Source organism: Malus domestica, chromosome 03 (assembly GCF_042453785.1).
Source record: "Malus domestica chromosome 03, GDT2T_hap1".
NCBI classification, from domain to species: domain Eukaryota; kingdom Viridiplantae; phylum Streptophyta; class Magnoliopsida; order Rosales; family Rosaceae; genus Malus; species Malus domestica.
Window position 1 is genome coordinate 32,376,346 of NC_091663.1, and position 72,089 is coordinate 32,448,434.

Genomic DNA, 72,089 nt, shown 5'->3' on the forward strand with positions numbered 1-72,089 from the left:
ATTTTACCCTTATTTTATGGAGATTTTTCATGGAATGACCAAAATGATTGATTGTGGACAACTCAGGGACCGATTCTATTGATTTCAAATCTCAGGAATCAAAGTGAGGAGTTATGCAAATCTCATAGATTATTTTGGCTAAAAAATCAAATTGTTATTACCTAGCAAATAAATTAATTTGTTTAGAACGTGGACAGTTTGATAATTATACTGGTTTTAATTCTATTTCAACGATGTCACGATGCGTTTGAAGATGTAGCTGCATGCACCAAAGTTAAGCTCAATGTTTGCACGAAAGGGCAAAACAGCCTTGAAAAATACTTGCCAACATAAATCGTGTATTTCAAAGGGCCAATGTACGTATGATGAATTTTTAATTAACTTGAAATCCAATGACGCACAATCTTGTATGATTTTTTTGACAAGAAGCGATAACGATATTTCATAAATCATAATAAATAAGTACAAGTGTGCCAATTGGGTATATAGCTCCAGTAATTAAGACATTAAGCTAGCATGAGTTTTTACAAACAATACAGCAGCACAAGCGCATCAATATAGATTAGTCACAAGAACAATAAACACAATAAACCAATACTAGTGCATAAACCGATCATCGCCGAGAACAAGGAACAATCTTGTATGTTTGTTTGTTTGACTTGTTTTTTTGTCTGATGCAGTCATACGCCGGAAGTGGTAACATTATGATTCCGACAATCGCACATGCTCAAGTCCATTTTTGTTTCAAAAATGGACAGTTGCCTGAGCTCATTTCACAAACTATTTTATACGAGAACTGTCCTTTCATTTTTTCTTGTGATGAAGGGGAAAAATTATTTTTACCAAAATGTTTTAGTAATCAATTTAGTTTTTATACCGATTCTTAAAAGTTCATAAACACTTTGTTGAGATTCAACTTTATTATTATTCTGATTCTTGATAGTTAGCAAACGTGAGAATGCCTTTTATGTTATTTCCTTGTAATAAATTAGGAGTGGAGATGCACTTGAGCAATTACTGTTCATTGCAGTCAGTTACCGTTTATTTAAGGGAATTGAGTTGTCTATAACCCCTAAGGTGCCTTCAGTGCTCTGATGCCAACCATTGCACATGCTCAAGTCCATTTTTGTTTCAAACATGGACAATCGCCTGAGCTCATTTCACAAACTATTTAATACGAGAACTATCCTTTCACTTTTCCTTGTGACGAAAAGTAAAATTTATTTCTACCAAGAAAATTTTAGTAATCAATTTAGTTGCATACGGATTCCTAATAGTTCGTAAACACTTTGTTGAGATTCAACTTTATTATTATTCTGATTCTTGATAGTTAGTAAACATGAGAATGCCTTTTATGTTTTTTTCTCACGCTAATTTCCTCGTAACGCAATTCTTGCTTATTTTGATTCCACATATGTAAACATGCCGTTATGGTTTATCGTTCTTATCAGTTTGAGAGTATACCGGTATAAAGATAAATTTGAGCATTCAAACATGTCATATCCTTTCTGTCCAAAAAAAAAAAAAGTTGGACATGTGCAAAGAAGACCTACTGACGCTCCGATTAGAAGATGCGACTATGGGACAGAGGTTCAGGGCCGAAGGGGTAGAGGAAGACCTAGGAAAACTTTGGAAGAGACTCTAAGAAAAGACTTAGAGTACTTGGATCTAACGAAGGACATGACACAGGACCGAGCACAATGGCGTTCTAAGATTCATATAGCCGATCCCACTCAGTGACTTGGATTTTCCAAGTCTCCAACCGAGAAGTTTTCCTCACTTAGGAAATTAAGGGAACACTACCTCAACCTACATGCTCCACTCACAAAGCTTCAACAAAAGAAAATTCAAAGAACTTAGCGAAGAAGGCTTTGGTGTATTTAACACAATACGTTGAAATGAAGGAAAGCTTATTTATTGATATCCCCGATAAGCTACAAATATGTACATATACATAAGTCAAAATAAACAAATAAGAGGAAGCCTTCACAAAGGTTACTTAGGAGAAGTCTCAGCAGTCGGTAAAGCCCCAGAAAGAGAAGGCACCGGAGGGGGATCATTCGGAGCCTCAGTACTGGACAGAACCCTAGAAGGAGGAGGCATCAGAGGTTGATCATGTGGAGCTTCATTACGCGGTACAGCCCCAGAAGATGAAGGCAATAAATGCCTTTGGAATAAACCCACAAATCTCTGATGATCAAGTAAAACCTGACCATCGGATTCCTTCATCTGGTCAAGCTTCCTCTTCATGTTTGTAGCATAGTCATGTGCGAGCCGGTGCAACTGTTTATTCTCATGCTTGAGCCTTCTAATCTCCTGTTTGAGACTCATCACTTCAGCCGCCAATGATTCAACTTGGCGGGTTCGAGCAAATAGGCGTTGGGCCATATTAGACACAGAACCTGCACACTGAACACTGAGAGCCAGAGAATCCTTAACAGCTAACTCATCAGACCGTTTGGAAAGTAGTCTGTTATCTTTGGGAGTGAGAAGGTTCCTGGCCACCACCGCAGCGGTCATATCATTCTTCATCACGGAATCCCCAACGGTAAGAGGACCAGTAGGGGAGACGAATGATGGACGCCATATGTTGTCAGGAGAAGGCGGGGCTGCTTCTTCAACAAGGTTCAAGTCAAAACGACGGTCGGAGGGGCCAGACATTTTCAAAGGTGTTGAAGAGAGAAGAGGTCGGACAAATCAAGATCTTAGAAGTGCAAGAATGGAGCTTCTACTGGTGGAGATTCAAGTGTGCTTTGGAACTTAATGCCAACCTCTATAAAAATCTGCACTCGACGGAGCTTTAGAAATCGAAGAGGCGCCTGCTCAGAAATTGAAGAGGCGTTTGCTTTCTCAAAAGTAAGGCTGCTCAGATACCACGAGGGTCGATCTCAGAAATCGAAGAGGCGTTTGCTTTCTCAAAAGCTGGGCTGCGCAAAGACCACGAATGCCGATCTCAGAAATCGAAGAGGCGCTTGCTTTCTCAAAAGCTGGGCTGCTCAGAGACCACGAGGGCCGATCTCAGAAATCGAAGAGGCACCTACTTTTCCAGCCTTGTCAGCACCTGTCACACGCACACTCAGCTTTGCGAAAATTATGGCATTCGGTCAAAGACTTCTGGTGAAGTAGAAAGCACATGAGTCGTAATGTTCAATCCCACACGCAACAGTAGCTCATGGGTACCACATATAACTTTGCCAAAGTTCTCTGCCAAAGTTGAACACGTGAAGCTTGCAGCTCCCACTACATCGCTCTGACCAAGAAGGGTAAAAGAATAGCAAAGAAACAACACTAACAAAGTTTAGACACATAAATTTTGAAGGTCTAGCTACCATATTATTACCCACAATGGTAAAGGAACAGTACCACTGCTGGATAATTGGAAAGTCCCTGTGTGTCAACCTCTGTGCTTCGTGGCAAGGTAGACTAGCAAACATGCCCAACCTTTAATCACATTCGAGAAAACACTCCCAACAAGATTGCTTGCTCCAAAATTGAAGAGGCACCGTCCTCCGAATCTCGAGAGCCAGACTCCCAACATGATTACTTTCTCAAAAATCGAAGAGGGTAAAGGAACAGTACCATTGCTGGATAATTGGAAAGTCCCTGTGTGTCAACCTATATGTTTCGTGGCAAGGTAGACTAGCAAACATGCCCAACCTTTACTCACATTCGAGAAAACACTCCCAACAAGATTGCTTGCTCCAAAATCGAAGAGGCACCGCCCTCCGAATCTCGAGAGCCAGACTCCCAACATGATTACTTTCTAAAAAATCGAAGAGACACCGCTCTCCGAATCTCGAGAGCCAGACCCCCAGCATGATTGCTTTCTCAAAAATCGAAGAGGCATCGTTCTCCGAATCTCGAGAGCCAGATCCCCGATAGGATTGCTTGTTCGAAAACCGAAGAGGCAACAATTTCCCAACTTCAAGAGCCGGATCTCCTTGGATAAAGTTGTCTGTAATCTTCACACGCAACATCAGCTTTCCAGATACCACAAACCACATTTTCAAAGTGCTCTGACAGCGTTAAAACATGTGAAGCTGGCAGCTCCCACTACCGTGCTATGACCAAGTAGGGTAAAGGAATAGCATTACTACTTGTTGTTAAGGAGACTCCTATATATGTCGACCTCCATCCCCAACGGACAGGCATACCTGCAAAAATGCTCAACCCTTCCTCATATCTGAGAGGGCACTCCCCACGAAGCCTTTCGAAATATTCAGCTTTCTTTCCCCCCGATAATACCTCTGCAAACAAGCTATACTAGAGCAAGAATATCTCATATCATCAGGGTTAAAAGCAAGAGTATCCCATATCATGCTTTTTCCCTGTCTTTTCCTTTGACCTTGTTCTTTCCTGCAAGACAAGGAGAAAGAGAGCAATCAGTCAGTACTTGGAATCAAGCTTCCAGCCAGGAACTGACTGCCTGGAACCCCTTACCTGATTACTTACCTGACATTGCTCTCGAGTACTCATCTTCAACATCTTATGCTTCCAGGGAAGATACCGCATCTGCCTGAGGAACAGATAGGGCAAGGGAGAAGGATACAAGGAAGCATGTGTAGACAAGCGTAACAGCACACGTGCCGATACATCCATTACTCTGTCAAAGCAAAAGTATCCCATATCAGCAGGGTCGAACGTACTCTAGATTTGAAGGACTTGTCTTGACCCTCAAATTCTTCAGTCGTCCTTATACTCTGGAGGAAACCAGAAAACCCTCCAGCTCAGTTCAAGAATAAGCATGTGGAAAGTTACTTCTTCAAAAGCAAAAGTATCCCATATCATCTCTTCTCATTTTCTTCTCTTTATCCTTCATGCTGCATGCAAGATAAGGAGACTGTGAACAATCAGCCGGAGCTATGATTGCTTACCTTGTCTGTCACCTCTTTCAGCAGATCCCCTAGCTCGGCGACTTGGGGGACTCCTACTACATGGTTTGTATCGCGCTTGACCAAGCCTGAAACTACAAGTAAGCTTCAAGTGAAATTGATACATTACCTTGTGCATCTCCACCAGTTAAAGATACCACCCCTGGATGGAGGAAGAGTACTTCCAGAGAAGATGCCCCATCTACCTATGAGACAGATAAGGCATGTCAAGACGATACCACACTCCGATACTTAGAAGTTTCGTGATTACGAGATCATTCTCCCACAATATTTCCTAATGTCATTTGTACTAAATCATTCACTTGTACTCACTAAAGGAGAGCTTGAACCTATGTACTTGTGTAAACCCTTCACAATTAATGAGAACTCCTCTATTCCGTGGACGTAGCCAATCTGGGTGAACCACGTACATCTTGTGTTCACTTTCCTATCTCTATCCATTTATATACTTATCCATACTAATGACCGGAGCAATCTAGCGAAGATCACAAAAAGCGACCGTTTTCACTACCTAAGATTTATCGTGCAAGAGAACGGAGAATTAGATGGAGATCTAAACCATAGAATACAAGCTGGATGGTTGAAGTGTAAGAGTGCATCCGGCGTGTTGTGTGACCGTTATAGGTCACTGAAGCTCAAGGGAAAATTTTATAGGACGGCAATAAGGCCAGCGATGTTGTATGGCACAGAATGTTGGGCGGTGAAGCATCAACACGTACAAAAAATGGGTGTGGCGGAGATGAGGATGCTTCGTGGGATGTGTGGGCACACGAGAAAGGATAAGATTGGGAATGAGGATATCCGAGGTATAGTAGGAGTAGCCGAAATTGAAGGAAAGATGAGAGAAAATCGGTTCCGGTGATTTGGACATGTGCAAAGAAGGCCTACTGACGCTCCGGTTCGAAGATGTCACTACTGGACAGAGGTTCAGGGCCGAAGGGGTAGAGGAAGACCTAGGAAAACTTTGGAAGAGACTCTAAGAAAAGACTTAGAGTACTTGGATCTAACGGAGGACATGACACAAAACCGAGCGCAATGGCGTTCTAGGATTCATATAGCCGACCTCACTTAGTGGGAAAAGGCTTTGTTGTTGTTGTTGTATCCTTAAACCAAGGCTTGAAAGGAATTTTAGGGGCCGTTTGGTATAATCTTATTTTGAGAATTGGACACCAAAATTTTAATTTTCTCATGTTTTGATTTAAATTTTTATAACTCAAAAACATGTTTGGTAGGTCACTTCTCAAACATCTGAACAATCAGTATTGACAAAACTATTTTATCTCAAAGCAGTTGCAGACCCTTTGTTTTTAACAAATGTTGGCTGGTTTGGTAAAGCCGGATCTAAATGTTGGCTGGTTTACCGTCCTGTAGTAAGAGGAATAGTTATGAACCCTGTAGATTATCCCTACTTGGGGGGGGGGGTGAAGGGAGGCCCTAATTGGTAGAAAAAAAACCCGCAACTCCTTAAGGTTATATAAATTCAGGGTAAATTACACAAAACTACCTTAACTATAGGTTGAACCATAATCTCATATCTCATGTTTTTAAAATTACAATGTCATACCTCATCTTACGAATTTGTTGCAATATCAAATCTCCCTCGGTTTGTCTGTTAATTTTTATGTTAAATGCTGACATGGCTTGGAGTGGGACATACTTCCTTGTCTAATTGGATAAAAATATTAATTAAATATTAATAAATTAAAAATAAATTATTTAAATATTATTATAAAAAATATAGGACCCACCCTTTCTCTCCTTCTCCCCTCTCTCACATCCGATCTCTCTTTCCTCTCTCTCCTATCTCTCTCTCACATCCCTTCTTTCTCTTTTCTCTCTCTCACATCCAAATTCTTGAGATTCTTTCTTCCTCCATTCTTTCACCTTCATCCTCCAAATTTCACTAACCCATTTCATCTTTCCTAGAAATTTAGATCGGCTGAGAGATAAAAAAAATTCACCACTCTCCTCCCCAGAAAAATTTCACCTTCATCCTCCAAATTTCAGCATTCTCCTCTCTCTCTCTCTCTCTCTCTCTCTCTCTCTCTCTCTCTCTCTCTCTCTCTCTCTCTCTCTCTCTCTCCCTTTCCTCCCCTAGATAATTTCAGCATTCTCCCCTGCAGACCTAAACTGCCCACAAAGATTGCCCCTTTTTCCACCAACAGTATACCTATCTCTCAATCACATTCATGGTAGAATACCTACTGAGATCGGCCAATTACAACTTGTCCACAACTTGGATCTTAGTGGCAACTACTTTTCCGGCAACATCCCAGAACAAATATCCAACCTAAAAAATCTAGAGAATTTGGGTCTTTCCATGAATCATTTGTCTGGAAACATCCCATTGTCATTGGCAAGCCTTGATTTCTTAAAATATTTCAATGTCTCGTACAATAATCTTGAACGACCAATCTCAACCATGGTCTAAAATATCCATAATATCCCAATATTTCCATCGAAATTTCCGTGTTTTTGGACTACCGATATTTTTTTGGACTACCGATATTTCCGATATCATCGATATTTTAGACCTTGCTAAGTCACTCATGTATCTTACCATGCAATGTATAAAGTGTAAAATATTGTACTAATTCATTATATATAAATGATTATGGTGTGTTTAAACTTCTTTCATTAATTACTACATATTTTCTACATTCACAATGTTTGACAGCTCGCTATATAATCAACTTAAATAAGTTATATCTATCATGCAATGCATTTCCTTACAATTTTTTGTGATAAACTAATAGATAATTGACTAAATAAACATCCTGCAAAGTTTCAATAAAAATTTCCAAGTTTTTCTTATAATTTCCGTGGTTTTTATTCAATTTTTATCGATATCGATAATATCCCGATATTTCCATCGAAATTTCCGTGTTTTTGGACTACCGATATATCCGATATCATCGATAATTTAGACCTTGATCCCAATAAGCACTCAGCTCCAAAGTTTCAATGCTTCTGCATTTGAGGGGAATACAAAACTGTGTGGCGCTCCACTTCCGAATGAGTGTCTACCAATTAAGGGCATTGATGTAGATAGTAAGAACAACCAAGGTGTGGACAATGAGCATGAAGTTCCAATGTTGTATATTTTCACCGCACTAGGTTTCATCGTTGGATTTTGGGGAGTGTTTGGTTCTTTAATTGTTAAGAAGACATGAAGATATGCATATTTTAAATTGTTAGGCAATGTACAAGATAGGTTCTATGTGAGGATTACAGTGCGTATGACCATGATGAAAAGAAGGCTTAGAGGAAACTAGATGTACTTTTCATTGTACATCTTGGGTTTTCTTTTCATACCGAAGACAACAAGAATATGTATACTTCTGATGTTTTCTCTATGTAAAAATTAATACTAATAGCACTTTTAAGGGTGATTCTGTCAAGGGTGCGTGCTTGGGGGGTTTATCTATGTTTTGAATATCCCTAGCTTGTGTATGTTGAAATATTATGTCATTCAAGACCACCAGATGGCTTGGAGAATGGGTATTGAAGCGTGATGGCATGACAGAGTCATTCTCTACGAATATTTGCTCGAACAATAAGAGTCTGAAGAGAGAATTATATAGCACGGTATGGAAGACTACATGACGTTGTGCAGAATAAGTTGTTCAATTATATTAATCTGGTTAGGTTGAAGATTTTCTCTTTTCCTTCTGTTGTTTATGAAAACTGTGGAGGAGTTTTTGGGATGGAGTTTTTGATGTTGTGAATGTGATGGGTAGGTGGAGCTGAAAGACTGATCGTCGACTAAAGTTCACGTTTTCACTTCCCACCACCGATAAAAATCGATGCTTTGAGGAGACCGTTTCTGGTGTGTGGCAGTGTGTGGCTTTCTCGACTTCAATTTTATGCTTTGATCAAATAAATCATTTTTTCATCAATAGTATCAGTAGTACGAGAATTGAAAGGTCGTGATTGAATTGAAAAAATACTATTTTTTTTATAATTGCCAATCTAATGGATAAAAAGTCGGATGGATAATTGCCTCCACCTGTCTCAAATTGGTTTTGGGTTGAATGCTCACATTCTAATATGGTAAATGGGAGCTTCATCAAATAGGGTAATACGCATGTTTCGCTTCTTTTAGGCCCTTTGGGAATGTATAAAAGTTGGAACAAGCACAACATGTTTTCCTTTCTTTTGTTTTTATTTTTTATCAGTTTCGCGTTGATCAGCTGTCATTCAAGATACTGTCATTTGGTTTCACAGGTATCTTTCCAGTTACTGTATATGGTGCCTTCCTAAACCGACATATATTCTATCGACTTCATGCTTTGTGTGCATATATATGGTGCCTTTCTGTTGCTCTCTGCATGCTGTTCATGTGGCCATCGTTTGATGTAATACTAACAGATCAGGTTTCTGTTGTCATCGCACTGCTGAAGCTTAAGAAGGCAACAAAGGTATTTGCACCTATTTTGTATGAATTGTTATCCGGTAGCTTCTGGTAGTAGAGTTGTTAAAGCATTACATCTTTCTGTCCAGGTTTTGTTTTATTGTCATTTTCCGGATTTATAGAAAACCCGTAGACTTCATAGAAGAAATGACAACTGGTCTGATTCCATGTCTTGGCTTTATGACATTCATCTAATTTTTCTTGTGCATTTTTCAGTGTGATTTTGTTGTGGATATACTACTATTTCTTACTAGATTTCCTTTTTGTTTTTTATAAATACTGCTGCAGGAAGGCAGATAAGATTCTTGTTAACAGCAAATTCACAGCATCTATATATGTTTGCAAAGACATTTAAGCATGAATCAGTTTAATGAACCAGCCAATTCTTACAAGTAACAAACATGTTTGTATATCTGCTGGTGCCTTTTGGTTTTACATTTATACTACCTTTATGATTCTATATCTAAGCATAACTTTGAAGATTTTCTTCTCAGACTTTCATCTGGTAGTTTACTGTTTTATTTTATTTTATTTTATTTTTTTATCTTTTCCTGCTTTGCTTTTTTCATTCGAGGCTAAGTTTCTGTCTCTCAATCGTTTTGAGAGGAAAAAGATTATAGACCGGGCAATTTCAGCCTTTTCTTTTCTTCGTACCCTCGAAGGTGATGTGCTTCAAGGTCCTGATCTGGCTGAAGATTCCTTGACAATTGCAGGCAAGATCCTACTTATTATCTCCCCTGAGTAATCTACTAATCTTAACGATTCTATAGGGATATGCGCGTTCCTTCATTACCTTATGTTGCTGTTGAAGACTCCTTATATTAGTTAGGCTATCAATAACCAAGTAGAAGCATGCAGTAATAACTAGGGCTGGATCGGCATGGGATCCCGTCCCAAAAATGGGATCCCGAATCCCAAACCAATCCTTTTTGGGATGAAAATCCGAATCCCGATCCCAAACCAAAATTTCGGTATTCCCGAAATATTTTCGGGATTTCGGTATGGTTTCGGTTTTCAATTCAAAAAAAATTTGGCTTCTTGTTAATGGAAGAAGCTGATAAATTAAATTAAATTAAATTCAAACCTGCAGATCGAGCATACAAAGCAGAAAAGATTCAAACCTGCATATTGAGCATGCAAAAAGCAGAAAAGAAATCGAACATGCAAAGGAGAAATTGACCATGGAAATCCAGAAATCCAAATCAACCAAATCCACATAAAATTAATCCAGAAATCCCCAGAAAATTAATCAAGAAATCCAAATCCAAATCAAAACAATCAAAAGCTCTAAATCATAAATTCCTAATTTATAAATCCTCATTCGAACCCTAATTCAGAGAAAGCTTCAGAGAGGAAAGAGAAAGATATGGATCGAGCTTCGAAGATTTGAGAGAGCTTTCGGCAGTAGCTCTTTGCTCTCTCTGCTTCTCAACACCGAAGAGTGCTGCTCTCTGCCTCAAGAGTCAAAACCAAACTCAAGAGCTTTCGGCAGTAGCTCCTTCCTCTCTCTTCTCCTCTCTGCTTCTCAACATGAAGAGTGATGTTCTCTGCCCCATGAGTGATGCTCTCTGCCTCAAGTGCTGCTCTCTGCGCCTTTCCTGCTTTTGAGGTGGGAAGTCTGAACCGAAACCCAAAGCCAATTTGTGCCTTTCCCAAATTTTTAATAATATTTTGGTGCCTTCTGTGAGCCAATTTGTGCCTTTCCCAAATTTTTAATAATATTTTGGTGCCTTCCGTGAGTGGAAGCCAAAAGGCTCCTGCTTTTGACTTAGGAAGTGGGAACCGAAAGCTAAAGAAAAAAAACATTTCGGGATTTCGGGAATACCGAAAAAATGGGATTTGGAAACCAATCCCATACCGATTATTTCGGTATTTTTCGGGACGGAATTACCGATCTTCGGGATAATTTTGGTTTGGAATTTTTCGGTTTGAGTTCGGGATTTTTTCGGTTTGGTTTGGGATTTTTGGGATTTTTTTCCAGCCCCAGTAATAACCTGGTTGTGTGATTAAGCTTTCCCTTAGTTCATTTGTGTGTTGAGAGCTTTACGGATCTTGCAATTTAACATTAGTATCTGGATGTGGAAAGACATTCTTTTGTGTTTTTCGTGGTAAATTGCGAAACATTAGCCTATATCTAGAATTTTCGTGAAGGTTTAGACCCATAGCCAAGCCTAGAATTGTTGTTTATGAGAAAAAAAATAGCAATGAACTATTGTTCTGTTATCTTACTGTATCATATGTCCCTTATGAGCAGTTTTATAAGCTTGTCTGTCGCACAGCGTAATCAGAACCCTGTATGGGGTGTTCAAATTCTCCTTTGTTATTTGCGAAAATATTTCCGCTTCGTTTGGCATGAAATATGTGAAAAATATATACAGATGTCAAAATTTAAATAACAATGGCCATGATGACTTAACTTGTAGATACTGAGAGACCATCAAGTCCAAAGAAATGGGGGTGATAATTCTGTAGAAGGCTGCAATGACCTGGTATTTGGGAGGTGAATGCATTTAGATTGACTGGACTCGTTTTTATCTCTCAAACATTATTCTGCAGGGTTCCAAATAATGCAGGTTTTGTAGGAAACAAGTGTCATAGTTTTAGCAATTCTATGTTTGACTTAAACAATAGTTTCTGACTGTTTAGTCCAGACATTTTGAGATATTAAATCTTGTCTCAAATTAAAAGTTCGGTCATATTGGGTGTTGGAGAACAATTTAGAAACCGAAATAACAGAAATACAGAACTTGAAATATTTATACTTTATTACTCAAAAATACTTGCAATACAGAATGATACACAACGACTACAGAAAATTAAATATGAGAATATCAAAAGTACTAACTTGATTACAGAAGGTAGATGCTAGCGTAAAAGCTATGTCCTTCGAACAGTAATTCCGTCCCACTCTTATGCTTGTGGTTCTACAACGTCTGCTCGACCAGGATACAACTACCTAATCCTACAACCCGCACTGGATTATAGAATTCTAGCGAATTGCTTGGTGTGTTTACTCTCTCTGGAAAGTTTGTACGGAAGAAAAGGAAGAAGAATTGATCATTGATGATGAACTGAGGACTCCAGTTATATAGGCTCTTTCATACCTCTTCAAATACCTTTTGGATGTATCTGAAGCTTTACAACTCTTTACAAAAGGTTGTATCTTTAATCAAAATGTTTTTAATTAAACGTTTTAATTAAAAACTTAATTCAAAATTAAAACTAATTGATTAGATTAATTTTAATTCATATTAATATTATGGTATAATCATCAAGCCCAATCCACAGAAATGGTGGCCCAAGCCTCAATTCCCGTTCCAAGTGGTCCATCACATAACTAATATTATAGAAGACAAAAGGTATATAAATCTACTTTGGAATCTTGTTTTCACCAATGTGGGACAAGAGTCTCAAAACTTCCAACAATACCCCACATTTTAGAGAAACTAAGATACGAGAGTAAACAGTAAATGTGACATACATCAGGAAAGGTGTCTTTTGGACTTGAACCTACCTTAGTATATACTTATCGGATTTACTAGATGACGCAGTGAATATAAAATCTTGAACTGTTTATCTCCGCAGTAAACCAAGACAATAAGCAAAACATATGCCACACCAACACATTGCAAATTCATACGTTTGTGTTCATTTTGGTCCTGAACAAATCCTGGATTCATGAGAGCTTTAGAGAATGTAGCCATATAATTCTCATAAATGCGACCCCACATTTTCTCTCATATAGGTGATATTGATTAAGAATAGGCTGCTACTATTCCACTTGACATACAAGTATCAATATCATTAAACTAATGTATCTTATACTCATCAGCAGTCACCACACTTCTTCTATCATAGGAATGGGTATGTAAGTGTGTTTCTTCTTGAATCTAGCCAAACCAGTTTGCCTATTGAACCTAGACCATGGGATCTCCAATCAACTAGGTCAGGTTTCCGTTTGGCAGTTTCATTTTACTCTATTGGCTTTAAACCCATTCCCCTCGATGTATGCTTAACTTGCTCTCTAGATAAGCCTTTAGTAAGCGGATCCGCAATATTATCTTTTGACTTGACATAGTCAATAGAAATTACACCACTAAAGAGCCATTGCTTTATTGTGTTATGTCTTCGTCTAATTTGTCTAGACTTCCCATTGTATACACTATTTTTAGCTCGATATTGTGCAGCTAAACTATCACAGTGTATACATAACTAATATTATTTAATATTAATATTATGGTATAATCATCAAGCCCAATCCATAGAAATGGTGGCCCAAGCCTCAATTCCCATTCCAAGTGGTCCAACACATAACTAATATTGTAGAAGACAAAAGGTATATAAAGGTACTTTGGAATCTTGTTTTCACCAATGTGGGACAAGAGTCTCAAAACTTCCAACATTGGGGATTCTAATGTGTTCGTCACTCAGTGTTGTATTGGGTTGGCTTCTACCTACTGTGGATGCTCGGTAAACAACCATATGTACGCTGGATTTCTATATGAGCTTGCAGGACAAGTTATGCTGGGTCCTTAGGTTTGGTTTATCCGGGTCAACCCTTGTCTAGACCATGTACCAAGAGGAGTCAATTCTACTTCAATGGCATACTGGTTGACTTTAATTTGACATTGATATACCCATGTATCATTCCTTAAGTGATTGGTAGATCTGCAATATCTTCTGTACATACGGGAATGATAAATATAATACATGTCCCATGTTTTAGGTGGCTTCGATAATCGTTTGAGAGAAAATGATGAGTACTTAGAGGAGCTCAGAAGTCTAGCAGAAAGGGAAGGAGTGTCCAATCAGGTTAACTTCATCACATCTTGCTCGACCGCTGAAAGAATTGCACTTCTCTCCCAATGCCTATGCGCCCTTTATACGCCAAAGCTGAAAATTACATAATTTTGTTTCGTTGATCAGATATCGTGGGGAAAATGAAATTGATATGGGATATTAAAAAATGCAGGATGAACAGTTTGGCATTGTACCTCTGGAGGCAATGGCTGCTCATAGACCTGTCATTGCGTGCAACAGTGGGGACCCTGTAGAGATAGTTAAGAATGGTGAAACAGGACTTCTGTGTGAATGTAACCAAGAGATTTCTCCTTGGCTATGGCTAAACTCATAACAGACCCGCATATGGCTCAGAGAAAGGGTATAGAAGCACGACAGCATGTCACAAAGTCATTCTCTAGGAAAATATTTGGTCAGCACTTGAATCAATACATTGTTGATGTTGCTCGGGCCAAAAGAGAATGAAGAGGGAATTAACATAGCACGATACGAAGAACTGTATGACTAAGTTGTTCAACTGAGTCAACTCATAGATTTAAATATAATCTGGTTAGTTTTAGGATTTTCTTATGTTTTATGATTTTGTTCTTTTGGTTCATATTTAAACTTTGATATTTTTGAATGACCAGCGTAAGTCAACTCAGGCCAAGTTTAGCATTTTCTGTATACTACACTTCGATATTGTTAACAGTTCTACTGTAGAACTTCTACATAACCATCGTTAGGCGTCACTCTATTTTAGCTGTACTCCCCAAAATTCAATGTTCTGTTCTTTTTTTTTTTCAATTACCTAACAGGAGAGGCATTAGTTCTTCTCAATGTGGGTTGTCTTCATCTAGGGCAAATTTGCCAAACATGGCCGGTTGTAGACTTTGAGACTGTTTTAAGAGGTTCCGCTTAGGGCCGTCTTGGCCTAGCCTAGGCGCTAGGCGACTAGCTACAACCACATTTGATTCTTAGGCCTTTAAAATTAAGAAGGGGCGCTTAGGTAGACCGTCTAGGTTGTGACACTCACTTAGACAAAAAATAGGTAACTTTCATTTTTTATTTTTATTTTTTAATAAATTGTAAGAGACTTGTTGGATACTTGTATGAATACTCCTCATATGCTTGTTCCCCATGTTTTCAATATGTTCTAGTACTTGTATAATTATACCTTAAATGTCATTTTTTGTTGCAATATATGTATTCTAATACAATTATGTATTTTTTTAAGTATAAGTAAACATTTATTTATATGTTATATAATAAATTTAATTAAAATTAAAAAAAAACCCGCCTAGGTAACCACTTAGGCCCAGCCTAAAAGCCCAGACGCTAGGCCCCGCCCACCGTCGACTAGCGCTTTTTAGAACCTTGCTTTGAATGTCTAATTTGAGTAAGCGGAGTCATATTCTTTCTCAACATGCTTTCCTATGTGTGGGGAAAGTTTATGGTTTAAGGTATGGGGAAAGTTCTTGGAGGTGTTCAGGTTCATTTCAGTTGAGTCAATTCATGTTTTTGCATGCCGTATGCGAAACGTTGATTCAGGTTTTTGCATGCCGTATGCGAAACGTTGATAGCACTAAACAGCACGTACTTACAAAAACTAGCTTTCAGTGTCAATTCATATTTTATCTCGAAAGAACCTTTTTTTATTCAATTACCACGTAGAAACAAAGGGATAAGTTCTTCCCCTTCTTCTAGGGCAAAGTACTAGTGAGTCGTCGTATGACATTAGCTCTTGTCCTTTCACGGTGGCCCCTCCTTAATTCAAAACCAATGTCTTCCAGTGGGAATTAACTTCTCGACGTATAGATGGGTTTGGAAAATTTGTACTGTGTGGTTATGGTTGTTTGCCAATTTCTCAATTTGCAGTGATGTTTGCCGCTAGCGTTTTCGAGCTTCAATGATTCATCGTTGGCAGACTAAAAGGAAGAAGACAGAAAAGAACTTCGGATTATGTATGCAATCAGTCGCTCTATATATACCTTTGAGAATTTCGAATGTAAAGAAACATATCTACGCTAGAGCAGCTTAGTTTCTAAACCAATGGCTCATGGCTTCCTTCTCGTCCTCTTATTCTCTCACATCATCTCTACAAATGTTCATGCATGCAACCAAACTGAGCGCACCGCTCTTTTTTCCTTCGCCTCCACCCTATCTTCTCGTCCTTTAAATTGGACTTCGGTTAAATGTTGTCATTGGAAAGGCATCACTTGTAATCAGGATGGTTTGGTCACCCATTTGCTCTTATCCTCCAGAGGTCTCAAAGGAGCTATTTTCCCCTCATCATCATTGCTAGGAAATCTCACAAGCCTCACCCACTTGAATCTCTCTCACAATTCACTTTCCGGGTCACTTGAAACTGAATTCTTCTCATCTTTGAATCATCTTGAGATCCTTGATTTAAGCTTTAATCTTCTTTCTGGAGAGCTACCGTTTTCTCTGCCATCCCACAATATCCAGACGTTGGATTTATCAAGCAATCGCTTCCATGGTGCAATTCCATCATCATTCTTTCAACAAGCTCAGAATTTAACTAGTTTCAACGTCCATAACAATAGCTTCTCAGGTTTGATCCCATGCTCCATGTGTCTTCATTCTTCTCCCTTGATTAGGTTGTTGGATTTTTCCCTCAATGCATTCAGTGGTAGCATTTCTTCTGGACTCGGGGAGTGTTCAAAACTGCAAATTTTTCGTGCTGGTAACAATAACCTCTCAGGGCTACTCCCGAAAGATATCTACAATGCCACCAAACTTGAAGAAATTGCATTCCCTTCCAATTCACTCCATGGAGCCATAAGTGAGAAAATTTTCAACCTCACCAACCTGGCAATCCTTGACCTCTCCTTTAATCAATTGAGTGGCGTTCTCCTTCTACATTTTGGAAAGCTCTCCAAATTGAAACTCTTGGCTCTTGATTTTAACCATTTCGAAGGTTCTTTGCCCCCATCGTTGATGAACTGCACGAACCTTGTAGAAATACATATGGCAGCCAACAACTTGGATGGAGATATCTCCATGCTCAATTTCTCGAAACTTAGTCACCTCAGTAAGCTTGACCTATTTCGTAACCACTTTACTGGTACATTTCCAACAAGCCTTTATTCATGCAAGTCCCTAAAAGCTATTCGTTTGACTGCAAATAGTATAGAGGGAAAAATACAACCTGAACTTCTTTCATTGAAATCTTTATCCTTTCTCTCACTAAGTGGCTTAACCAACATCACTGGGGCAATGAAGATATTAATGCATTGCAAAAGTCTTCAAACACTCATCCTTCCGTATTCTTTCATAGGCGAGGAAATGCCAGCTGATGAAGGCATGGTTGATTTCGGTGGATTCCAAAATCTTCGAATATTGATGTTTTATTATTGTGAGTTCACTGGTCAAATGCCTTTATGGTTATCAAAACTCAAGAATGTGGAGATCTTGGTTTTGAAAGGTAATAGAATTACAGGGCCAATTCCTAGATCGTTGGGGACTCTTCCCAAACTCTTATTCTTGAACTTGGCAGACAACCAAATTTCCGGTGAATTTCCAAAAGACCTTTGTGGACTACCAAGGTTGGCACATGAATTGACCACAACCCAAGTAGACGATTATATTGACTTGCCTCTCTTCACCGTTTCAACCCTAATTTACCCACGAAGAATGTCCAACTTTGCACCAACAATATCCTTATCTCTCAATCACATGCATGGCAGAATACCTACTGAGATCGGCCAAATACACCTTGTCCACATCTTGGATCTTAGTGGCAACTACTTTTCTGGCAACATTCCAGAACAAATATCCAACCTCAAAAATCTAGAGAATTTAAGCCTCTCCATGAATCATTTGTCTGGAAACATCCCGTTGTCATTGGCAAGCTTTAATTTCTTAAAATATTTAAATGTCTCGTACAATAATCTCGAAGGACCAATCCCAACAAGCACTCAGCTCCAAAGTTTCAATGCTTCTGCGTTTGAGGGGAATTCAAAACTGTGTGGCCCTCCACTTCCGAATGAGTGTCTACCAATTAAGGGCATTGATGCAGATAGTAAGAACTACCAAGGTGTGGACAACGAGTATCAATTTCCATGGTTGTATATTTTCACTGCACTAGGTTTCATCGTAGGATTTTGGGGAGTGTGTGGTTCTTTAATTGCTAAGAAGACATGGAGATGTGCATATTTTAAATTTTTAGACAATGTACAAGATAGGCTTAGAGGAGACTAGATTGTAATTTTAATCGGTTTTCTTTTCATACCAAAGACTGCGAGGATATGTATATTACATTTTCCTCTAGGTCTATGTCCCTTCTTTTGTTCCTGTATTTTCTTTTGTAAGAAGGGTAAGGTTTATATCCTCCCTCATTTCTTGTATTTTATTTTTATTTTGTTTATCTTGTTTTATGAAATGTTTATTTTCCTTACTAAGTGTAACTCTCTTTTTTTCATATCAAAATAAATTAAACTAAGAGTGCGCAATGTATGGAAGATTTTCTGGTTACGTTGTGCAGAATAAGTTGTTCAATTAAATATATTAATCTGGTTAGGTTGAAGATTTTCTTCTGTTGTATGATTTTTCTTCTTATGTTCATATTTTGAAAGTTGAAATATTACAAGTTTGAATGTCTACTTCGAGTATGTCAAGTCATATTCTTTCTCAACATGCTTTCCTGCGTGTGGGGAAAGTTTATGGTTTAAAGTTCAATGACTCGTTTATGTAACCATAATAAAATATGGTGAAATTAAATTAGGAGGAATTGAATTGAGGATGAATTAAATTGAGGAGAATCAAAATTTAGATTTTCATAAAATCAAAATTTAGATTTACGTCCTATTCAGCCTTTTGGGGCACGTTGTCGAAGAACCAACTCGGGTGCTTATTTATGTAAAAACCAGTTTCAAACAGTTTTATAATTATACAATTTGGGTCACACCCGACCCGTTTCAGCCCAATACAGCAAAGATGGTTTCTCCTTTTAGAGATTTTGAATTAGAATGTGCAGAGAATTGGGGCGAAAGAAGGAGCTGAAAAAATGGCGGAGAAGAAAGGAGGCTCCAAGTCGAACGTTGCAATCATACATCCCGATCCGGGCATCGGTAACTTCTTCTTCTTCTCTTTTCCTTCTGTTGTTTATGAAAAATGTGGAGGAGATTTTCGAATTGAGTTTTTGATGTTGTGAATGTGATGGATAGGTGGAGCTGAAAGACGGATCGTCGACTAAAGTTCACGTTTTCACTTCCCACCACCGATAAAAATCGATGCTTTGAGGAGACCATTTCTGGTGTGTGTCAGTGTGTGGCTTTCTCGACTTCAATTTTATGCTTTGATCAACGTTTCATGTACGACATGTCAAAACCTGAAGTGACTCAACTGACTACCTTAAACCTTAGACCTTAAACTCTAGACCCTAAACATTACCCACACACAGGAAAGCATTGAGAAAGAATATGACTCAGCATACTCGAAGTAGACATTCAAAACCAGACTTTGTAGCTAAACAGGTATAAGAGATTAGTGTAATTTCTCAGTTTGGTCTCTAACAATGAAAATCAACAGAAGCGGTCCCTAAATTTGCCTATCGTAAATCATTTTGGTCTTTACATTCCATGAAAAATTCCTCAATTATTATGTTAATGTGATGAAGTGACGTCTCGTGGGACCCACAAATCCATCATCTTCGACTCTTGGTCTGGGAAGTGTACCCAAATAAAAATCTTCCACCAAAAAAAACAAAAAACAAGAGGGATTTTGATCTGGACAAACTCAGAATAACTAGCAAATTTTTCACAAAATGATTTACGATGGATAAACTGAGCGACAAATTATGTCGATTTTCATTGTTAGAACTTAGAACCAAATTGAGAAATTATGCTAATATCAGAGATCATTTAGGCTCAAAAGCCTTAAAAATATGATATTTCAAATTTTAAAATATATATGAACCATAAGAAGAAAAATCTAAAACATAAGAAAATCCTCTGAACACCTAGATTCATCCAAAAGAGATTTTCCACTTGCAGATGACATTACATTTGAAGGATGGCCACCATGAAAGGTCCGGACCTCCTAATTTTAGCGAATTTTCCCTAGATGAAGACAACCACATTGAAAAGAACTAATGCCTTTCCTGTTAGGTAATTGAAAAAAGAACAGAACGTTGAATTTTGGGAAAAGTATAGCTAAAATAGAGTGACGTCTAAGGATGGTTACGTAGAAACGTTAACGATGTGTCGTATACAAAAAATGCTAAACATGGCCTAAGTACAAAGAAATTTGAATTTGACGATACATATCATCGAGAATATTTATGAATTTGAATGCAAAGGTAAAACTCAGAAATGGAATAGCTTGGAATGGGGGGACTGAAACCCTAGAGTTTCAGTTACAATCATCTCCAATTATTTTGATGGTGATAATGAGTGATCTGAGAGAGAATTTATAAATTAAATTTTTTATAAATAAAATAAAAATCTAACAAGGAAATATGTGAATAGTAAAATACTGATGAATACAAAGTTCTAGGACTTTGATTAAAAACTGAAATTCAACAAGGCTTTAGTCATAGAAAATTGGTGATTAGGACTTTGGATGCGGTCCCTAGTTATGAATATTCTTTGACTCAAACCTTGTTGGTTTTCAATTTTTGATCCGAGTCCCTGAAATTAATGTGATAATTTATTTCTATGTACGTTAATATATATTTTAAATTAAAAATTGAAATTTATAGTTGTTTATATTAATGAGATTTTAAATAAAAAACCATAATTTGTGGGATTAAAAATATTAAAATATAAATATACCATTGTGTGTGTGTGTCTATATATATAAACATGGGTACGTTCATCAAAATTAACCAAAAAATTATTGTATTAAAAAATGTGTACATTCTTCAAAATCCCCTATATATATATATATATATATATTAGGCTTAATAACATTAGTAAATTTCTTCGATTAAACTTAACATGGATACATTCTCAAATCAAAGAAAAAGGAATGTACCCATATAAGTTTAAAAATGGAATAGAAAAAAATTGAATAGATACATTTTACATCTAACAAATTGGTATATATAAGAATGAGTACATTTTAAGATTAAAAATTTGAAAATAAATTACATGAATCGGTACATATAATTAGCATGGGTACATTTAGCAAAATTAAAAATGGGTACAAATAAAAAAAAATAGGGGTACAAATACAAATAAAATTTTATAAAGTGGGCACATAAAGAAATTAATATATGGTACAAATTACTATCAACGTTTCATGTACGGCATGTCAAAACTTGAAGTGACTCAATTGACTACCTTAAACCTTAGACCTTAAACTCTAGACCCTAAACATTACCCACACACAGGAAAGCATTGAGAAAGAATATGACTCAACATACTCGAAGTAGACATTCAAAACCAGACTTTGTAGCTAAACAGGGTATAAGAGATTAGTGTAATTTCTCAGTTTGATCTCTAACAATGAAAATCAACAGAAGCGGTTCCTAAATTTGCCTATTGTAAATCATTTTGGTCTTTACATTCCATGAAAAATTCCTCAATTATTATGTTAATGTGATGAAGTGACGCCTCGTGGGTCCCACAAATCCATCATCTTCGACTCTTGGTCTGGGAAGTGTACCCAGATAAAAATCTTCCACCAAAAAAAAAAACAAAAAACAAGAGGGATTTTGATCTGGACAAACTCAGAATAACTAACAAATTTTTCACAAAATGATTTACGATGGATAAACTGAGCGACAAATTATGTCGATTTTCATTGTTAGAACTTAGAACCAAATTGAGAAATTATGCTAATATCAGAGATCATTTAGGCTCAAAAGCCTTAAAAATACGATATTTTAAATTTTAAAATATATATGAACCATAAGAAGAAAAATCTAAAACATAAGAAAATCCTCTGAACACCTAGATTCATCCAAAAGAGATTTTCCACTTGCAGATGACATTACATTTGAAGGATGGCCACCATGAAAGGTCCGGACCTCCTAATTTTAGCGAATTTTCCCTAGATGAAGACAACCACATTGAAAAGAACTAATGCCTTTCCTGTTAGGTAATTGAAAAAAGAACAGAACGTTGAATTTTGGGAAAAGTATAGCTAAAATAGAGTGACGTCTAAGGATGGTTACGTAGAAACGTTAACGATGTGTCGTATACAAAAAATGCTAAACATGGCCTAAGTACAAAGAAATTTGAATTTGACGATACATATCATCGAGAATATTTATGAATTTGAATGCAAAGGTAAAACTCAGAAATGGAATAGCTTGGAATGGGGGGACTGAAACCCTAGAGTTTCAGTTACAATCATCTCCAATTATTTTGATGGTGATAATGAGTGATCTGAGAGAGAATTTATAAATTAAATTTTTTATAAATAAAATAAAAATCTAACATGGAAATATGTGAATAGTAAAATACTGATGAATACAAAGTTCTAGGACTTTGATTAAAAACTGAAATTCAACAAGGCTTTAGTCATAGAAAATTGGTGATTAGGACTTTGGATGCGGTCTCTAGTTATGAATATTCTTTGACTCAAATCTTGTTGGTTTTCAATTTTTGATCCGAGTCCCTGAAATTAATGTGATAATTTATTTTTATGTACGTTAATATATATTTTAAATTAAAAATTGAAATTTATAGTTGTTTATATTAATGAGATTTTAAATAAAAAACCATAATTTGTGGGATTAAAAATATTAAAATATAAATATACCATTGTGTGTGTGTCTATATATATAAACATGGGTACGTTCATCGAAATTAACCAAAAAATTATTGTATTAAAAAATGTGTACATTCTTCAAAATCCCCTATATATATATATATATATATATATATATATATATATATATATATATATATATATATATATATATATAAGGCTTAATAACATTAGTAAATTTCTTCGATTAAACTTAACATGGATACATTCTCAAATCAAAGAAAAAGGAATGTACCCATATAAGTTTAAAAATGGAATAGAAAAAAATTGAATAGATACATTTTACATCTAACAAATTGGTATATATAAGAATGAGTACATTTTAAGATTAAAAATTTGAAAATAAATTACATGAATCGGTACATATAATTAGCATGGGTACATTTAGCAAAATTAAAAATGGGTACAAATAAAAAAAAAATAGGGGTACAAATACAAATAAAACTTTATAAAGTGGGCACATAAAGAAATTAATATATGGGTACAAATTACTATCAACGTTTCATGTACGGCATGTCAAAACTTGAAGTGACTCAATTGACTACCTTAAACCTTAGACCTTAAACTCTAGACCCTAAACATTACCCACACACAGGAAAGCATTGAGAAAGAATATGACTCAACATACTCGAAGTAGACATTCAAAACCAGACTTTGTAGCTAAACAGGGTATAAGAGATTAGTGTAATTTCTCAGTTTGGTCTCTAACAATGAAAATCAACAGAAGCGGTCCCTAAATTTGCCTATTGTAAATCATTTTGGTCTTTACATTCCATGAAAAATTCCTCAATTATTATGTTGACGTGATGAAGTGACGCCTCGTGGGTCCCACAAATCCATCATCTTCGATTCTTGGTCTGGGAAGTGTACCCAGATAAAAATCTTCCACCAAAAAAAAAACCAAGAGGGATTTTGATTTGGACAAACTTAGAATAACTGACAAATTTTTCACAAAATGATTTACGATGGATAAACTGAGCGACAAATTACGTCGATTTTCATTGTTAGAACTTAGAACCAAATTGAGAAATTATGCTAATATCAGAGATCATTTAGGCTCAAAAGCCTTAAAAATATAATATTTCAAATTTTAAAATATATATGAACCATAAGAAGAAAAATCTAAAACATAAGAAAATCCTCCGAACACCTAGATTCATCCAAAAGAGATTTTCCAAAGATGACATTACATTTGAAGGATGGCCACCATGAAAGGTCCGGACCTCCTAATTTTAGCGAATTTTCCCTAGATGAAGACAACCACATTGAAAAGAACTAATGCCTTTCCTGTTAGGTAATTGAAAAAAGAACAGAACATTGAATTTTGGGAAAAGTATAGCTAAAATAGAATGACGTCTAAGGATGGTTACGTAGAAACGCTAACAAAATCGATGTGTCGTATACAAAAAATACTAAACATGGCCTAGGTACGAAGAAATTTGAATTTGACAATACATATCATCGATAATATTTATGAATTTTGATGGTTCTTACACTCAAAAGGCTTCTGAAGCTGGGATTGTCATCATAAATCCTGAAGGAGTTCACCATTATTATTCATTCCTCCTAGATTATCAAGGAAGCACCAACAATCGGGCAGAATATGAAGCCTTAATAATTGGCCTAGAAATCTTGATAGAGTTGGGGGCAATGGAGGTTGAGGTGTTTGGTGACTCAGAACTAGTGATCAACCAGCTGAATGAGGAATACAAGTGTAGGCATATCACCATGGCTGGATATTACTTGGCAGCCACTCAATTGTTAAGTTATTGGGATACTAAGGTATCAATTAATCATATCCTTAGGGAATCTAATTTGGTGGCCAACGAGATGGTGCAAGTAGCCTTTGGAACACTGATCCAAGAAAGAAAATATGGATTAGATGTTGAAATTCAAAGGAGAAATCTTCCTTCTATTTTAGAGACGGGATTCAGCCTGGATATAATGGTTACGGAGCCAGAAATAGAAAACTGGAGAGCATCCATCATTCAATACTTGAAAGATCATTCTTTCCCCACAAGCAAGAAGAATAGACAAAAAGCAACTAAGTATGTCTTGTGGGCTAAGAACTTGTTAAGAAAAACTCCAGATGGGCTATTATTGAAATGCCTAGGCCAAGAAGAATCTATGAGAGTAATGGCCGAGGTGCACAAAGGAATATGTAGGGCACATCAAGCTGGAACAAAGATGAGATGGTTGCTCAGGAGGTATGGGTATTTTTGGCCCAACATGGAAAAAGACTGCAAGTCCTATGCCCGAGACTGTGAGGAATGTCAAAGGCATGGACCTCTCCAACATGTACCTTCAGTACCTTTGAACCCAGTAGTCAAGCCTTGGCCCTTCAGAGGATGGGCAATGAACTTTATCGGGTAGATCTACCCAGCTTATAGCAAAGGGCATACTTTTATAATAGTAGCAACAAACTATTTCACTAAATCGGTAGAAGCCTCGGCCGTGAAAACTATAACCTCAGTTGCGGTCAAGAAATTTATTGAAACCAAGATTCTACACAGATATTAGGTGCCCGAAACCATAGTCATGGATTACGGGCCATCTTTTATTTCAAATGAGGTTGAGGAGTTTGCAAGTAAATACAAGATACAAATGATTCAATCTAGTCCTTACTACCCTCAGTCAAATGGTCAGGCCGAAGCTAGCAACAAGATCTTGATAAACATTATCAAAAAAATGGTGGCAGATAGTCCGGAGAGGTGGCACGAGAAACTAGGGGATACTTTGTGGGCATATCGAACGTCCAAGAGGACAGGAACAACTCCTTACGCTCTGACCTTCGGGCAAGATGATGTGCTTCCTATGGAAATCAATGTAGGTCCTATCAGAATTCAGAATCAGTTCGGGTTACACAGTGAAGAATACATCGAAGCTATGTGTCAAGGAATTGAAGACTTGGATGTAGCTCGAATCGGGGCATTGAACCAGACTTGGATGTAGCTTACTTTCTAACCCAATGGCTCATGGCTTTCTTCTCATCCTCTTATTCTCTCACATCATCTCTACAAATGTTCATGCATGCAACCAAACTGAGCGCGCCTCTCTTCTGTCGTTCAGCTCCACCCTATCTTCTCCCCTTCAAAGTGGACTTCAATAAACTGTTGTTGTTGGAAGGGCATCACATGTAATCAGGATGGTTTGGTCACCCATTTGCTCTTATCCTCCAAATGTCTCAAAGAAGCTATTTTCCCCTCATCATCATCACTAGGAAATCTCACACACCTCACCCAGTTGAATCTCTCCCACAATTCACTTTCCAGACCACTTGAAACTGAATTCTTCTCGTCCTTGAATCGCCTTGAGATCCTTGATTTAAGCTTTAATCTTCTTTCTGGACAACTACCTTTTTCTCTGCCATCCCATAGTATCCAGATGTTGGATTTGTCAAGCAATCGCTTCCACGGTGCAATTGCATCATCATTCTATCAACAAGCTCAAAATTTAACTAGTTTCAACGTTCACAACAATAGCTTCTCAGGTTTGATCCCATCCTCTATATGTCTTCATTCTTCTCCCTTGATTAGGTTGTTGGATTTTTCCCTCAATGCATTCAATGGTAGCATTTCTCCTGGACTCGGGAAGTGTTCAAAACTGCAAATTTTTCGTGCTGGTAACAACATCCTATCAGGGCTACTCCCCAAAGATATCTACAATGCCATCAAACTCGAAGAAATTGCATTCCTTTCCAATTCACTCCATGGAGCCATAAGCTAAAAAAATTTCAACCTCACCAACTTCGCAATCCTTGACATCTCCTTTAATCAGTTGAGTGGAGTGCTCCCTCTCCATTTTGGAAAGCTCTCCAAATTGAAACTCTTGGCTCTTGATTACAACCATTTTGAAGGTTATTTGCCCCCATTATTGATGAATTGCACGAACATTGTAGAAATACATATGGCAGTCAACAACTTGGGAGAAGATATCTCCATTCTCAATTTCTCGAAACTTAGTCACCTCAGTAAACTTGACCTACTTCGAAACCACTTTACTGATACATTTCCAACAAGCCTTTATTCTTGCAAGTCCCTAAAAGCTATTCGTTTGACTACAAATAATCTAAGGGGACAAATACAACCTGAAATTCTTTCATTGAAGTCTTTGTCTTTTCTCTCACTAAGTGGCTTAACCAACATCACTGGGGCAATGAAGATATTAATGCATTGCAAAAGTCTTCAAGCACTCCTCTTTTCGTGTTCGTTCAAAGGCGAGGAAATGCCAGCTGATGAAGGCATGCTTGAGTTCAATGGGTTCCAAAATCTTCGAAGGTTGACTTTTTTTTTTATTGTGAATTCACTGGTCAAATGCCTTTATGGTTATCAAAACTCAATAATCTTGAGATGTTGAGGTTGAAAGGTAGTAGAATTACAGGTCCAATTCCTAGATCATTGGGGACTCTTCCCAAGCTTTTTTACGTGAACTTGGCAGACGACCAAATTTTCGGTGAATTTCCAAAAGAACTTTGTGGACTACCAAGGTTGGTACATGAACCGACCACAACTCAAGTAAACGATTATGTTGACCTGACTATCTTCAACCTTACCAACCAATTTTACTCGCAAAGAATGTCAAGCGTTCCTCCAACATTAGACCTATCTCTCAATTGCATTCATGGCAGAATACCTACTGAGGTCGGCCAAATACACCTTGTGACATCCCACATCGTCTAGGGGAGTGATCCTTAAATGTATATTCCCATCCCTACCTAACATGAGGACATTTGGGAGCTCACTGACTTCAAGTTTCGTAGGAACTCCGAAGTTAAGCGAGAAGGGGGCCAGGTCACTCCCATGATGGGTGACCCACTGGGAAGTTGCTCGTGAGTTCCCAGAAACAAAACCTTGCGGGCGTGGTCAGGGCCCAAAATGAACAATATCGTGCTATGATGGTGAAATGGGCCCGGGATGTGATAATTAGTATCAGAGCCAATCCCTGGCCGGAAGTGTGTCGATGAGGACGTCGGGCCCCTAAGGGTGGTGGATTGTGACATCCACATCGCCTAGGAGAGTGATCCTTAAATGTATATTCTCATCCCTACCTAGCACGAGGCCTTTTGGGAGCTCACTGGCTTCGGGTTTCGTAGGAACTCCGAAGTTAAGCGAGAAGGGCCCCAGAACACTCCCATGATAGGTGACCTACTGGGAAGTTGCTCGTGAGTTCCCAGAAACAAAACTGTGAGGGCATGGTCGGGGCCCAAAGCGGACAATAATGTGTTATGGTGGTGGAGCGGGCCCGGAAAGTGATCCGCCCTGGGCTGTGATGTGACAAATGGTATCAGAGCCAATCCCTGGCCGAAAGTGTGCCGATGAGGACGTCGGGCCCCTAAGGGGGTGGATTGTGACATCTCACATCACCCAAGGGAGTGATCCTTAATTGTATATTCACATCCCTACCTAGCACGAGGCCTTTTGGGAGCTTACTGGCTTCGGGTTTCGTAGGAACTCCAAAGTTAAGCGAGAAGGGGGCCAGAGCACTCCCATGATGGGTGACCCGCTGGGAAGTTGCTCGTGAGTTCCTAAAAACAAAACTGTGAGCACGTGGTTGGGGCCCAAAGTGGACAATATCGCGCTACGGTGGTGGAGGGGGGCACGAGAAGTGATCCGCACTGGACCCGAATGTGACACACCTTGTCCACAAGTTGGATCTTAGTGGCAACTACTTTTCTGGCAACATTCCAGAACAAATATCCAACCTCAAAAATTTGGAGGATTTGCGCCTCTCCATGAATCAGTTGTCAGGAAACATCCCATTGTAATTAGCAAGCCTTAATTTCTTAAAATATTTCAATGTCTCGTACAATAATCTCGAAGGACCAATCCCAACAACCACTCAGCTCCAAACTTTCAATGCTTCTGCATTTGAGGGGAATTCAAAACTGTGTGGCTCTCCACTTTCGAATGAGTGTCTACCAATTAAGGGCGTTGAGCATCAATTTCCATGGTTGTATGTTTTCACCGTACTAGGTTTCATCGTAGGATTTTGGGGAGTGTGTGGTTCTTTAATTGTTACGAAGACATGGCGATAAGCATATTTTAAATTCTTAGACAATGTACAATATAGGCTTCATGTCCAGATTACCGTGCTCATGACCGTGATGAAAAAAAAAACTTAGTGGAGACTAGATTGTACTTTTTATCGTACATCTTCGGTTTTCTTTTCATACCAAAAACTGCGAGGATATATATATTTATGGGAGTAGGATTCTCTCCCCTCTTTTTTTCCCTCCCCTTCCCTCCCCTCATATTTGAACGGTCACAGTTAAGTCACGTCAACATTTTATAATAATTTTTTTATAGCAAGAGAAAGACAAAATAAGAGAATGTGAGTGGAGGAGATGGAAGGGGATGGAAAGAGGAGGGGAGTGATAGGAGCATATTTATGCGACTTAGTTAACATGTTTTCTTGCATTTACTTAGCTAAGATTGGATAGCTTATGCATGGAGCAAGATGGATGGATGAATTTGAAATCAAAAGAGGCTAGAAACATCCACTCATTACCATTCATTACCACTCATTACCACAACCATCCACTCATTACCACAACCCACTACACCCATTACATCCACTCATTACTACTCATTACCACTCATTACCACTCATTACCACAACCCACTACATCCATTACATCCACTCATTACCACTCATTACCACAACCATTCACTCATTACCACTCATTACCACCACCCACTACATCCTCTCCCTAGCCTATAAATACATCCATCCACCTTTCACCATAACACACTACATTACATCTAAAACACAATCAGCCATCACCCACAATTCTCCATAATTTCTGATCCTAAACACTTCTTGCCATCCCACATCCATTCCTCCATACAAATACCATCCAAACCTGCCCCCAAAGCCTTGTGCCGCAACAAAGAGAAGGAGAAAAGTTCGTGGACGTGCTTGCTGTTCAAGATTGGATCGTTGGAGCGTTTAGGTGTTTTCTTTCTTTTGTTTTCAATGTCTAAATTTGTTTATCTTTGTTTTGTGAGTATGAGGAACTAAACCCCCCTTAGCTAGGGGGAATTCAAAACCATGTTCATGCTTGCAATATGATTTGATTACTTCTAATTGCGTTTCATAAGTTGTGAATTCAATTTACTTATCTATTTGAACTATAATTGATTTGTGTATGTTTGTTGGGAGTGCACGCTTAATTTTCATGCATAAATTGAATGCTAGGATATAAGGGAATTTCACCTAATCGTTATGAACTTATATTCACAAGTAGTAAAGGTTGTTGATCACAATCGTGTTAAGTAAATTCTTGGCATGAGTTTCATGCAATTCATAGTAACAAGTGTCTTGTCAATGCTTATGTTTTCATAGTACTTAATGATTCTTGCTCGTAGCTCTATTATGCAATTCATGTAGGGAACTTGTGGGGAATGTTTTGGGTTGTCGTATGCAATCATCCAATCTAATAACCTTAGGAAAATCTGAAAGTTAACTAGTGCAATTCACGGTTAATTTGGGGCGTTGAGAATTCATGGTTTATTGAAACGCAATTAGAAATCGTTTTGTATGCAAGTAAGACATGTGTGGAGAAGAATCCCTTAGCTAGCCTTCCATTCATCCATTTAAACCAAATTCGTTTTAAAACCTGTTTTGTTTTCCAAAGTTTATGTTTTGTTTTCAAATTCGTCAAAACCAATTTCCCCTTTATTTTGAAGTGTCAAATTAGTTAGAAAGTGATTTAGTTTGTGTTTTTAAGTGTTTTGATTCAAGTTAAAACCCAAATTCGTCCAATTTGGTGCTTTGTGCTCAAAACTGCCCAGAAAGTGGTTTTTAGGCAGTTTTGAGTCTTTTGGTTTGTTTAAGTGTTTTAAAGTTTAGTTTTGCATTCTTTGAGTCTAATTTAGTGTTCTAAACTTGTTTTTACGTATTTGAGTCAGTTTTCAAGTGATTTAGCAATCCCTCATAATCCCCGACCTAGAACGATCCCTACTTACATACTTCGCTACAATTGACAAAAAGAGGGTTTAATTTGAGTGCTAACTTATTTCGCATCAGGGAGAGAATCCTAGTCTATATTTATGATACCAGTTTTTACTCTTTAAGTTTTATTTTAGAGAGGTTTGGACCTATGTCCCCTCTTTTTCTTGTATTTGCTTTTTCAAAACGGGTAAGGTTTATGCCCTTCTCTATTTTTGTATTTTCTTTTTCGAGAAGGGTAAGGTTTATGTCCCCCTCTTTTCCTGTATTTTTTTCCTTGCTTTTTTCAGGGGTATATGTCTCCTTACTATGTGTAGCTTCTTTTTTTTCATATCAAAAGAAAATTAAACAAAGAGTGCACAGTGTGGGATGAACCCTTATTACAATGCATGCAATGTTAGAATATAAATAATGGTGTGATCCTCGTCTGCACCAGAGTACAACTACTAAGTCCTAGAGAGGTGCAAAACAAATGGTGTGAGCGGGCAAAAATGAAAGATTTTTAAAACCTTGCTTTTCGGAGTATATTAACCCCTGTCTATTTCAAGAGGATAATTTACCAAAAAAATAATTCAGGGGGTCAATTTCAACTGGAGTAATAGTTCAAGAGGTCAAATGACAATTTACCCCTATAAATACCCATATAATGGTTTTCCATATAAATTATAATAAAAACTTGAATGAGGATCCTCTCTAGATCCTCCAATCACATCCGTTCATCGTACATCGTGCAGCCGCATCGTACACACGTAAGCCCTATCTCGACAATTGTATAATCTCTGGATCTTTGTGGATCTTTCTACTATTTCGACTATTTGGAAAGCTCGAAATAAGTTTATTTTAGAGGGTCACCCAATGTATTTTCATCATATTTGCATGTCTATAAGTTCTATGATCGTTCATGGTGGAAACTTTTTTCATGGTTACTCTCAGGTTTTGATACTCGTATCATTTCTTCTTTGGGGATCCAACCTATCATTCGCAAGGCGCCAAGTATTCTTTTTGTGCTTTGGTCTTCTCCTTGGTTTCCTTAGTAAACTTAATACAGATGGGTTGTCTAAAAGAAATCCTAGTCTTGCCGCTTGTGGAGGAGTTTTCTGGGATAGCCATGGTCAGTTTCTTGGTGGTTTTTGCCAAGGGATTGGTCATCAAATTTTTTTTTTTTTGATGAATTATCAATATTATTATTGGTGTAGGGTTTGCATATCAATGGGGTTGACATTCTCTTTGGCTAGAAAGTGACTTTTCTAGTGTTATTTCTGGTCTCAAATCGATTGATTTTGATCCTCCTTAGCCTCTTTGTATGCAAAGATCCATTTGTTTGGACTATACTCAGAAAATGACTTTTTACACCTCTCACATATATCGCGAAGGCAATGTGGTTGCGACAATTTTGCTAACATGGGCTTTTCTTCTCCAACTTTGGTATTGCATGATTCCCCTCCGTTGGCGATTTGAGCTACTTTGTTTTTGGATTATTTTGGCTTTCCTGGGTTCCGCTTCTCAACTTAATGTGCATATCGGTGTACATGTTTGTCTCATTTTCTGATTTTTCTTCCTAACCTTGTGATGTGGATTGCTTTATTTTGCAGGTTTCGACCTTTAGGTTCGGCTTTAGAGGGGTTAGGTTTCATTTCCCACCCTCATTTCCTTGTATCTTTGTTGTTTTTGTTTCTAGAAGGGTAAGGTTTATGTCCCCCCATCTTTTTTCATGTATTTTTTTATCCTTCTTTCTTATATTATGAGGGGTTAGGTTTATGTCTCCCCCGACTAGGTGTATCTCTTTTTTCGTTATTAATAAAATTTCTTTCATACCGTTGATGTCTTCTAAACAAAAATAGTAATTGAATGTAGTAATTTATTATGGATTGTCTCGTGGGGTTTCTCCTCCCCCAGAGTTTCGAATGATCACTGGTTCTCTTTCTCTGCAAGGAGGTTAGCAAGAATAAAATGCAAAAAATAATGTTTTCATTCTATCTTGACATCTCAAACAATTAAACAACCATTACCATAAAACAGAAACCCAACCTGTAGCAAAATAACTTTGTATGCTAAGGAACATAAAACATGAGTTGAGAAATATAGTCAATCGAAGCTTAGTACCACTCTGAAGGAAAATTATGAAATATATTTGCAGGGGTTTTCAATTTACACATCTAACACATGAATCAATCTCCGTAAATGGGCTTCTAAGACCCTTGCTATATTTTTTGTAATCTCCGCATAGTTCAAGAAATTATTCTTAAAAAACCATAAAACTAAGAGTTGAAAAAGAATGCAATAAGCAACAAAACGAAAAAGGAAAACTGATCCTAATCAAAGAACCCCTTTTTCCCAAACCATTAGATGTAGGAGGAAGGGAGAAGCAATCTTCCGATTATTCATCTCTAGATACTGATGAAATATGGGCAGTTATTGTTGAACGTTCCACTAAAAATCAGATCAAATCGTGTGCATTATTCAGAGAAAACTGCTAACGGTTGGACTCCATTTTCTCTGTCGTTTTGAGGGTTCAGCACGTAGGCGTTCTCTTTTCTTTTCTTTTTTATTTATTTTTTTAACTTTTAAAACATTTTTATTATTTTCGTTTTTTTTCTTTTTCCAATTTTTCCGTTTGCGCTGTTTTTATTATTATTTTTAATTTTAATTTTCTTTCTCTCACTATTTAAATGTTTTTGTGTTTATTTTTTTTTCAATACAGTTTTTTGTGCGGTTATGGTTTTTCACCAGTTTATCCCTTGTTTGAATTTTTTGAGTTTTTTATTTTTTATTTTGAGATTTTTTGTTTGAGTTTTGATTGATTGTGAAGGAAATAAAGGGACATTTTTGGAATTTTGGAAAGCTTCACCGTTTTGGACTCACACACATATATATATATATATAGAGAGAGAGAGAGATATGGATAGATAAGCATATTATATTATACTACACTTAATAATTATTATATATATATATATATAGAGAGAGAGAGAGAGAGAGAGAGAGAGAGAGAGAGAGAGAGAGAGAGAGAGAGAGAGAGAGATATGGATAAGCATATTATATTATACTACACTTAATAATTATTATTGAAACTTATGTGATTTACCCGTGTTCTCCAAATAATTGCATGCTTCTAGAGAGAACGAAGTGAAAAAAAAGAGAGGATAAATTATCAATTTAGTTTTTGAATTATTATGTAAGTGAAAATTACGTTCTTAAACATTTTTTTTTCAAAAAAATTAGTCTTTAAATTATTAAAAATTTGTCGCTTACATTCTAATATTATATTCGAAGCTACTATATTCCATTTTCCGTCAATTTAAGTCATACTATTTGCATATGATATACATTGAATGGTAGATTGGTAATTTTTCATAATAAAATAGTTTATGAAGTTAACTTTGGAGGGTAAATTAGACGTTAGATTCACAATCTATATGAAAAGTTAAGGGTTTCTAGGCGAGAAAATGACGGTATTACACTCCAGTGACTTAAGTTGACAAATAATTAGATAAAATAACTTTGAATATAATAGTAAGAGTAAAATTAGCAATTTTTAATGAACTCAGAGACTAAATCAGTACTTCATCCTAAAAAATTAGAAAATGATGTTGATGTAGAGAATCGGTGGGTTCTAGAAACTTGTCATTTACCTTATTGATGGTGGTTCATAATAAATAATAGATTCTTCTAAAAAATAAGTCACGTTCCAAGCGCATGAGATCAGAATCAAGGAGAAAATATGGAAAATCAAATGGAAAATTTGTATAAATGGTCCCTCAACTAACCCAATTGGATCAATGATCCCTCAACTTTAACCTAATTGTAGCAATGATTCTTCTAACACGACTCGTTTTAATGGAAGTTCTAACGGAGTTGATGAAAAAGATTATAACTGCATATTTTGAGGAGTTAAGGGGATCATTGGTCATAAATTTTTAGTTGAGGAACTATTACTTTGTGTTAAAGTTGAGGGAACATAGCTACAATTTTCTCTAAAGGGATTGATTTGACTAACGATAAAAAATAAAAATTTTAGGGGAAAAAACTTGTTTTTTTGGTCAAGTACGCTGGATTTCTAGGCACCACTGTCGCTGTATTTTAGCTATACTCCCCAAAATTCAAATTTTATGTTCTTTTCTCAATTACCTAATAGGAAAGGCATTAGTTCTTTTGAAAGTTGTTGTCTTCATCTAGGGCAAATTTTTACAAACAATACATCAAGCACAATCGCACAAATATAGATTTGTCACATGAACAACAGATACAATAAACCTATACTAGTGTACAAACCGATCATTGCCGAGAGCGAGGTATGTTTATTTGTTTGACTTTTTTTTTGTCTGATGCAGTCATATGCCGGAAGTGAAACATTATGATTCCAACCATCGCACATGCTTCCACTTTTGTTTCAAAAATGGACAATCACCCGAGCTCGTTTCACATACTATTTTATGCGAGAACTATCCTCACTTTTTCTTGTGATGAAAAGTAAAATTTATTTTTACCAAAAAACTTTTAGTAATCAATTTAGTTTTTATACCGATTCCTAATAGTTCGTAACACTTTGTTGAGATTCAACTTTATTATTATTCTGATTCTTGATAGTTAGTAAACATGAGAATGCCTTTTATGCTTCTTTCTCACGCTAATTTCTTCGTAACGCGATTCTTGCTTATTTTGATTCCATGTATGTAAACATGCCCTTATGGTTTTTCTTATCAGTTAAAGTATAACTTGAACTTATTATCCAACTTTCTTACACATTCAAACATGTCATATCCTTACTGTCCAAAAAAAAAAATGTCATATCCTTAAGCCAAGGCTTGAAAGGAATTTTAGGAGCCGTTTGGTATCTTATTTGAGAATTAGACACTAAAAATTTAATTTTCTTCAAAACTCATGTTTTGATCTATTTTAGAACTCACGACCATGTTTGGTAGGTCACTTCTCAAACATTTGAACAATCAGTATTGACAAAACTATTTTATCTCAAAGCAGTTGCAGACCCTCTGTTTTTAACAAACTCCACTCTTATAACAGGACCGATTTTGACAGTTTTATGCAGAAATACACTGAAAGTTTTGAAGAGAACCACCGTTACATGTAGCCTTCGTTACGTGAAGCTTGCAGAACTTAGTCGAGCAACGGCCTCATAGTACACTGTACATTATGTGAAGTTAGAAGTTAAGCTGCAAAAGATTAGCACATAATCATCCCAGAACAGTTAAACGAGCAAGCTCAAAAGCGTGCTGCAAAATCCATGACATAACAGTATTGAACTACCAAGTTCACTGCCGCTACGAATTACTAACAAATTGCGTCTTTTGGTACTATCACTAGGTTTTAAGTTCACTAATAACCTTAAAGCATGCCCGTTGTTCACATACTCGAAGATGGTTTAACGTCTAGCATCAAAACGTGTTCACAAATACAAAGTCCACAAACATAAAATCCAATTCTTCAAGACTACGAGGTGTGCCTCCACCCAACGTTTTAAAATAGTGCAATGTATGATCGTCGAAAGTGAAAAACTAGAAACATGCATTGCAGTGGTATTTCTACGGGATTGCCTGAACTCTTCCCTACCATTATTCACCGAGCAACAAATGACAAAAACTTCATCTTTCAACAGTCCAATAGACATGTATATTACAACAAGCGAAAGCTCTTTGGCAATCACAATATCCCCACAAAACACACACGCATACACCGAGGAAGTTTGCATAATGCATGAATCAAAGTATAAACTCCAGAAAAATTGACAGAAAAGAAAGCCGAACAGAATTCAAAATCGAAAATTCATCCCCAATCCCTATCTGACTCCAATCTCAACTTGATTTTTAGTCACCAGGGCTCTTACATTATGCCGAGAATTTTTCATATTCGGCATAATTTTATACATCGAAGGATACGAATTCGTTTTCTATTCGGCCGTGAAATTCAACAACCAAACTACTAAAGCTCGATCATTCTAACTAAAGTTCACAAGGAGCAGCACATATAAACTTAAAAGCTGAGACAAATTGCCAAATTCCGTGGCGAAATTCGAAAATCCGGCTCAAAACACAGCAAGATTTCATATTTATGCAAAATTTCAGATCAAATCACTCAAATTGTTACTTTTTTACACACATTCAGCAAGAAATTCAAACAAAAACCTGACATCACTCAAGGGCATTTGCAGCATTTTCGGGGAGCTGTTGCTGTAAAGCCATGGACTTGCGCTGCATCTCGCGCCACTTGTTGATTCCAACGGTGCAAATAACTACACACAAAAATCAGCCAAAACTTCAAATTACAACACTCTCTCTCTCTAAAAAAAGGAAGAAGAACACTTTCTCTCTCTAGAAACCAAATTAAATTGTGAAATCTGAAAGATTATGACTTACATCCGGCGCCGACGAAGTAGAGGAGACGGAGGACCATCGGGGCTGGTGGGCCCGCTATTTCTTCTCCACCCATTTTTCTTCCTTCGTCACAAACTCTCTCCTGTTCTGTGTGGGAGAATCAGAGGGGAGAAACCGCTGAAAGACGACTGCTTTGGCCCGAAACCGTAAACGGGTCGAATCCTATCGAATCAACGTAGCTGCTTTATTTATGCAAAAACCCATTTCAAATGGAGGCGAATTGTCTGCCCTAGTTGTGGTGCCCTTCGTGCTCTTTATTTGTGCGATCACGATGAAGCCACGTCAACATTTTATATTTTTATTAATTTTTATCTTTTTATTTTTATTAAAAAATTAATATAAAATGTTGACGTAACTTAACCGTGATCGCACAAAACAGGAGAGCATGGAAGAGCATCACAACTAGGAAGGCAGACTGCCTCCATTTCAAATAGTTTTATAATTACAGTTTGGATCAGACCCCCGACTCGTTTCGGTATTTGGAAAGGTTTCTCCTTTTGAGACTGTGGTGTATTCAATTTGAATTTTAAGGGATTTTAGTTCTTTTAATGAATCTAGAAATATTCAATTAGGATTTTAGATGATTATCTGAAATTCAAAGTGTATTCAATTAGAATTTTAAGATAGTTTATTAAAATCCTTAAAATCCTGGTGTATTCAATTAGGATTTTAAAGAAATTTATAACATTTCAGGAGTATTCAATTAGAAATTAATTTTAAAAAATTTGAGAAAGTTGAGAAATTAGACGTAATTAGAAAAATTTCATAATGTATTTTAAGCATCGATAAATCTTACGTCTGCTCGTAAGATTTCAAAGAAATTGAATTAAAATTTTATATAAAATCTTTACAAATAAATTAAATTTCTTAAAAATCAATAAATTTATAAATTCATTAAAATTTCTCAAATTTTATACCCCTTATAATTCTATAATTCTGCAGAGAATTGGGTAGAATGGAGGAGCTGAAAAAATGGCGGAGAAGAAAGGAGGCTCCGAGTTGAACGTTTCAATCGTTCATCCCGATCTGGGAATTGGTAACTTCTTCTTCTTCTCTTTTCCTTCTGTTGTTTATGAAAAATGTGGAGGAGTTTTTGGGATTGAGTTTTTTATGCTGTGAATGTGATGGGTAGGTGGAGCTGAAAGACTGATCGTCCACGCGGCTGTCGAACTTGCATCCCATAGCCATAAAGCTCACGTTTTCACTTCCCACCACGATAAAAATCGATGTTTTGAGGAGACCGTTTCTGTTGTGTGTGGCTTTCTCTACTTCAATTTTATGCTTTGATCAAATAAATCATTTTTTCATCAATAGTATCAGTTGTACGAGAAATGAAAGGTCGTGATTGAATTGAGGAAAGAACTATTTTTTCTTACTTGCCAATGTAATGGATAAAAAGGCGGACTACCAGTAGTTCGGAATACTGAAGACAAACCTTAAATAAATAAATGAAGTTGCAGAAAGGAGATTGTAATTTCTGTTTTTGAGTTTTAATGGAAGATTTAGATGATGCCCCAGTTTACATATACGAGAAGAAAACAATACTTTTTTGTTTCTGTGTACAGAAAATAGTATGGATTGTTTTAGGAAGAAATAATTTCACACCAGGTAGTCCTGGTGTGTGTAATCTACGAGGAAAATGATTAAAAGTACATACGTGCCAGTTGAGGGTGTGAATCCCATGTCGGGGAATGAAAGCCTTGCGTAACTGTTTTCATTATCTTGGGCCTCTCCACCTTACAAATTTTTTTTTTGGGTTGAATGCTCACATTCTAATATGGTAAATGGGAGTTTCATCAAATAGGGTACTACGTATGTAGATGGATGTTAGGCCTTGGGTTAGAAGGTGGTTTATACGTTTCACTTTTTCTAGGCCCTTTGGGAATGTATAGAAGTTGGAACAAATAGAACATGTTTTCCTTTCTTTCGTTTTTATTTTTATCAGTTTCGCTTTGATCAACTGTCATTCAAGATCACTGCATTCATAGTTTGATGTTTTACTGTCATTTGGTTTCACAGGTATCATTCCAGTTACTGTATATGGTGCCTTCCTACCCCGACATATATTCTATCGACTCCATGCTTTGTGTGCATATATACGGTGCCTTTTTGTTGCTCTCTGCATGCTGGTCATGTGGCCATCGTTTGATGTAATACTAACAGATCAGGTTTCTGTTGTCATCCCAGTGCTGAAGCTTAAGAAGGCAACAAAGGTATTTGCACCTATTTCGTATGAACTGTTATCCGGTAGCTTCTGGTAGTAGAGTTGTTAAGGCTTTACATCTTTCTGTCCAGGTTTTGTTTTATTGTCATTTTCCGAATTTATTGCTGGCTCAACACACAACTGTTTTGAGGAGGATATATAGAAAACCCATAGACTTCATAGAAGAAATGACGACTGGTCTGATTCCATATCTTGGCTTTATGACATTCATCCTTACAAGATTTCCTTTTTCTTTTTGATAAATACTGCTGCAGGAATGGCAGATAAGATTCTTGTTAACAGCAAATTCACAGCATCTATGTTTGCGAAGACATTTAAGCATGTTGACGTACGAGGGATTAAGCCAGCTGTTCTTTATCCAGCTGTCAACGTGAATCAGTTTAATGAACCAGCCAATTCTTACAAGTAACAAACATGGTTGTATATCTGCTGGTGCCTTTTGGTTTTACATTTATACTACCTTTATGATTCTATATCTAGCCATAACTTGGAAGATTTTCTTCTCAGAATTTCATCTGGTGGTTTACTATTTTTTTCCTGCTTTGGTTTTCTCATCCAGGCTAAATTTTCTGTCCATCAATCGTTTTGAGAGGAAAAAGATTATAGACCTGGCAATTTCAGCTTTTGCTTTGCTTCATACGCTCCAAGGGGATATGCTTCAAGGTCCTGATCTGGCTGAAGCTTCCTTGACAATTGCAGGCAAGTTCCTACTTATTATCTCCCGAGTACTCTACTAATCTTAATGATTCTACATGGAAATGAGTGTTCCTTCATTACCTTATGTTGCTGTTGAAGACTGTTTATCTATTAGTTAGGCTATAAATAACCAAGTAGAAGCATGCAAATCACCCTGGTTGTGTGATTAAGCTTTCCCTTAGTTCATTTTTCTGTTGAGAACTTTACGGATCTTGCAATTTAACATTTGCATCTGGATATGGAAAGACATTCTTTTGTGTTTTTCTTGGTAAATTATGAAACAATAGCCTATATCTAGAATTTTTAGTGAAGGCTTAGACCCATAGCCAAGCCTAGAATTGTAATTTATGAGAAAAAAAAAGCATATGTAGGCAAAATAGCAAAGGCATTAGTGCTTTTGAATGTTGTTGTCTTCAACTAATTTGCTAAACATGGCCCGTCGTAGACTTTGAAATGCTATGTTAAAAGGCCCCGCTTAGGGCCGCCATAGTCGGCCTAGGCGCTAGGCGGTTGGCCACTGACACGATTAGTTCCTAGGCGTCTAAAAATAAGAAATGGCACCTACACCTACTTAAGCACTTGCCTAGGCACCTGTCTACACTGCTTAGGTGACGACTCACTTAGACAGAAACTAGATAACTTCTATTTAGTTGAGTCAATCAGGTTTTGGCACGCCAAATACGAAATGTTGATAATATTAAACAACACGTATGTATGAAAACCGCGTTCGGTGTCACTTCATTTTCTCCTGCTCCTCTAAATTAAATGCTCCGTTTGGTTTTCTAATTACCGCGTAGAAACAAGGGCATAAGTTCTGGTCCCTTCATGGTGACCCCTCCTTAATTCAGAACATTTGTATGGTTATGGTTGTTTGCCAATTTTTCAGATTGCAGTGATGTTTGCCGCTAGCGTTTTTGAGCTTTAGGGCTGGTTTGGTATTGCTGTGCTTTGAAAAAAAAGCTGCTGTGAAATAAATCAGCTGAGTGTTTGGTAAACATTTTTGTAAAAGTGCTTTTGGAAAAAAAAAAAACAGTCTGATAGTGGGTTTTTCATTAAAGGAGCACTGTAGCTCCATGTGCTTTGAAAAAAGACCAGTTTTCCAAAGCTACAAATAACTGCTTCAGCTTTTTCCTTTGATTTCAGCTTATTCTCACAGCAGCTTCCAAAATAAGCCTTTTTTTTTTTAGTTTACCAAACACCTAAAACCCTTACAACTTTTTTTCATGGGTGCTTTTTTTAAAGCACCTCACTCCCAAACCACCCCTTAATGATTCAACGTTTGCAGGCTAAAAGGAAGAAGACAGAAAAGAACTTCGGATTATGCATGCAATTAATTGCTCTATATATAACTTTGAGAATTCCGAATGTAAAGAAACATATCTATGCTAGACCAGCTTACTTTCTAACCCAATGGCTCATGGCTTTCTTCTCATCCTCTTATTCTCTCACATCATCTTTACAAATGTTCATGCTTGCAACCAAACTGAGCGCGCCTCTCTTTTGTCCTTCACCTCCACCCTATCTTCTCCCCCTTTAAAGTGGACTTCAATTAACTGTTGTTGTTGGAAGGGCATCACTTGTAATCAGGATGGTTTGGTCATCCATTTGCTCTTATCCTCCAAAGGTCTCAAATGAGCTATTTTCCCCTCATCATCATCACTAGGAAATCTCACACACCTCACCCACTTGAATCTCTCCCACAATTCACTTTCCGGATCACTTGAAACTGAATTCTTCTCGTCTTTGAATCGTCTTGAGATCCTTGATTTAAGCTTTAATCTTCTTTCTGGAAAGCTACCTTTTGCTCTGCCATCCCACAATATCCAGACGTTGGATTTGTCAAGCAATCGCTTCCAAGGTGCAATTCCATCATCATTCTTTCAGCAAGCTCGGAATTTAACTAGTTTCAACATCACCAACAATACCTTCTCAGGTTTGATCCCATCACCAACAATACCTTCTCACAATGAATTCAGTGGCAACATTTCACCTGGACTTGGGGAGTGTTCAAAACTGCAAATTTTTCGTGCTAGTAACAATAACCTCTCAGGGTTACTTCCGAAAGATATCTACAATGCCACCAAACTTGAAGAAATTGCATTCCCTTTCAATTCACTCCATGGAGCCATAAGTGAGAAAATTTTCAACCTCACCAACCTCGCAATCCTTGACCTCTCCTTTAATCAGTTGAGTGGCGTGCTCCCTCTCCATTTTGGAAAGCTCTCCAATTTGAAACTCTTGGCTCTTGATTACAACCATTTTGAAGGTTCTTTGCCCCCATCGTTGATGAATTGCACGAACCTTGTAGAAATACATATGGGAGCCAACAACTTGGAAGGAGATATCTCCAAGCTCAATTTCTCGAAACTTAGTCACCTCAATAAACTTGACCTACGTAGAAACAACTTTACTGGTACATTTCCAACAAGCCTTTATTCATGTCAGTCCCTAAAAGCTATTCGTTTGGTTGGAAATAATTTAGAGGGACAAATACAACCTGAAATTCTTTCATTAAAATCTTTGTCCTTTCTCTCACTAAGTGGCTTAACCAACATTACTAGGGCAGTGAAAATATTAATGCATTGCAAAAGCCTTCAAACTCTCACCTTTTTGTATTCCTTCAAAGGCGAGGAAATGCCATTTGATGAAGGCATGGTTGGTTTCGGTGGTTTCCAAAATCTTCGATATTTAAGTTTTTTTTATTGTGATTTCACTGGTCAAATACCTTTATGGTTATCAAAACTCAAGAATGTAGAGATCTTGGGTTTGGTAGGTAGTAGAATTACAGGGCCAATTCCTAGATCGTTGGGGACTCTTCCCAAACTCTTATTGTTGAACTTGTCAGACAATCAAATTTCCGGTGAATTTCCAAAAGAACTTTGTGGACTACCAAGGTTGGTACATGAATCGACCAAAACTCAAGCAGACGATTATATTGACCTGCCTCTCTTCCACTTTGATGACAAAAATTACCCGCGAAGATTGTCCAACTTTCCACGAACAATAGACCTATCTCTCAATCACATTCATTGCCGAATACCTGCTGAGATCGGCCAAATACACCTTGTCCAAACCTTGGATCTTAGTGGCAACTATTTTTTCGGCAACATTCCAGAACAAATATCCAACCTCAAAAATCTAGAAAATTTGCGCCTCTCCATGAATCATTTGTCTGGAAACATCCCGTTGTCATTGGCAAGCCTTAATTTCTTAAGATCCTTCAATGTCTCGTACAATAATCTCGAAGGACCAATCCCAACAAGCACTCAACTCCAAAGTTTCGATGCTTCTGCATTTGAGAGGAATTCAAAACTGTGTGGCCCTCCACTTCCGAATGAGTGTCTACCAATTAAGGGCATTGATGCAGATACCAAGAACAACCAAGGTGTGGACAATGAGCATGATTTTCCATGGTTGTATATTTTTACCGCACTAGGTTTCATTGTAGGATTTTGGGGAGTGTGTGGTTCTTTAATTGTTAAGAACACATGAAGATATGCATATTTTAAATTCTTTGACAATGTACAAGATAGGCTCTATTTCATGATTACAATGCGTATGAACATGATGAAAAGAAGGCTTAGAGGGGACTAGATTGTGCTTTTTCTTGGTTTTCTTTTCATACCAAAGACTACGAGGATATGTATATTACCTTTTGCTTTAGGTCTATGTCCCTTTTTTTTTCCTTGTATTTTCTTTTATAAGAAGGGTAAGGTTTATGTCCCCCACTTATTTTCTGTATTTTATTTTTATTGTTTTATGAGGGGTAATGTCTATTCTGATTCTTGATAGTTAGTAAACATGAGAATGCCTTTCATGTTTTTTTCTCACGCTGATTTCCTCATAACGCGATTCTTGCGTATTTTGATTCCCCATATGTAAACATGCCCTTATGGTTTATCGTTCTTATCAGTTTAAGAGTATACCTTGAACTTATTATCCAACTTCCTTCAAGTGCACCGGTATAAAGATAACTTTGAGACATTCAAGCATGTCATATCCTTCCTGTCCAAAAAAAAGGTCATATCCTTAAACCAAGGCTTGAAAGGAATTTTAGGGGCCGTTTGGTATAATCTTATTTTGAGAATTGGACACCAAAAATTTAATTTTCTCATGTTTTGATTTAAATTTTTAGAACTCAAAAACATGTTTGGTAGGTCACTTCTCAAACATCTGAACAACCAGTATTGGCAAAACTATTCCATCTCAAAGCAGTTGCAGACCCTCTGTTTTTAACAAACTCTACTCTTATAACAGAACCGATTTTGACAGTTTTATGCAGAAATACACTTAAAGTTTTGAAGAGAACTACCATTACATGTAGCCTTCGTTATGTGAAGCTTACAGAACTTAGTAGAGTAACGGCCTCATGGTACCATATATTATGTGAAGTTAGAAGTTAAACTGCAAAAGATTAGTGCATAATCATCCCAGAACAGTTAAACGAGCAAGCTCAAAAGAGTGCTGCAAAATCCATGACATAACAATATTGAACTACCAAGTTCACTGCCACTACGAATTACTAACAAATCCAATTCTTCAAGACTACGAGTTGTGCCTCCACCCAACGTTTTAAAATAGTGCAATGTATGATCGTCGACTGTGAAAAACTAGAAACATGCATTTAGTGGTATTTCTATGGGATTGCCTGAACTCTTCCCTACCATTATTCACCCAGCAACAAGGGACGAAAACTTCATCTTTCAACAGTCCAATAGACATGTGTATTACAACAAGCGAAAGCTCTTTGGCAATCACAATATCCCCACAAAACACACACGCATACACAGAGGAAGTTTGCATACTGCATGAATCAAAGTATAAACTCCAGAAAAATTGACAGAAAAGAGAGCCGAAAAGAATACAAAATCGAAAATTCATCCCCAATCCCTATCTGACTCCAATCTCAACTTGATTTTTGGTCACCAGGGCTCTTACATTATGCCGAGAATTATTCATATTCGGTATAATTTTATACATCGAAGGATACGAATTCGTCTACTATTCGGCCGTGAAATTCAACAACCAAACTACTGAAGCTCGATCATTCTAACTAGAGTTCACAAGGAGCAGCACATATAAACTTAAAAGCTGAGACAAATTGCCAAATTCCGCGGCGAAATTCGAAAATCCAGCTCAAAACACAGCAAGATTTCATATTTATGCAAAATTTGAGAACGAATCACTCAAATTGTTACTGTTTTACACACATTCAGCGAGAATTTCAAACAAAAACCTGACATCACTCAAGGGCATTTGCAGCATTTTCGGGGAGCTGCTGCTGCTGCAGCTGCTGTTGCTGTAAAGCCATGGACTTGCGCTGCATCTCGCGCCGCTTGCTGATTCCAACGGTGCAAATAACTACACACAAAAAAACCACCTAAAACTTCAAATTACAACACTCTCACCCTAAAAAAGGAAGAAGAACACTTTCTCTCTCTAGAAACCAAATTAAATTGTGAAATCTGAAACCCATTTTTCTTCCTTCGTTACAAACTCTCTTTTGTTCTGTGTGGGAGAATCAGAGGGGAGAAACCGAGAAAGACGACAGCTTTGCCCCGAAACTGTAAACGGGTTGAATCCTATCAAATCAACTTAGGTGCTTTATGCAGAAACCCATTTCAAATAGTTTTATAATTACACAGTTTGGATCAGACCCGACCCGTTTCGGCCCAATGTATTTGAAAAGGTTTCTCCTTTTGCGACTGGGAATTCTGCAGAGAATTGGGGAGAAAGAAGGAACTGAAAAAATGGCGGAGAAGAAAGGAGGCTCCAAGTTGAACGATGCAATCATTCATCCCGATCTGGGCATCGGTAACTTTTTCTTCTTCTCTTCCCTTCTGTTGTTTTTGAAAATTATGAAGGAGATTTTGGGATTGAGCTTTTTAAAGCAACTCCAACGTTGCAAAGACTCGTAGAGTAATTTACTATTGAATAACCTCAGTTTAATAAATAGTAATTATTTTTTATATCTTTATTTTTAAACTGAATAGTCATGGTAATATGTAATAAAATATTAGTATTTTTTATTTTATAAAATAATAAAAAATAATTTTATTTTAAATTATGAACTTGATTTTTAAACAATCTTGTTGTACCACGTTTCATTAAATAAGAATTTACAGCTCAAAATATTTAGTGATGATTGATGTGGGTGCGGGTTGGATCCGGATTGGCTGGTTGCTAGTGGCACGGGTCAAGATTGATGAGAGAAGGGCTGTGGTGCAATGGCACAATTGTAATTCAGTTGAAATCGACGCCCTATTTCACGACCAACATGAATAGTGTAATTTTTTTCCTACTTTACACTCTGGGGAAATTGGATTCCCATCCCTAACTAATCACCAATTTTTTATGATTAAAAACTTAAGGGAAATTTTGTTTAAACCCATCTAACATATTTTTACAATCAACTTACTCTTTTCACCCATTTCAATTTTAACTAAACTATTAATATCTCTTTAAACCAAAATTTAATACCTAATATACCCCATAAACCCAATTCAATATGTGGATTTATCTTTGCATCCACTTGTTTTCCCTTTTGCATCGTGCTTCAGGCTTGCACAAAAAAAGTTCATCTAGATAGTCAAAATCTAGTACAGACTTGTATTAATTTAGAGGCACATCAAGGCTAATGGAAACAGCAAGAAAGTAGTGTAAAATTATATTGCACAAACAACGTCGTGATTACACAACAACATAGTACGAAGGAAGGAATACGAGATGCTCTCTGTACACGCAAGAGATAAGAGTCCGTGATAACTACTCGGCCGTATAATTAGCACAAAACACTAACAAACAAGTATTCGTGTATGAAGTTACAGATAATAAACGCCATCTTATGCTACCACGAAGGCACTAGATGAACCTGTAAAATGGCGAATGGATCCCACGAAACTCTTTGAGGCACCAAAATGTCATACTTCTGTAGATGCCGAGAGTTACAGATTGAGGAATTCTCCGTTCTATGGTTGCCTGACTTTTGGTACTAAGTTTGGCGGGTCTTGACCACTTAAAACACAGGCAGAAATCATCGTCGTCATATGCTGGAAGCCAAGCATCATTTCCATGGAGAATTTCCACAAGGGCGAATGTACCTTCAGTCATAAGGTCATTCCGAGGGCAAGTAGACTAGAAGGTAACTGTCACCATGTCATGGCCCCTCTTGAAGGTGGAGTTTTGAGGAACATCGGAGCTGCAGTCCCCAAAACTAATGCCACGAGGAATTAACAATGACTTTATATTTGAAATCAAACGAACAAAAAATTCATAAATTGAGTCATACTTTGGTTGGAGAATTCAAAACTTCAAAATCACCATCCATCAATAAAAAAACTTATTTTTCTCTATGAGAGCTATTAGGGTTTTAGCTAGAATGAACGTAGGATAAATAAAGAGTGATTGTAGGGTTTAATTATAGTGTTTGGGTTTATTGATAAATTTGAGTTTTATTATTAATTTCATTTTGTACTTAATAGTAATTATGCAATAGGGTAAAATAGACAATTAACATTTAAAATTTAAGTTGGGTGTTAAAAGAGGTTAAATGGGTTTAAATAAAATTTCCCAAAACTTATTGAATTTCAGTTTTTGATAGACTTTGTACACATCACCATTTTACTATTCATATATTTTCATATCATATTTTTATTTTATTTATAAAAAAAATTTAATTTATAAATTCTCTCTCATATTACTCATTATCATGATCAAAATAATAGGAGATGATTGTAACCGAAACTCCGGGGTTTAATTCAAAGCTATTCCATTTCTAACTTTTTACCCTTGCATTCAAATTCAAATTTCTTCCTACTCAGGCCATGTTTATCATTTTCTGTATACGACACTTCGGTTTTGTTGACTTTTCCACGTAACCATCGTTAGACTTCACTCAATTTTAGCTATAAGTTTTCCCAAAATTCAATGCTCTGTTCTTTTTTTCTTTTTCAATTACCTAACAGGAAAGGCATTGGTTTTTTTCAATGTGGTTGTCTTCATTAAGGGCAAATTCGCTAAAATTAGGAGGTCTGGTCCTTTCACGGTGACCCATCCTTCAAATCTAATGTCATCTTCAAGTGGAAAATCTCTCTTGGATGAATATAGGAGTTCGAAGGATTTTCTTATGTTTTAGATTTTTCTTCTTATGGTTCATATCTTAAAATTTGAAATATTATATTTTTAAAGCTTTTGAGTCAAAATGATCTTTGATATTGCCAAAATGATCGCGAACATAACTTCTCAGTTTGGTTCTAAGTTCTAACAATGAAAATCGACAAAATTTGTCGCTTAGTTTGTCCATTGTAAAACGTTATGTGAAAAATTTGTCAATTATACTGAGTTTGTCCAGATCAAAATCTTTTTTTTTTCTTTTTCAATTACCTAATAGGAAAGGCATTAGTTCTTTTCAATTCAATGTGGTTGTCTTCATCAAGGGCAAATTCGCTAAAATTAGGAGGTCTGGTCCTTCCATGGTGGCCCATCCTTCACATCTAATGTCATCTTCAAGTGGAAAATCTCTCTTGGATGAATATAGGAGTTCGAAGGATTTTCTTATGTTTTAGATTTTTCTTCTTATGGTTCATATTTTAAAATTTGAAATATTATATTTTTAAGGCTTTTGAGTCAAAATGATCTTTGATATTGCCAAAATGATCGCGAACATAACTTCTCAGTTTGGTTCTAAGTTCTAACAATGAAAATCGACAAAATTTGTCGCTCAGTTTGTCCATTGTAAATCGTTATGTGAAAAATTTGTCAATTATACTGAGTTTGTCCAGATCAAAATATTTTTTTTTCTTTTTGTGGAAGATTTTGATTTGGGTTCACTTCCCAGACCAAGAGTCAAAGATGATGGATTTGTGGAAACCACGTGGTGTCACTTCATCACATTAACATAATAATTGACTTATTTTTCAAGAATTGTAAAGACCAAAATGATTTACGATGGATAAATTTGGGGACCACTTTTGTTGATTTTCATTGTTATGGACTAAACTAAGAAGTTACGCCAATCTCAGATACCAGTTTAGCTACAAAGTCTAGTTTTGAATGTCTACTTCGAGTATGCTGAGTCATATTCTTTCTCAACATGCTTTCCTGTGTGCGGGTAATGTTTAGGGTCTAGAGTTTAAGGTATAAGGTGTGGGGAGAGTTCTTGGTGGTGTTCAGGTTCATTTCAGCTTGATAGATAACATTTAAAGGTGTGGGGAGAGTTCTTGGTGGTGTTCAGGTTCATTTCAGCTTGATAGATAACATTTAAAGTAGCTAGTTGAGTCGCTTTAGGTTTTGGCATGCCGTACATGAAACGTTGATAGTAATAAAAACTGAAAATATGAGTATACCTCTTGGAATTCAATTTTCATTAACTAAAACCCACAATTGTAAAATTTACTAATAAAAACCCAATGACTAGACTCCAATTAAGCAATATCCATAATTAAGTGTGACTTGGCAAAATTGGTATTTTTGGATGTCTAAATTACCCTTAATATCATTGACTTTGGGTCTATTACACTTGTTATCTACGTTTATTTTATATTATTTCATTCAATTAAACGTTTTGAAATGTTTATGTAGATTTGGAAAAGAAAAATTGTAGTGTCAAAAATTCAATGCATATTAATAACAAAAATTACATGATATTAGAGTTTTGATTCCTTATATAGTTGTTTTCACATTTATGTAAAAATGAGCATTTTTTTCCTTTTCAAATAATTGTAACAGGTAAATTAGTATTTTTCACAAATTACAAATGTTATTTTATTCAAAATTACCAATATTTTTCACATATAAAATAACAATATAACTTCCAGGTAAAATAATACATGCAAAATAATTTACCTACAATGATTGTCAAACAAATATAAGAAATGGAACATATGATGGTAAGACAAGTATAAAGTAGATACTTTTGTAATTTACCTATAGAATAAATGAATGTTGATTGATTGCAAACAACACATAATAATAACAAATGTGCCTAGTATATGTAATAATACATGCAAAATTATTTACCTACAAAATAAAAGGATGTTTTTAGCCAATTGATTCAAAGTTAATTAATTACCTATATTCTACTTAAAAATATAGGTAATTTATTTCACACAGATATAATAATAACGAAATGTGCCTAATGTAAACATGCAAAATAATTTACCTACTATTGCAGTCATATTTAGAATAGGAATGTGATTGTGTAAATCCTAGGAGATATGAGACAATATCTTATATTCCTATTAGGAGTAGGTTACCTATTAAATGTTGTAATCCTAAAGGGAAATGTTTTTTACCTATCCTACTACTATAAATAAAGGCACAATGGGGTGAATCAAACACACCTCACAATTAAATCAATCTTTCTTCTCTCTAACCATAGCCGGCCCCCTCTCTCTCTAAATCCTAGATCGTTCAATCAAATAGGCCTACAACACGTTATCAGCATGCTTTTTCCATAAGCTAAGTAATTGACGCATCGTAGGAGGAGGCTATCATCCACCAAATTCAAAGGCTTATTCATTTTTTTGCTAATCAGGTACGCTTAAAATAAAAGAAGATATTGAAACGTCCACGAAGCATGAAAATTTTTTCCATGATGCATGAACCCCTCTATGTTTATATTTTCCTTTCGATATATATTGTATATGTTTATATATTTGTCAATATATATATTTGTTTCATGTATCGCACAATTAAATTGTAATGTGGAATTTGTGAGTCAAATTATAAAATTAAATTAGAAGCAAATATGGGTTTCCTAAACCATAGGTTCGAAATATTGGGTATTTTTTTAGTCTTACTGTGGGATGGCATGTGCCCTTGGACTACCTGTGGAGCCCCTATTAGGTTTGCTGCTTTCTCGGGCAAAACCAAGCCTTGGCTTGGGTTCCATGTCGCACTGGCCTGCAACCATTTCCTCTTGCCACCGGCCCACGATCTGCATGTTGCAACCCTATGGTTGCTGGGCTTTGCAGCAGCCCTGTCCCGTGCACATACAGCCAGCCAATTGAGGCTGGGCTTAGCTTCCCGCACCAACGACCAAGGTCCCAGCCTTCGCTGGGCCTCCCCGCTAGCCCACAAGCCAGCGTGTGCTAGGCTTGTCCTTGTGCCACCCACACCTAAGCCCATGGCCTGCAGCCATCGTGGGCTACTTTCCTGTAGCCAACCCGATGTCCTTTTGGGCCATGCCTTTTACTCAAGGCACCCAACCAAGCCCAAATTATTTTGGGGCTATATTTTTGATCCAATAATATTATTTAATATTATTTAGCTTCTACAATCGACCACGTATGGCCTGATTTATTGAATTAATTAAAAGTGACATGCAATCCATTAATCTGATAATGAATCTAAAATTATTGACCTAAAGATCACTTTTAGACATTAACTATTTAATAATTTATTTTTATACTTTGAACTATCACATACTTTCGTAGTAACGAAGCTCTCACACTTGAGTTCCCGAAGAACCTCAAATCCACTATATTCAAATTAGTATATTGCATTCTGTGTTTCTTGCAGGAACCTCTCATTATGAACTAATTGTTCATAAAACTAAATTGAACTTGTAGTTTCAAATTTAGTGCCTTTGAAACCCGAAGTTTTCATTCAAAACATACCACTTGAAACTTGTAGCTTTCATGTATAAATTAAACCAATACATGTCTATAGAACCTATATGTTCTACGATAAATGTTTATGGCTTACCATATGACTACTCACGTTTTTCCCTTTATTTTAGGGACATGTCGAACTTGAACAAGCTCGATTTCTCCGCTCTAGAAGTCTTTGGAAGAAATTATCTGAAGTGGGTTCAAGACGTGAAGCTCCATCTAACTGCAAAGGGTATTAGAGCCACCATCGAGACACCAATCGCCGACAAACCTGTTGACAAAGCTCAGAAGGCTACTGCAATGATCTTCATTCGAAGACACATCCATGATGCACTGCAGACTGAGTATCTCGCTGAGGATAACCCACGCACCCTCTGACTTGCTCTGGCCGATCGTTTCGATCACCATAAAGACATATACTTGCCTGAAGCAAGACACGACTAGGAGCATCTTCGCTTCCATGACTTTAAGTTTGTGAATGAATACAACTCCAAAGTTTGTAGAATCCGTTCTTTGTTGAAATTCTGCAAAGTAGAACTAACCGAATCAGATCTTCTGGAGAAGACTTATTCGACCTTCCATGCCACCAATATTGTCCTGCAGCAACAATATAGGGCATAGAAATTCACCAAGTGTTCGGATTTGATCTCTGTTTTACTTCTTGTTGAAAAGTAGAACTAGCTTTCGATGAAGAATCATCAAGCTTGTCCTACTGGCTCGAACGCCACGCCTGAAGCGCATGTGACCTATTATAGCAGTCATAAGCGACGAAAGAATCGTTGTGGTTGTGGAAATGGGCAGGAAGTCTAACCATGAGCCCAAGGTCAACAGAGTGCCGCACCTAAGGGAAGAAATGTGACCCAACAGTGTCCACTACTCGCCCCTAAGGCCTCAAACTTCAAGAACAAGGGCAAAGCTCCCGTTCAGCCCGTTTCTACTAAACTGGACATGTGCTATCGTTATGGACCAAATGATCATTGGTCACACGTATGCCCAGCTTCCCCCAAGGCTATTGCCAAGTATCATTCCCTTCGTGAGTCTAACTTTGCACATGTGGATCATCCGGAAGATGCAACTACATCAATAGAGATATCGGATTTTCAGGAGGCTTCAACACCTATGGATGAATAATTTAGACATGTTTTTAGGGTGTTTACCCCTAGTGGCCGAACCCACTAGGAGTGGCCGGCCCTACCCCCTATTTTGCTAGGCTTATGGTTTAATTTTGAAACAATTTTTCTAAGTATTTGGAATAATTTGTTTGGTTTTGGTTTGTATTGAATTATGGATTGTTATTTAAATGGATATTATTTTCTCGAATTGCTTAATTGAATGAATGGACTTATATTTATGCATGTGACCAATTCAATCAATTTATTTCTAGGTATGTCTAGTGGGGAAGTTAGTTGTCTGGCAGATAGTGCAACCACGCACACCATCTTGCGTGAACGACACTATTTTACTAACTTCACACCCAAGAAAGCTCATTTGACAATTCTCTCAAGCTCATCCAACTTGATTGAAGGGTATAGAAAGGCACGTATCATGTTGTCTAATGGTACAATTCTGACCATTAAGGAGACACTCTATTCTTCATGTTCCGAAAGAACGTTGCTGAGTTTTAGAGATATTCGAGATAATCAATATCATCTTGAAACCACAGAAGATCATGGTTCTGAATTTCTTTGTATCACTTCGTATGAATATGGCCAGAAGCATATTCACGAAAAGTTGGAACGCTTGCTGAGTGAGTTTTACATCATAACCATTCGTGGCATAAAAGCCTATAATGTGGCCGGCCCTATGCCTGAGTTCCAGGACACTTTGTTGCTTTGGCATGATCGTTTAGGACATCATGGACGTGACATGATGCACTATATCCTCAAATCTTCACATGGGCATAAGTTACATCCTTATGTTGGAGTTCCACCATGCAAATCGTGTTCTTTAGGGAAGTTGAATATTCAACCCTTATATACAAAGATTATTCACGACCCTTCTAAATTTTTTCAAAGGATTCAAGGGGGCATTTGTGGGCCTATCCAACCAACATGTGGACCATTTAGATACTTTATGGTGTTGGTTGATGCATCGACATGATGGTCACATGTTTACTTGTTGTCCACATGCAATGCCACGTTTACTAAACTCCTAGCTCAAATCATTAAGCTAAGGGCTCACCACCCTAATTATCCGATCAAGTCGATTTGACTGGATAATGCTGGAGAGTTTACGTCACAGACTTTTGACGATTATTGCATGTCAGTTAAGGATTGATGTGGAACATCCTGTGCCCTAAGTTCACACCCAAAACGACCTAGTAGAAGTTTTCATAAAGCGCATTCAATTTATAGCTCAGACTTTGGTTATGAGAACCAAACTGCCGGTATTTGCCTGGGGCTTTGCAATATTGCACGCAGCTATATTGGTCCGACTAAGGCCCACCGCCACCCAACCACATTCACCGTTATAGTTGGTCATTAGATACGAGCATGACGTCTCGCTTTACAGGTGTTTGGGTGCACCATTTATGTGCCAATAGCGCCGACACTACGTACCAAAATGGGTCTTTAAATAAAAATGGGAATCTATATCTGTTATGATTCGTCATCAATTGTTTGATACTTAGAACCGTTGACAGGAGATCTCTTTACCGCACGTTTTATGGATTGTCACTTTGATGAGACAGTCTTCCCGTCGTTAGGGGGAGATAAGTATGCTAACGTTCCCGTAGAACGCCGTGAATTGTCGTGGTATGCTCTCACCATGTCTCATTTAGATCCCTGCACTGCCCAGTTTGAAATTGAGGTGCGACGAATTATAGATCTTCAGAACATTGCTCAAAGCATGCCGAATGCTTTTAATGATCTAGCAAAGGTGACAAGATCACATATACTCGCTGCAAACACACTTGTAAGGGTAGATGTACCCCGTGTACGTCAACAACCCGCCTGGGAAGGCCGGACCGTCCCCGAAGGTGGGGAGGCTACACCCTCCATGTGGCAAGGTACATTGGTGGCTAGCTGATCACTTGCTCTGAGCCTGAAGCGTGGCAGACCCCTTGGTTCAAAGGATTCACAACCCCGGAAGAGGAAAATGACACTAATTAGTGACCCTAGTTTGAATCCGACCATCGCTTAGTCATCCATTCCAATGCATAAGGTTATTTTAAAATACGGTGATGCTTCAGACGAAACATGCCAGCCTCCCGAGATTCGTGAGATTTCAGTCCACTACACAGTATTGGATGAGGTTTGGAATAGGAATGAGATGATTGTCGACAATGCATTCTCATACTCAGTAGTTATTGTCATCATGCTTAGCGATGACATTGAACCACGTTCCGTCAATGAATACCGACGTAGAACCGATTGGTCAAACTAGAAACAAGCAATCTAGGTCGAACTCGATTCGTTCGCGAAACGTAACCACCACGCTTGAAGCCTGTTGTTTACAAGTGGGTTTTCGTGAGGAAGCGTAATGAGAAGAATGAAATAGTACGATATAAAGCACGCCTCGTAGCGCAAGGCTTCTCTGAACGCCCTGAGATTGATTACAAGGAGACGTATTCCCCTTTAATGGACGTTATAACGTTCTGATACCTAATTAGTTTGGTAGTTTCTGAAAAACTGAATATGCAGCTTATGGACGTGGTAACCGTGTATCTCTATGGGGATTTAGATATGGAAATATGCATGAAAGTTCTAGAAGGACTTCCATTAACTGGCTCAAATAGTTCTAGACACGGAACACTCTCTCAATTAGGTTGAGGAGGTCACTCTACGGATTGAAACAATCCGGGCGGATGTGGTATAACCGTCTGAGTGAATATTTGACAAGTCAGGGTTATGTGAACAACGAACTATACCCATGCGTGTTCATAAAGAAGTCACATCCTGGATTTGCAATCGTTGCAGTTTATGTCGATGACATAAATCTTATTGGGACTTCTACAGAGCTTGAGGAAATTGCTACACACTTGAAATCGGAATTTGAGATGAAGGATCTCGGGAAAACTCAATATTGCCTCGGCCTGGAGATCGAGCATTGTTCGGATGGAATCCTAGTACATAAATCGAACTACACCCAAAAGGTGTTACGTCGTTTTAATGAGGATAAAGTGAAGCCTTCGAGTACACCCATGGTCATTCGGACTCTAGATGCTAAACGAGATCCCTTTCATCCAAAGGAGGATGAGGAAGAGATTTTGGAACCCAAAGTTCCTTACCTAAATGCAATTGGGGCTTTATTGTACTTGGCTCAGTGCACTAGACCTGACATCTCTTTCGCTGTGAATCTATTGGCAAGATACAACAATGCGTCCACACGAAGGCACTGGAATAACGTTAAAGACAATTTCCGCTACCTTAAGGGTACTACGGATTTGGGCTTGTTCTATACCCGCGAATCCCCAAGTGTTGCCGGGTACTCTGATTGATTCTCGCCTTGTTGGTTTCGCAGATGCTGGATATCTGTCTGACCCACATAGAGCATGTTCTCAAACAGGTTATGTCTTTACCATTGGAGACACCGTTATATCTTGGAAGTCTACCAAGCAAACGTTATTTGCGACTTCGTCTAACCATGCTGAGATTCTCGCCCTACATGAGGCATTGCGTGAGTGCTTTTGGCTGAGAGAAGTTATGGGACACATTTGAAGCACTAGTGGTCTTACATCAGTCGTTGACCTTCCTACGACGTTCTTTGAAGACAATGCAGCATGTATCGAGCAGTTGAAGAAGGGATACATCAAGGGAGACAACACCAAGCACATAGCGCCAAAGTTCTTTTACTCACAAGCAGCAGCATCAGAACATTGAAGTCAAGCAAATCCGTTCCTGTGATAACCTGGCCGATCTCTTCACCAAGTCATTGCCCAAGTCTACATTTCAGAAGCTCGTCCAAAGAATCGGTATGCGTAAATTATCTAAGTTGAATCACTTGTAGTTCTCTTATTTAGAAGATATGTCTAACTCAGGGGGAGTATCAAGAAACATACTTACATGATCTTAATGTACTCTTTTTCCAACGATTAGGAGCATTTTTCCCACTGGGTTTTTGCTACCTAACGAGGTTTTAATGAGTTCACTACCTTCGTCCAGTTTGACGTTCATTTTAGACATTATGCATACTTTTCACTTTTCTCCTTAGTCTATGGGTTTTCCCTATGCCTTGGGTTTTACCATAGCAAGATTTTGTGAGTTTTACTACAAATGCATACTTCACTTAAATTTGAGACTTGTGATCACCCGTTGTGCCGATGACTTCATCAACTATTCTACCTTATCTGTTGAAGATCTAATGCGATGGTTTGTTAAGTATTTACACACTCAAGGGGGAGTGTTGCAGTCATATTTAGAATAGGAATGTGATTGTGTAAATCGTATAAGATATGGGACAGTATCTTATATTCCTATTAGGAGTAGATTACCTATTAAATGTTGTGATCCTAAAGGGAAAAGTTTTTACCTATCATACTACTATACATAAAGGCACAATAGGGTGAATCAAACACACATCACAATTAAATCAATCTCTCTTCTCACTAACCATAGCCGGCCCCCCCTCTCTCTAAACCCTAGATCGTTCAATCAAATAGGCCTACAACACCTACAATGATTGTCAAACAAATATAAGAAATGGAACAGATGATGACAAGACAAGTATAAAGTAGATACTTTGTAATAATAATGCACTTATTTGTCATATTTATGGTGGATAATTAAATTCATCAACATAATTAGGGTGTCGTGGTACAATTGTAAATATTTTGAAAATAGTAGGTATTTATTTGGCAGTTTATTTCAAATTTGAGTTTTATTTGGATGTTTAAAAAGAGATAAGTTTTTATCAAGAAAATAAGTGTTGCATGAGCTTATATCTAAAGAACCCTAATAAAAACCACGTGCGTACGAAAATTAGCGTTTGGTGTCACTTCATATTCTTCTGCTTCCCTAAATTCAATGATCCCTTTTCTTTATCTTTATTTTTTCAATTACCGTGTAGAAATAAAAGCATAATTTCTTCCCCTTCTATGGCAAGACTTTGACATTAGCTCTGGTCCTTTTCAAGGTGGCCCCTCCTTCAGAACAATGTCTTCTCTTCAACGTATAGAGGGCTTTGGAACACCTGTAGGGTAATGGTTGTTTGCCAATTTCTCAGTTTGCAGTGATGTTTGCCGCTAGCGTGTTCAAGCTAAAAGGAAGACGCAAAAGAACTTCAGATTACGTATGCATTTAGTTGCTCTATATATACCCAAACCGTTGAGAATTCTGAATGTAAAGAAACATATGTATGTTGGAGCGGCTTAATTTCTAACCCAATGGCTCATGACTTCCTTCTCATCCTTTTATTCTCTCACATCATCTCTACAAATGTTCATGCATGCAACCAAACTGAGCGTGCCTCTCTTCTGTCCTTCGCCTCCACCCTATCTTCTCGTCCTTTAAATTGGACTTCGGTTAACTGTTGTCATTGGAAGGGCATCACTTGTAATAAGGATGGTTTGGTCACCCATTTGCTCTTATCCTCCAAGGGTCTCAAAGGAGATATTTTCCCCTCATCATCATCACTAGGAAATCTCACATGCCTCACCCACTTGAATCTCTCTCACAATTCACTTTCCGGATCACTTGAAACTGAATTCTTCTCGTCTTTGGATCGTCTTAAGATCCTTGATTTAAGCTTTAATCTTCTTTCAGGAAAGCTACCTTTTTCTTTGCCATCCCACAATATCCAGACGTTGGATTTGTCAAGCAATCGCTTCCACGGTGCAATTCCATCATCATTCTTTCAACAAGCTCAGAATTTAACTAGTTTCAATGTCCACAACAATAGCTTCTCAGGTTTGATCCCATCCTCTATATGTCTTCAATCTTCTCCCTTGATTAGGCTATTGGATTTTTCCCTCAATGAATTCAATGGTAGCATTTCTCCTGGATTCGGGAAGTGTTCAAAACTGCAAGTTTTTCGTGCTGGTAACAACATCCTCTCAGGGCTACTCCCCAAAGATATCTACAATGCCACCAAACTTGAAGAAATTGCATTCCCTTTCAATTCACTCCATGGAGCCATAAGTGAGAAAATTTTCAACCTCACCAACCTCGCAATCCTTGACCTCTCCTTTAATCAATTGAGTGGCCTGCTCCCTCTCCATTTTGGAAAGCTCTCCAAATTGAAACTCTTGACTCTTGATGACAACCATTTCGAAGGTTATTTGCCCCCATCATTGATGAATTGCACGAACCTTGTAGAAATACATATGGCAACCAACAACTTGGAAGGAGATATCTCCATGCTCAATTTTTCGAGGCTTAGTCACCTCAGTAAAATTGACCTACATCAAAACCACTTTACCGGTACATTTCCAACAAGCCTTTATTCATGCCAGTCCCTAAAAGCTATTCGTTTCACAGCAAATAATCTGAAGGGACAAATACAACCTGAAATTCTTTCATTGAAGTCTTTGTCCTTTCTCTCACTGATTGGCTTAACCAACATCACTGGGGCAATGAAGATATTAATGCATTGCAAAAGTCTTCAAATACTATTGCATGCGTATTCGTTCAAAGGTGAGGAAATGCTAGCTGATGAAGGCGTGGTTGATTTCGGTGGGTTCCAAAATCTTCGACTTTTGGGTTTTTTTAATTGTGAGTTGACTGGTCAAATGCCTTCATGGTTATCAAAACTCAAGAATGTAGAGATCTTGTTTTTGACAGGCAGTAGAATTACAGGGCCAATTCCTAGATCGTTGGGGACCCTTCCCAAACTCTTTTACTTGAGCTTGGCACACAACCGAATTTCAGGTGAATTTCCAAAAGAACTTTGTCGACTACCAAGGTTGGTACATGAAGAACCAACCACAACTCAAGTAGACGACTATGTTGACCTACGTATCTTCCCCCATTCATCCTTAATTTACCAACAAAGATTGTCCAGCATTCCACCAACATTAAACCTATCTTTCAATTACATTCATGGCAGAATACCTACTGAGATCGGCCAAATACACCTTGTCCACAACTTGGATCTCAGTGGCAACAACTTTTCTGGCAACATTCCAGAACAAATATCCAACCTAAAAAATCTAGAGAAATTGAGCCTTTCCATTAATCATTTTTCTGGAAACATCCCGTTGTCGTTGGCAAGTCTAAATTTCTTAAATTATTTCAATGTCTCGTACAATAATCTCGAGGGACCGATCCCAACAGGCACTCAACTCCAAAGTTTCAATGATTCTGCGTTTGAGGGGAATTCAAAACTGTGTGGCTCTCCACTTCTGAATGAGTGTCTACCAATTAACGGCGTTGATGCAGATAGTAAGAACAACCAAGGTGTAGACAGTGAGCATCAATTTCCATGGTTGTATATTTTCACTGCACTAGGTTTCATCGTAGGATTTTGGGGAGTGTGTGGTTCTTTAATTGTTAAGAAGACATGGAGATATGCATATTTTAAATTCTTAGAAAATGTACAAGATAGGCTTCATGTCAAGATTACAGTGCTTATGACCATGATGAAAAGAAGGCTCAGAGGAGACTAGATTGTACTTTTTATCGTACATCTTCAGTTTTCTTTTCATACTGAAGACTGAAAGGATATGTATATTTCTGATACCAGTTTTTATCTTTTAGGTTTTATTTTAGAGGGGTTTGGACCTATGTCCCCTCTTTTTCTTGTATTTTTTGTTTGAAAGGGTTAATGTATATGGCCCCTCTTTTTCTTGTATTTTCTTTTTCGAGAAAGGTAAAGTTTATGTCCCCCCTCTTTTCTTGTATTTTTATTTCTTGCTTTATCAGGGGTTTATGTCCCCTTACTAAGTATAGCTTCTTTTTTTCATATGAAAATAAAATTAACGAAGAGTGCACAGTGTGGGATGAACCCTTGTTACAATGCATGCAGTGTCAGAGCATAAACAAAAGTGCAGAAGTATAAAGAATATTTATACAAAAATAATAGAAATAACTTCCTACATTATCGAAAGTGAACTCAAAAACTGCCAGTGATCCTCGTCTCCACTAGAGTACAAGTACTAAGTACTGGAGAGGTGCAAAACAAATGGTGTGATCTTCGTCTCCACTAGAGTACAACTACTTTATGTCCTGGAGATGCAAAACAAATGGTGTGAGCGGGAAAAAAAAGATTTTAAAACCTTGCTTTTTGGAGTATAGTAACCCATCGCTATAGAAAACCGTATAGTGATTTTCCATAAAAGAAAGACTTATCTCGAGAATTTCATAGGACATGCACAGCACGACGGTTATGACCCAACGACGTATTAGTGAGTGGGTTTCTGTTTTTAAACTATTTATTATATATATAGTTGCCATATCTGTTTTTATGAGATGTTTGTATATCATGCCATGACTTTAATCTAGAAAAAATAGAAATATTATATATATTTGTTGTTGTGATTTATGAGTTTATGAATCCAAATCATATATATATATATATTTATCTGCTAATCTACATATGCATTCATTTGTGTTGCACATGTTCTACAGTCAGGACATGCTTCACGTGTATGTTCACATTGTACTTATGCTCATTAGGCATTCTAGGATACATGTGTGATGCGCTTAGCGGGAGTTTCACGTGATTGCAGTACTATAGAGCGTAAATTTATACACCTAACTTGTTCATGTTAAAATATCTTTGCTGTCATACAATTTGCATCAAGTTGTGTGACTGCATTTATTGTTGATAAGCATATCATATTATACTACACGTAATTATTATTATTGAGATTTATGTGATTTACTCGTATTCTCGAAATAGTTGCATACTTTTATATTATTTGCTTTGGTTCTTCATGCTTATATGTAGTATGATTTTACTATATACAGTCAATTCACTATGCTTAGGAACAATAACTTTTAGATTGGCTTTTAGTATATACATATATATATACACGTATGTATGTATGCATGTATTTTTCTTAAAGAGTGGTGTTATCCACACACTTATTTTTACCTCACATACCCCTTGTTACAACCCATCCTTAATTTTACTGTATTTTATTTCCTGAAAATGTGAAATGACCAAAATTCTCTTAGAAGGGTAAATGTTGACTTTCGTTGTAATGATCTGTCCCTGAATTATAGTATTTTAAATCCTCAATGTGGGTAATTACCAAAATGCCTTAGTAAGTATTTGTTGACTTTGTAGTCTGGGACACATGTGACATATTAATTAGTATATTCGATTAATACTTGTTGCTACGAATTTGTGGGCGTAAGAGGCACTGAAATTGGAGTTACAATGAAGATTTTACGAGACACGACACATGAAGGGAAATTTAGTAATTTCAAATCAGCTAGAGATATTTGTATTTGTCTTATTTGGCAGTGTTTTGTGTGCCAGTGGGAACCACAATTCCCTTATTCTGGAACTGTCTCAATTTCTCTCGGGGGGACAGAAAAAGAGGTGAAGAGCTTGAACAAGAATGGGAGAATTTAATTCCAATTGGAGTGGAATTCTGAGTCTTTCAAGATAATTGTGTCAAAATTCCATAATTTAATTCCAAGTTGTTTGATTGTGGCGAATAAAAGGAGGCTCAGTGCGTAACTTTACCAAATTGATGTTTTTGAACGTTTTGTCAATTTTGAAAGTCAAGATGACATATTTTGAAGAAGGTTCATTCTGAGGATTTTTTGGCAACGTCTTAAACTTTTAAAAGAGACATTTTGAGACCAAATTAGAATTGATTTGGTTGGTTAAAAGTCTAATTCTCTATACAGTACGAATTTGACTTTAAATAGAAAACCTCTTATTTATTATTTTATTATTTGACTTAGATTTCCAGATTTATTATAAAGTCTTGTTTAGGCAGGATAAGGAATAACGAACTATAAATATAATGTATTGTGTATTAGGGTTCTTTGGCACTACTTTGGAGAATTCGTCTTAGAGAGTTTTGAAGATTCAAGTTTATTTACAAGTTGTTTTCTATCTATGCTCGTAATAATATTTTGATTTTGAATTATTATATGCATAAGTAACTTTCTTTTGCTAGGGTGAGCCCACAAGCCTAGTGGTGGGTAAATGGGTATAGAAACCGTGGGTCGGGGCGGGTAATCATGGTTCGGGACGGGTACGGGCTGTTTCCTAATTTTTTAAAAGAGAAACGAGGCAGGGCTGGGTGGGGCTTTGAAATTTTAGGGGTGGGCCGGTTCTAGAAGTATATAAAAAAAAAGGGTACCCGGACCGACCTGTTTGTAACATTTTTCCATTCCTCTCCTATTTTCTCACGCCTTCCTAAAGACTCTCATCTCCTTAATCCTCCCTTTCGGATCTGTTGATTCTCAATCTCCTCCCTCTCGATCTCTCTCCCCCACAATGTCTCTCTCTCTCTCTCACAGAACCTTCTTCTTCTTCTTCTTCTTCTTCTTCAAGTTCTTAATCCCAACTAGGTTTTCCACAAATCATGCATTTTTAGCTTTTAGCCCAAAACCCCAATCTGGGTTTTACTAATCGAACAGAGAGAGGCACACAAAGCAGAAACCTCCAATCGAACAGCAGCGAGCAGAGGAGGAAGAAGATAGAAGCTAGGGTTCCTGCAAAATGCCACCGCTGCGTCGATGGTTTCGAGTGTTGGTTCATGTAGAAGGCCTAGAACTTCTCCAATTTTTATGAAGACCCAAGTGAAAAAAATGATCAGAATTTGGATTTGGGAAAGATTTTGGAAGCTTGGAGATCAAACCCACAAAAATAAACAAGAAAAAGAAGCTGGTGGATAATTTTTGGGGTTGACTGAAATTTTGAGCAGGGAAATCTTGAGGATGGGACGAAAGAATAAATCTGGAGTAGTGGGTGATGGATTATAGTTTTATGCGTTGTGTGGTTGGTGTTTGTGGAAGGATGAAACAGAGCAGGGTGAAAGGTCTGAGAAGGTGGCGGGTTTTCAAAAAAAAAAAAAAACCAAGGACCCGTGGACCCAGTTTATTTTAAACGGACCGGGTTAGGTCCAGTTCCTGTATTAAAATCATTTGTACCAGGCCCGACTTGACACGTTTCTTTTAATCCGGATCCGGTCCGGTTCCTTCAAAATTGGGCCTAGCCCTACACAAGCCTTAGCAAGAATAAGTAGTTTATACGCCAAAGGTGAAATGCAATTCTCTCCCAATGCCTATGCGTCCTTTATACGCTAAAGGTGAAAATTATATAATTTAGTTTCGTTGATAAGATATCGTGGGAAAATGAAATTAATATTTGTGGAGCCAAAAATATTCAAGAAAATTAGGGAGGTGACATGTGGACTTTTGGGTAAAAAGATAAAATTACCCTTGAGGCACACCGAGATTCCCATGCGCATGCAACAGACAATAACAACTCAATCAAGGTCAAAGGTGATCAAAATGGTATTTATTCAAAACCCTCTCATTACTCCTCATCAAATCCTCACCCACAAGATAACTCCCAATTATTCTTTTCAAATTAGGATTAATTACCAAATTAATTGCAAGATATTATTTGACATAATATCTTGCAATTATATTCAAAATACCACCATAAGTGGCCAATCCCTATTTCTCCAAATAGGGCCGGCCACACCTCTATATATTAGCCTTATCTTCACACCAAAATGCAAGTTCATTCTCTCCCTAAAATTCTCTAAACATTTTCTCTCTCTCAAATTCTAACTTTGGCATTGGAGATTCTTCGGCCAAAGCCGCCCATTCATCGTGGGCACGTGAGGCTCTTGGCCTTGATCTTAGGTATTATTACTTTGCAGATGCATTTTCATCAAAGGAGAAGAAGGTGGAAATTTGCATCCACAAATTGGTGCTTTCATTGAGAATCATGATTCACACGCTTGAAGAAGACTCTCTCATTCAAAAGTTTCTCGTTTCTTGTTTATTCGTAGATTTTTTGTACGTTTTTGTTCCTAGAATTTTCTATAATTCTTTGAATAAACCTAAAAGAAAAGTACGATGACTGAAGATTCAGAAACCACAACGAACGGAACTTCCTATGTTCGAGAATTTGGACCATGACGATCTACAAGGCTCAACATGGCGATGAGTGGAGTGGCATCACCGTGGCTATGCCAACGGCAGCAGCCATCGTGGTAGCTCACGACAAGACCCAAGCCCAAGGTGGAAGCCTCACCTTGCAGCCCCAAGCCCAGGCCCATGCCACATTGCAGCAGCAAGCCTAAGCCCAAGCCTGTGCCATAAGAGAGTCCAGCTCGGCCCAGCACAAGCAGGCCTAAATTGCAACTACACTTGCCAAAGCAGCAGCCTAGACCTCGCGGGCCTAAGGCCAGTGCAAACCCAATGCGCCCTAAGGTTAGCGCGAACCCAGTGGGCCTCAAGGCCAAGCTGTGTCATTCCAAACCTCACGGGCCTAAGCCAAAGGCAACTTGGCGTGAGCCCAGTGCACTCTTGAGCCGAGCCTAGACCCAGCACCCACATGGGCTGCATGAAGAGCAGCCCATTCCCATGGCCTAGCCCACTCATGTGGCCTTCCAAGCAGCCCAAATCGGTCCAAGACCAGCTTAAGATTTATGGGTTGACGATTGAAACGGCTGTATTCTCACCCTATTTCTTCACAGATTTGACATTTCTTAACTCAAATCTCACGCCCGGAGTCCGTTACACTTCCGCTACTTAAGGAGATGCATACCGTCTAAGCTCTTCCAACCCAAATGGCTAGCAACATTTGTCTCGACAAGTCATGGAGTTGACAAACGCCTTCGCACATCAGACGACTTTGGTGAATCAGCTATTGCAGCACTCCAAGATGCAACATGCCCCAGACGAGGTTTCCTGAAGTAAGACAAGAGCAGACAAAGAACCTCTCTAGTAGCGTCCCGACAAGCAGCGACTCGACCAGCTTTGAACCGAGTTTTATGGTAGTATACACTCCCGACTGAGCCCCTGAGATAGCGTATACTCTCGTCTCAGCATGCGGAGGAGCGTGCACTCTCGGCTAGGCCCACGAACGAGCATACATACATGGTTAGAACCACATTATGATAATCAACATGAACAACCTTCTAGGCGAAGTGTTCATTCGAGGCTAGGCCCTCAAGGAGCATCATCCACCTCACATCGGAGTAGGTAGCACGACGGACGAAGAGAAGCAGGCACTCATACCGGCTTAAGTTCAACTAGCAGCCTGCGAAGAATTCCCTCGCTTGCTAGGAACGTACCACATGCACTGCTGCGGCAACATAGACGAGCCAAACGCATAGAAGAGCAGCCTAAATTGACAGGTCAAGACCGGGGGCAGCCAAGAGCTCCGCTACGCCAATAAAGACAAATTCAAGAAGAAGTAGAAAGGTTCTTAACTAAGCGATTGCGTGATTTCCAAAGCACCGAGGTCACCGATGAGGCGCTACGACGGGACATGACCAAAAAAAGTAGGTCACCATTCACGGACGAGATCGAACAGGCAGAGTCTCCATGCAAGTTCAGCATGCCACATTTTACATTCTTCAAAGGAGATTGAGATCCAGAGAAACACTTGAAGCACTACCGAAGCACGATGGTTCTTTATTGGAACAATGATGCTCTTATGTTCAAGATATTCATCACTACTCTACAAGGCGAGGCGCAAGATTGGTTCCACACCCTACTGCCACAATCCATCTGGAGATTCGATGAACTTTCTTTGGTTTTCACTAAAGAATATTCATCCTACCGCTTGATTAAGAAAAAGTCCGACCATTTGTACAATGTCAAGAAATGTGAAGAGGTTCAAAGCAGAGAAGGCAAAGATAGTTGGATGTGATGACTCGATAGCTAGTGCAACTTTCCAAAAAGGACTCCCAGCAGACCATCTGCTATTTGGAGAATTAATCATGAAAGAAGATCTAACTCTGGCAGGCTCTTTCACTCTAGCAAAGAAGCATGCATTTTAGGATGAGGCTCAGCAAGCAGACAAGGCACTCGAGTAGCCTAAAAAGAATCGGCAGTAGCTTAATAGAAAGAGGATGGGAAGCAGTACAACAATAAAAGTAGGTAGAAGGCCAAGCGTAAGGACCGATCCTTGACTAAAGGTGGCTTGGTGCCCAAGAATTACTCCAAGTTCATGATTCTGACGCACCAAATCCTCTACGACATCAAGAGTGAACCATGGTTCAAGTTACCTAACCAATCAAAGGGAGATACTTCATAGTTGGACCACCCCATGTATTGCATGTTCCACCGAGGTTGCAGTCACACAACTGATGACTGCTACACTTGGAAGAACTACGTAGAGAAGCTTGTGAAAGAAGGCAGGGTCGATAAATACTTGAACAAGCCAGTTGTGTAACCTAGAAGGAAAGCAGACGCCGATGAAGAGCCACCAACCAAGATAATCCGGATCAGTGGCATCTTCACCGAATCCAAACACTTGAAGACCACCAACAACTCAAAGAAGAGGAAGATCCAGCAGGCTCTTCAAGTCTCACAAGTCCAGGCAGTCAACACCTAACCTGGACCTATCGTTGGCTTTACCGAGCAGGATGCCGAAGGCATCGATTTCCCACATGATGATGCACTGGTGGTATCTGTCCAACTAGCCCACACTATAGTCGACAAAATGATGGTTGATAACGAAAGTGCAGTTAACCTACTTCAGCTCTCAGTAATTCAGAAGATGGGCTTGGAAAACACAATTATACGTCGAGCAGAGGTACTCGCCAGATTCAACAGACACACCTTGACTGCCATTGGCCACATCGCACTTGATGTGAGAACACCACCAGTTGTCTCAAAGTAGATGTTCATGATAATAAGTGACCCGTCTCCGTACAATGGGATTCTAGGGCAACCTTGGTTGATAGAGTTGGATGCCATAACCTCCGTCAAGTACCAAAAAATTCGATTCCGCATCTTGGGATGAGGAGTTGGAGAAATCAAGTCTAACTAGGCCACATCTCGACGATGCACTGTGTAAGTACTAAAGGAATAAAAAAAGAATACATGTACCCCCATAGAGGCTATCGAGATCCAAAGGGACAACGAAGCTACCAAATAGCAATTACCGAAAACAGATCAAGAAGATGGTGTCAAAATCAATGTGCCAGTAGACAAGATGGGATGAAAACCCGAAGAGGACGCCGAACACATCATTCTTGATCCCAATCAGCCGGAGAAGACTACTAGAATTGGCTCACGTTTGAGCCCGAAGGAAAAAGATGAACCCACGACATTCCATAGCGAAAATCAGGATGTCTTTGCGTGGTCATATTCCGACATGCTCTACATCGACCCCAAGATAACTTACCACAAGCTGCATGTCGGCCCCGCTGCCAAACCAATAATCCAAAAAAGAAGACATTTTGCACTCGAACGAGTGACAGTCATCGAAATGGAAATCGACAAGATATTGGAGGTCGAATTCATAAAAGAAGTAGCACACTTAGCATGGCTTGCCAACGTTGTGATAATAATGAAGAAAGAGAAGGGCAAATGGAGGTTTTGCTTATGACTACACCGACCTCAACGAAGCATGCCCGAAAGATCTTTATCCGGTTCCCCGAATCGATATACTAGTAGATTCAACTTTTGGGAACCAGCTGCTCAGTTTCTTGGACGCATACTTTGGCTACAACCAAATAGCCATGTACGAGCCCGACAAGGAGATAACCACTTTTGTAATCAAGCAAAGCGCCTACTACTACAAGGTCATACCTTTTGGCCTCAAGAACGTGGAGCAACTTACCAACGACTGGTAAACATGATGTTTAAGAAGCAAATTAGAGTAACCACGGAGGCATATATCGACGACATTATGGTGAAGGGCAAGCAGCAATTAGACCATATCGGCAACTTGGCGGAAACTTTCAACATCCTTAGAAAGTACAAGATGAAGCTCAATCCTACCAAATACACATTTAAAGTATCTTTAGGCAGATTATTAGGGTACCTGGTAACCTAACGAGGAATCAAAGCACATCCCAAGTAGATCCAAGCAATCCTAAAGATGAAATCTCCAACTACCTTAAAGGAGATCCAAAGCTTGACTGGACAAATAGCCGGGCTTAGCCGCTTCCACTCGCGGTCCACTGATCAATGCAAGTCTTTTTTCAAAGCAATCAAAAGGGCACAATGAGACAAATGGGATGACGAGTGCGATAAAGCTTTCAAATACCTGAAGAAATATCTCACATCACCTCCCTTACTATCTAAGCCGGAAGCAATGGATAACTTATACATTTACTTGTCGGTTCGATGATCGAACAGACGATTACTTTAGGCTTCAAAGCATCCAACAACGAAGCAGAGTATGAGGCCCTACTAGTAGGCCTCTGAATGGCAAAAGACTTGGCGGTGAAAAAGCTTGTAATTCATTCTACTTCCAAGTTAATCACCGGCCAAACTACTAAGAGTACACGGTAATACATCCGAAGATGGTGCAGTACCTAGAGAAGGTACGATAGTAACTCAAGGTGTTTTAGACTTACACCTTCGCTCAAGTTTTACGAGCAAAAAATGCCCACATGAACGTGCTAGCTGGCCTAGGCTCTGATGTGAGAATTACTTGACACACAAATTAAACCCTCATTTTGACAATTGTAGTATAGATGTAAGTAGGGTATCGTTCTAGGCCGGGGATTAGGAGGGATTGCTAATCTATTCTAAATTAATTTAAAAATATTAAACAAGACTCAAGGACACAAAACTAGGCTAAAAACTCTAATAACTCGAAACACACTTAGAATGACTCAAAATAATGAAAACAATCAAATTAGACACTAGGAACTGAAATAGACGGAAATTGAATTAAAAGACTAACAACAATGAAAACTAACTAAATAATATAATTTAATAATGGGGGGGTTTGGTTTTGACGAGAAGTAAATTAAACTTAAATAAATTACAGAATTGACAAAAGCATGAAATTAAGGTGAAAGGATAGGTGACGGACTAGCTAGAGGGTTCTTCTCCACACATGACACAAATGCAACCTAAATTGATTTTCAGTTGTTCTTTCAATAAATTGTAAATCTCAACGCCCCAAATTAACCGTGAATTGCACTAATTAACCCTCAGTTTTTCACAAGTTATTGGGTTGGATGATTGCATACGACAACCCAAAACATTCCCTACAAGTTCCCTACATGAATTGCATAATAGAGATACAAGCAAGAATCATTAAGTTCTATGAAAAACATAAGCATTGACGAGGCACTCGTTACTATTATTTGCATGAAACTTATGCCAAGAATTTACTTAACGTGATTGTGACTAGCAACTTTCACTACTTGTGAATATAAGTTCATAACGATTAGGTGAAACTCCCTTATATTCTAGCGTCAAATTCATGCATGTAAATTAAGTATGCATTCTTAATCGACATACAAAAATAAGCTATCAATCAAGCAGTTAAGCAAATTAAATCACAACTCAGAAATCACAACTGAAGGTAATCAATTCATAGTACAAATATATTCATGGCTTTGAATTAACCTCTAGCCAAAATAAATTTAGTTACACATTATTTTCAAATTAAACCAAAAGTAAAACATAGGTTTGAGAAGATAAAACCAAGAAAAATGGAGTGAAGCCTCTAATTCTCTTCCTGCCTTGCTCTCTTCCTTGTCAGTCAGTCCGTGCTTTTCTGATTTCTGCTCATCTTCTCTGACTTGCTGTCTATCTCCCTGCCCTCTCCTCTTTTTCCGCTGGTTTTTCTCTCTGTCCCCGTGCCTCTGTGCTTCTGTCCGTTCCCTATTTGCCGCGCCAGTCTCTCCTCTCTCTCCCCCGAGGCTTCACGCTGCGCCAGGCAGCCCCCTTCTCCTCGTGTCTATCCCCCTTCTATTTTTGCTTCTGATTCTTCTTTCATTTCTTTTGTTTATTCCTTCCACATTTCCCTGTCTCCCATTTCTTCTTCATATATTTCTTATTTTTCCACTTGCTGTCATGCATTCCATTTTCTTTTATTCTTTCCTAGCAGTCGTGCTCTCCCACTCCCGTTAGTGTGCACTCCATTATTCTTTTCCTTTGTTTATTCTTCCATCAGTCCATTATTTCTGTGAAAACAATGCTAACACAAAATTAACTGTACATTAACACAAAGTAAGGTAAAATGTCACAATTTTAACACAAAAACATCCAAAGACTTTAGAAATGAATGATATAAATGCATGAAATATATGAGTAATCAGGCTCCGCCCTCGACCACTAACTCAAGCGCTCTATTTCGGTGGAGTATCTAGACAAGCCAAGTATAAAGGCAGAACCAGCAGCTGAGGTGTCACAGGTTAGTACTACTCCAAACTAGTAAGATTCCATTATAGATTACCTGGTCAATGGCATTCTCCCAATGGAAAGATTGGAGTCTAGAAAGCTCTAAACAAAGGCAGCACGTTACTACATGTGGAACGGCATTTTCGTCCGAAGATCCTACACTGGGCCACATCTCGATTGCCTAGCGCCTCCCGATGACCTAAAGGTTTTAAGCTCAATCCACGAAGACGTTTTTGGAAATCATTTCGGAGGCCGATCCTTAGCACAAAAGGCTCTTAACGCAGGCTACTAATGGCCTATTATGCATTAAGACTACAAAAGTACGACCGCTGCCAACGTTACAAGCTAGTACCAGCACTGTCTGCCAACAAACTACACCTGTAAATGAGTCATTGGTCATTCATGCAGTGGGCAATCGACTTGGTAAGGCGAATGCAGCTTGCTATTGGGGGCAGATGCATGATGATCGTGGCAACTGACTGCTTCACCAAATGGGTAGAAGTAGAACCCATGACAACCACGACTCAAACAGACATAGAGCGCTTCATATGGAGGAATATCATTTGCCGATTTGGCATCCCTCAATCCATCGTCACAAACAACGGCCTGCAATTTATAGGCAAAGATTTAGCGAAGTTCTTCCAGAAATATAGCATCAAACACCACATGTCTATGCCAAGGTATCCCCAAGGAAATGGGCATGCCAAAACATCTAATAAGACGATTCTTGACTACCTTAAGAAATCCCTTTCTGACAAGAAGGGAAAATGGCCAGACGAACTCCTCGGATGTCTATGGGCATATCGCATAACAAAAAATGAGCTACCGGTGAGATTCCTTTCTTTTTGGCATTTGGCTCAGAAACAATCATTCATCCCAATGTTATTATGCCAAGTATCATCATTCTACTACTAAGAATCGAGTAGAATGGAAAAGAGATGGCCACAAATCTAGATTTGGCAGAGAATGTCATCACCAGCATCGCAGCCTACCAGCAGCAACTCATCTCCAACTACAACAAAAGGGCCAAGATTTAGCAGTTCCTACTCGGATATCTAGTCCTAAGAAAAGCCTTTATCACTGCCCAAAGAGAAGGTTCCAAAAAGATGGATCTTATTTGGGAAGGTCTGTATAAGATCAGTAGAGTAGGAGGCAATGGTAGCGACACCCTCGCCACCATGAACGACAAAGAGATAACAAAATAGTGGAA

The 72,089-nt window shown here is 37.9% G+C and overlaps 4 protein-coding genes, 1 long non-coding RNA gene and 1 pseudogene across 6 annotated transcripts; 5 read left to right on the plus strand and 1 right to left on the minus strand.

Moving 5' to 3' along the window:
- Positions 1–8,949: 8,949 nt before the first annotated feature.
- On the plus strand, positions 8,950–14,571 carry LOC139194818 (uncharacterized; annotated as a pseudogene).
- A 1,566-nt stretch (positions 14,572–16,137) lies between these two features.
- LOC139194819 (receptor-like protein 2) lies at positions 16,138–18,309 on the plus strand. The gene has a single exon (XM_070819738.1). The coding sequence runs from the start codon at positions 16,138–16,140 to the stop codon at positions 18,307–18,309; it is 2,172 nt and encodes a 723-aa protein (XP_070675839.1).
- A 5,991-nt stretch (positions 18,310–24,300) lies between these two features.
- Positions 24,301–25,200, plus strand: LOC139194820 (uncharacterized). The gene has a single exon (XM_070819739.1). It carries the CDS (start codon positions 24,301–24,303, stop codon positions 25,198–25,200), a length of 900 nt encoding a protein of 299 aa, XP_070675840.1.
- Positions 25,201–36,803: 11,603 nt separating this feature from the next.
- Positions 36,804–37,473, minus strand: LOC139194536 (uncharacterized). The gene is made up of 2 exons (XR_011579484.1): positions 37,149–37,473; positions 36,804–37,024 (listed from the first exon to the last, which is right to left on the minus strand). It is a non-coding gene; the product is annotated as an uncharacterized lncRNA (long non-coding RNA).
- A 616-nt stretch (positions 37,474–38,089) lies between these two features.
- On the plus strand, positions 38,090–40,088 carry LOC139194538 (uncharacterized). Of its 2 annotated transcripts, XM_070819323.1 has the most exons (5): positions 38,109–38,202; positions 39,186–39,379; positions 39,462–39,567; positions 39,645–39,807; positions 39,950–40,088. In XM_070819323.1, the coding sequence occupies exons 1-4, from the start codon at positions 38,139–38,141 to the stop codon at positions 39,797–39,799; spliced, it is 519 nt and encodes a 172-aa protein (XP_070675424.1). In that variant the 5' UTR covers positions 38,109–38,138; the 3' UTR covers positions 39,800–39,807; positions 39,950–40,088. The 2 variants fall into 2 exon arrangements, 1 of the variants encoding a protein (XP_070675424.1); XR_011579487.1 differs by lacking the exons at positions 39,186–39,379; positions 39,462–39,567; positions 39,645–39,807; positions 39,950–40,088 and adding an exon at positions 38,299–38,676 and having other exon boundaries at positions 38,090–38,202.
- Positions 40,089–58,020: 17,932 nt separating this feature from the next.
- On the plus strand, positions 58,021–60,240 carry LOC114824225 (receptor-like protein 2). Its single transcript, XM_029100662.2, has one exon. It carries the CDS (start codon positions 58,021–58,023, stop codon positions 60,238–60,240), a length of 2,220 nt encoding a protein of 739 aa, XP_028956495.2.
- The last annotated feature ends 11,849 nt before the right edge of the window (positions 60,241–72,089 follow it).

Bases quoted from the DNA above. Each gene is read 5' to 3' on its own strand.
- LOC139194819 (XM_070819738.1), top strand. From the start codon at position 16,138: ATGGCTCATGGCTTCCTTCTCGTCCTCTTATTCTCTCACATCATCTCT.
- LOC139194820 (XM_070819739.1), top strand. From the start codon at position 24,301: ATGAATTTTGATGGTTCTTACACTCAAAAGGCTTCTGAAGCTGGGATT.
- LOC139194538 (XM_070819323.1), top strand. From the start codon at position 38,139: ATGGCGGAGAAGAAAGGAGGCTCCGAGTTGAACGTTTCAATCGTTCAT. The intron at 38,203-39,185 runs GTAACTTCTTCT...TTGGTTTCACAG, and splicing joins TCATCCCGATCTGGGAATTG to GTATCATTCCAGTTACTGTA. The intron at 39,568-39,644 runs GTCTGATTCCAT...ATACTGCTGCAG, and splicing joins CATAGAAGAAATGACGACTG to GAATGGCAGATAAGATTCTT.
- LOC114824225 (XM_029100662.2), top strand. From the start codon at position 58,021: ATGGCTCATGACTTCCTTCTCATCCTTTTATTCTCTCACATCATCTCT.